General features: G+C 42.0%; 1 long non-coding RNA gene across 2 annotated transcripts; it reads left to right on the top strand.

Annotated features, from left to right (window-relative positions):
* Positions 1-21,596: 21,596 nt before the first annotated feature.
* Positions 21,597-30,955, top strand: LOC119354105. Of its 2 annotated transcripts, XR_005170640.1 has the most exons (6): positions 21,597-22,085; positions 22,194-22,268; positions 22,891-22,979; positions 28,196-28,328; positions 30,059-30,176; positions 30,370-30,955. It is a non-coding gene; the product is annotated as an uncharacterized LOC119354105 (long non-coding RNA). The 2 variants fall into 2 exon arrangements; XR_005170639.1 differs by lacking the exon at positions 22,194-22,268 and having other exon boundaries at positions 21,598-22,085.
* Positions 30,956-57,188: the final 26,233 nt, after the last annotated feature.

Raw genomic sequence — 57,188 nt, 5'->3', positions numbered from 1 at the left:
CGGCAGCGGCGGCGGCGGGGCGCGGCGGCGGCGAGGCCGGCTAGGGTTAGGGTTTGGGCGGGGGCGCGGCTTGGGCTTCGGTTGGGTCCTCGGGGCGCTATAAAAAGGCCCGGCCAGGAGGAGTCCTGGCCGGTTACGGCCCAAGGTCGGTTCGGACTTTTTAAAAAAAATTACGCTCGGGAAAAAACAAAAGAAATACTAAACGGACTCCAAAAATCCCGAAATAAATTTTCCCCGGCTTCTAAAATCAAGCCGCACAGGATGAACATTTATTTGGGGCCTAAATGCAATTTTGAAAAACGCGTATTTTTCCTAAATTCAAATAAAATAGCAAATAAAACCAAAATAAATTCTTATTTGATTTTTTATTAAATCCTCAATATTTCTTTATTTTGAGAAAGTCATTTTATTTCCTTTGTCATATTTTTGTAATAGAAATAATTGAAGATAAAATAAATAAAATCAAATGATCTTATATTCAAAATTTGAGACAACTCAAATATGAAAATAACGAAATCCCCAACTCTCTCCGAGGGTCTTTGAGTTGCGTGAAAGTTCTAGGATCAACCAAAATGCAATAAATATGATATGCAATGATGATCTAGTGTATAACATTCCAAATTGAAAATTTGGGATGTTATAAACCTACCCCCCTTAAGATGAATCTCGCCCTCGAGATTCGGCTTGGCTAGAAAATAGGTGAGGGTGGTCCTTCAGCAAATCTTCCTCTCGTTCCCAGGTGGCTTCATTCTCCGTGTGGTGGCCCCACTGAACCTTGCAAAACTTGATAACCTTACTGCGGGTGACTCGACTGGCATACTCCAGAATCTTAATGGGTTTATCCTCATAGGTCAAATCACTGTCCAACTGAATCGCTTCCAGTGGTACTGTATCTCTCAGCGGTATATCAGCCATCTCTGCGTGGCACTTCTTCAACTGGAAAACGTGGAACACATCGTGAACTCCTGATAATCCTTCAGGTAATTCCAACTTATAGGCTACCTCTCCCATACGCTCCAAAACTTTGTATGGGCATACAAAACGTGGCGCTAACTTTCCCTTAACTCCAAAGCGCTTAACTCCTCGAAGTGGTGATACTCGAAGATAAACTCGGTCTCCGACTTCGTAAACTGTCTCCTTGCGTTTAGAATCTACATAACTCTTCTGTCTGGACTGAGCTACCTTGAGCCTATCACGAATCAATTTCACTTTCTATTCAGACTCCTTTATCAGATCCGGTCCAAACAACTGGCGGTCTCCAACTTCATCCCAAGACAATGGGGTCATGCACCTCCTTCCGTACAAGGCTTCGAAAGGGGCCATCCTCAAACTGGATTGATAGTTGTTGTTGTAAGAGAATTCTGCATACGGCAAATTCTCGTCCCAACTAGATCCATAATCTAGCGCACAAGCTCTTAGCATATCCTCCAAAATTTGATTGACTCTCTCAGTCTGTCCATCTGTCTGCGGGTGGAAAGCTGTGCTAAACTCCAGTCTGGTTCCCAAAGTTTCATGCAACTGATTCCAAAACTGTGAGGTAAATTGGGTTCCTCTATCTGATACTATGCTCCTTGGAACTCCATGCAGACAAACGATTCTGGTCATATATATCTTTGCCAACTTTGCACTGGTATAGGCAGTCTTCACGGGAATGAAATGAGCTACCTTTGTCAAACGATCGACTACAACCCATATCGAGTCATAGCCTGAACGTGTTCTGGGCAATCCTGTAATAAAATCCATGCCTAGCTTATCCCACTTCCATTCGGGTATCGGCAATGGTTGTAGCAATCCTGTTGGCTTCTGATGCTCTGCCTTTACTCTCTGACATACATCACAAACTGCTACATATTCCGCAATATCCTTCTTCATTCCGGTCCACCAGAATATATCCTTCAAATCCAAATACATCTTGGTATTTCCTGGGTGAATCGAATATGGTGAATCATGGGCCTCTTGTAAGATTAACTTCCTGATCTCGGAATTGTTTGGTACATAGACACGGTCTTTAAACCATAAGGTATCGTGCTCATCCTCACAAAATCCCTTAGCTTTTCCTTTGCTCATTTTCTCCTTAATAGAAGCAATCTCCTTGTCGGTCCTTTGAGCTTCTCTGATCTTATCCATCAAGGTAGACTGAATCTCCAGTGTTGCTACATAGCCTCTTGGAACTATTTCCAAACATAGCTCTCGAAGATTTTCAGCTAACTCCCTTGGTAAATATCCCATCATTAAGGTGTTGACATGACTCTTACGGCTTAACGCGTCAGCTACTACGTTAGCCTTTCCGGGGTGATAATGCAATTTCATATCATAGTCCTTGATGAGCTCCAACCATCTCCTTTGTCTGAGGTTCAACTCCTTTTGTGTGAAAATATACTTCAAACTCTTGTGATCCGTGTACACCTCGCAATAGTTTCCAATCAGAAAATGTCTCCAAGTATTCAATGCATGCACTACGGCTGCTAACTCCAAATCATGCGTAGCATAATTCAACTCATGAGGCTTAAGCTGTCGTGAGGCATATGAAACAACTCTTCCTTCCTGCATAAGAACTGCTCCAAGTCCTCGACGTGAAGCGTCACAATACACCTCATGATCCTTGGTCTGATACGGTAAAATCAACACTGGTGAGGTAACCAAACGTTTCTTCAACTCCTGAAAACTAGCCTCACATTCCTCAGTCCATATGAACTTGGTATCCTTCTTCAACAACTCCGTCATAGGCTTCGCAATCCTTGAGAAATTCTCAATAAACCTCCGGTAGTATCCTGCGAGTCCAAGAAAACTCCGGATCTCTCCAACTATGGTTGGTGCTTCCCACTTGGTCACGGTATCAACTTTAGTGAGATCTACTGCTATACCTTCTCCGGATATAACGTGTCCGAGAAATCCAACTTCCTTCAACCAAAACTCACATTTGCTGAACTTGGCATATAGTTGATGTTCTCTGAGTTTACCAAACACCAAACGCAAATGCTCCTTATGCTCCTCTTCATTCTTCGAGTAAACCAGGATATCATCAATGAACACTACGACGAACTTATCCAAGAACTCCATAAACACTTTGTTCATCATGTTCATAAAATATGCAGGTGCATTAGTCAAACCAAATGACATAACGGTATACTCGTACAACCCATACCTGGTGGTAAAAGCCATCTTGGGTATATCCTGTTCTCGAATCTTCAACTGGTGGTATCCTGATCGCAGATCGATCTTGGAAATACCTTAGCTCCTTGCAATCGATCAAACAGATCATTGATCATCTGTAGTGGGTACTTGTTCTTGATGGTTACTTCATTCAAACCTCGATAATCAACAACCATCCTTAATGATCCATCCTTCTTTTCCACTAGAAGTACTGGCGACCCCCAAGGTAAAGAACTTGGGCGAATATATCCTTTATCCAGTAACTCCTTAATTTTCTTCGTATTTCCACCAAATCCTTTGCAGGCATCCTATATGGTCTCTTTGATATTGACCCTGTGCGTGGCAAAAGCTCAATCAAAAACTCAATATCTCTATCCGGTGGCATGCCTGGCAACTCTTTTGGAAATACATCCGGGAAATCCTTCACCACTGGTACTTCCTCCTGCATAACTCCTATTAAACAATTTGCTTGAGTCCTCTTTGGCACATGCCGGGATACATGCTTGATCCTTCTCCCTTCTGGGGTGGTAAGCAAGATCGACTTACCGGCGCAATCGATGTTTCCACCATACATTGACAACCAATCCATGCCTAATATCACATCCAATCCTTGAGATTCCAACACTATTAGGTCCGAGGGAAATACGTAGTTACCAATCCTTAATGGCAACCGATGACACCATAGGCTAGCCATATATTCTGCTCCAGGCGAGGTTACTAACATGGGTGACCTAAGGGCTTGGGTTGACAGTTTATACTTATCCACAAATCCTCTTGATATGTATGAATGTGATGCACCAGTATCGAAAATAACAAGTACAGTAAATGACTTAACCAAAAACTTACCGATTACTGCATCCGGCTGCTCTTCAACCTCCTCCACATTAACGTGGTTCACCTGTCCCCTGTTGAAAGGGTTCGGCTTCTTCCCAGAGCTTCCATTGCCATTGCCATTCTGTGATTCAGGACATTCATTGGCATAATGTCCGGTCTTCTGGCACTTAAAGCAAGTGACTTGGCTCAGGTCTCTCTTGGCTGGGATCGATGGGTTGGTGTGGTTCTGGCCGTTACTTCCTCCATTCCCATTACCATTTTTGGTGCCATTGTGATTGTGTGAGCTACCTCCTCCATGGGTATGCTGAAAATGTCCTCCAGGTCTAGGGTTAAAACATGGTTTCTGCTGAGCTCCTGAAGTGTACTTCCCTTGTCCATACTTCCTCTTGCGATTCTCAATCTGCTGCTGCTTCCCTTCAATCATAAGAGAACGATCTACCAACTCCTGGTAGTTGTTCAAGGTTGCTACCATCAACTGCATGCTCAACTCATCATTCAGTCTTTCCAGAAACTTCTCCTGCTTAGCTGCATCCGTAGCAACGTCATCTGGGGCATAATGTGCTAATTTACTAAAGTCCTCCACATGCTGGCCAACAGTCCGTCCTCCTTGGCGCAAGTTGCGAAACTCTTGCTTCTTCATGGCCATAGCTCCTGCTGAAGCATGGGCAGTTCGAAAAGCCTGCTGAAATTGGTCCCATGTGACAGTGTCGACAGGGAAAGTGGCTGTGAAATTCTCCCACCATGATGCTGTGGGTCCTTCAAGCTGATGTGCGACAAACTTCACCTTTTTCGCATCCGTGCATCCTGCTGTGGTCAACTCCCTAGCTGTCTTGCGGAGCCAATCATCTGCTACTATCGGCTCGGTGCTACTGGAAAACACCGGCGGATTCAACCTAAGAAAACGGGCTAAGTGATCAACAGGTGGTGGTGGTGGGTTGTTGTTGTTGTTGTTGTTGTTCCCCTTATTCTGATTCTGGACTAACAACTGCATCAATGTGTTCTGCTACTGGATCAACTGGGTGAGCTCCGGTGGAAAGGTAAATCCGGGGTCACGTGTCGGAGGCATCTAAGGGTTTAGAAAAGATGAGATTTAAGAATAGAGAGGGGTCTAAAGAGAAAACACTACCCATATGCTCATGAGGCAAAAGCAAACAATTCACTTCATTCAATCAATCAAACAAGGGCATACAATCGATCTAACTATCGCAAAAGTGCTCGGACTACTATATTTACATGGTGGACTACTACTACTGATGAGGTGGTCTCCTAGAAATATTCTTCGGTTGCAGACTCCATGATATCTGCTCCAACTTCATCAACATAGTCATCCTCGCTATCATCTGGATCCGAGTCGGTGTCGTCGATGATGATGTAGTCTTCCGGGTGAATCTCCTTGGGTTCTTCGCCTTCTTCTACTGGTGTAGGGCCTCCCATAAATATCCCGATCTTGTTGATCAGATCGTCATTCTTCACCACTAATACTTCTATTTCCTCTTCATAATCTTCACGTGTAGCCTTGAGTTCTTCCTCCAGTTCCTTGATTCTTGTCCTTGCCTTCTTCAGATCTATCATGTCGGCGCACATCTGGTTTTCCTGACGTCGAATGTGCTGGTTTAACTCCTAGATAAAAGCTGCAAGTGATCTATCCTTCCTAGTGCTGATCATCTCCCAGTGCTCATCTCGGCGCCCACAAATCTGGTAGATAGTATCCTTAAGATCATTGCAATAGACTTCTCTAATGCGTCCCATAGCGATGTGAGCTGCCATGCTCTTTCCTAGACTCCAAGTTGGTGCATCAAAGAAAACTCTATGGGCTCAGTGACTGGCATGAACGTCCTTCCTGGAACTTGAACTTGAATCATCCAGCGCTCCTCTTCAGGTAAAGTGGCGTTGTAGGTTCCGGTGAAGCTTGGTACTCCTATGTTCAGGTATCTAGTGACTTCCTTCAAGTGGCGTCCAAAGGGTGTATCTTCATCCGGTTGAGTGAACTTGTTCCTTGCATCCGCCATCCTAAAAGAATATAGAAGATGAGAAGTCAGAAAAGAGAGGAGAGTGAGTAGTGATCTATGTCTTAAGTTTAGTGGTCGTGTCCTACAATCAGCGTGTGCTCTGATACCATCTTGTAGTGACCAGACCTCAAACGGTCCAATCTCTGTGCTCAGGTGTCATCCCTGGATCAGTAATGCTGACACCACACATTACTTGAAGGATTTCTAACAGAGTAGCAATCACACACTTATTACATCGAGTGTCTCAAGAGAGAACTTATTACAATAAATATGGCTTAAGGCCATCTAATGACGATAAAAGCGGAAGGCTTGGAAGATAAGTGAGTCCATCAACTCCAACGGCATCACTGAGTATAGAACCACGACCTAAAACTCCTTAATCGTCGTCTGAAAAGTCTGCAATATTAACGTTGCAGCCCGAAACGGGTCAGCACATGGAATATGCTGGCGAAGTAACACATAGAGAGTAATGGAATAATTAGGCTATTCTATATGCATATTTGGCCGGTGGAAAGCTCTATGGTTAGAGTTTTGCGTAAAGCCAATTTTTCCCTACTGCAAAGGAATAATTTTTATTTAACTATCATGGTGGTTGTTAAACATTGAGAATGGTTGACAGCATTCTCAATCCCAATTAAGCATCATCATTAAACAAAACCCAACAAAATTAATTTTAGAGTAACATGTTGAGATTCACATGATAATCCAGGTACTAGATACTCAAGATGTCCATAACCGGGGACACGGCTAACCATGATTAGTTTATACACTCTGCAGAGGTTTGCGCACTTTTCCCCACAAGACTCGATCTCCTTCGTTGGATTTCTCGCACTACATGGTGTTTGAGAAACGGATGACCGAGACATAGTCTTTCAGAAGCGCTAGCACCTTACAAATGGGTAGACCGTACCAACCTACATCCCCTACATCTGCTAGTCTACCACTGTAAGAGTTCGCACAACTTAGTCAACTATGTTAGAGCCATTAATAGCTTGTGGCTGCAAACGGAAGTTTCTAGCATGAATAATCTCATGATCCCTTTGAGCCTAGGTGGCGGTCCATAAAGAAAAACAGGCAATCACCGGAATACCCAGGTGCCTCAATCCACCCAGATGTGTATTTAAGTTGCCATCTTAAGTAAACCATTAATTAACAATCTCACATCTGTCACGGATACACTCACCCAATCCACGTCTACTAGCATAGCATGGCATAATAAGCAAACGTAGAAGTAACTCCCAAAGGTTTGATAATAACAGGTAATAGGTACTACCTCAACTACTTACCAAACCCACAATTTAATTAGATCCTAATCATGCAATGTGTGAGGATTGATTTAATACAATAAAACTGGGTAGTTGGAAATCATGATCAAAGTGTTACTTGCCTTACTGATGATCCGGGAAACCTAGCGATTCGAAGTAGCAAGCGGCGCACTCTGGGTACTCTATCGCAAACAAACAAGCATACAATAAGTACTCAACTAAAGCACAAGTAAAACTCAAATAAGAGATCTAACCAGAAAGTTCAACTTAAGAACTCCGGTTCGCAAAAAGAATCAAAACGAACGAAGCAACGAAAGACAAACGGCAAAAGAAACAGGCTTTGTTTACTATTCTGGATCTCGGGCAAATTTTACAGTAGCAAAAACTTGTTTTAGTTGGTTAAACGAAAAGAGGGTTTCGAGACGAAACTCCGGGCGCTTGAGTCGCCTGATTCTGATAAACAAGCGAAAAGTTAGACTAAAACAAAAATCGGATCAGAAATCGCGATATGAAAAATCGCGGATTTAATTCGAGAAAAAGAAAAATGACGAACTTTCGTTAAAACGAACGAACGGGCGAACGCTCGCTATTTAAATAAATCGGAAAAACCGATCTATTTAAAAAAACGAAACTAAAAAAACAAGCAAACCGTCGGAAAAACTGAACGGTTTTTCGAGAAAAACCGAAGGCGAAAAAAAAACTACCTCTAGCGACTCCGGCGAACGGCGGCGGCGGCGGTCCGGCGAACGGCGGGGCGGCGGCGGGGCAGCGGGGCCGGCTAGGGTTAGGGTTTGGGCGGGGGCGCGGCTTGGGCTTCGGCCGGGTCCCCGGGGCGCTATAAAAAGGCCCGGCCAGGAGGAGTCCTGGCTGGTTACGGCCCAAGGTCGGTTCGGACTTTTTTTTAAATAATTATGCTCGGGAAAAAAAACAAAAGAAATACTAAACGGACTCCAAAAATCCCGAAATAAATTTTCCCCGGCTTGTAAAATCAAGCCGCACAAGATGAACATTTATTTGGGGCCTAAATGCAATTTTGAAAAACACGCATTTTTCCTAAATTCAAATAAAATAGCAAATAAAACCAAAATAAATTCTTATTTGATTTTTTTATTAAATCCTCAATATTTTTTTATTTTGGGAAAGTCATTTTATTCCCTCTCTCACATTTTTGTAATAGAAATAATTGAAGATAAAATAAATAAAATTAAATGATCCTATTTTTAAAATTTGAGACAACTCAAATATGAAAATAACGAAATCCCCTACTCTCTCCGAGGGTCCTTGAGTTGCGTGAAATTTCTAGGATCAACCAAAATGCAATAAATATGATATGCAATGATGATTTAGTGTATAACATTAGGATGTTACAGAAACAACACGTATGTATCGTTGCTACTAAGGATAAAACGATGGGGTCTATCTCTACATAGATAGATCTTGTCTACATCATGTCATCGTTCTTATTGCATTACTCCGTTTCTCCATGAACTTAATACACTAGATGCATACTGGATAGCGGTCAATGTGTGGAGTAATAGTAGTAGATGCATGCAGGAGTCGGTCTACTAATCTTGGACGTGATGCCTATATAATGATCATTGCATGGATATCGTCATAATTATTTGAGGTTCTATCAATTGCCCAACAATAATTTGTTTACCCACCGTTACTATTTTTCTCGAGAGAAGCCACTAGTGAAACCTACGGCTCCGGGTCTTCTTTCTCATATATTTGCCTTTGCGATCTACTTTTCTCTTGCATTTATTTTCATATCTACTAACCAAAAACCAAAAAATACCTTGCTACAACTTTTCCTTATTAATTTTATTTAGCGTTCGATCTATCAATGTACTACAAATTTATCTCACGTCCGTTTGCCTATCTTGAGGCACCGTACCCCGAGAGGGATTGACAACGCCTTTAACACGTCAGGTTGCAAGGATTTGTTATCTGTGTGCAGGGGCTCTTTATGTTATGTTACTTGGTTCTCCTACTGGTTCGATAACCTTGGTTTCATATCTGAGGAAAATACATACCACCACTGTGCTGCATCATCCCTTCCTGTTTGGGGAAATACCGACGTAGCTTCAAGCGACATCACCTTCCAGCAGTAATGAGCCATCAAATCACAAAGGCCCTCACCTCTCGTGAAACCGACCAAGCGAGACTGCCCCGCCCTCTAGCCTTTTAAAAAATGTATACTTTTGTACAATAGTAGTATCGGTGGCTTGCGCCATGGAGGAAAACTAACAAGATGAAATTAAAGAAAAAAGGTGGTACATATAGAGATTGCTCGTCATCGAATTATGCCATGTAGTACTATTAAAAAAGCTAATACGTGCTTAAATGGGGTGCTAAATTCTATTAAAGAAATTAGCATACCTGTTTAATTCTTGGGTTCTTATTATTTATGCCACTAGTTGTGTATCACTACTCAGTTTTGCCATTAAAAGTTACAACTACTCAAAAATGCCATCGATCCGTGAGATGCTTGCTCAAAAATGCAATTAGATATCTCAAAAATGCCATCATTTCGTTAGATGTTTGCTCAAAATTCCATTAGATATTGTTATTTTCACGTCAAACCCGTCGAGCATGTTAGATGACAAAAATAAGCCGATTCTCACAATGATAAGTGTGGCCCCGCTTGTCAGGAGTAACCAAGCAAATAATTTTACAGGAAAATAAGAACGTTGTTGGGATCAAGTAGGCCCTACACTTTATTGTACTGTAGTGAGATAGAGGGAGAGCTGGCATGTTGGTCCATAGGTATTTATGTCATTATGACATGGCAAAAGAGATTTGAGTCACAATAATGGTGTCCAGCACAACACACCCCTCAAATAAAACTAAGCACCCTGAAATTCTTTGACAACTAAACTACTGGCTATATGATGTTGGCCATATATATTGCACGTATATAATATGAAGAAACGAGTGGTAGTACTATACCAACTAAAAGATGAACTGTAAGAAATACTAGTATGTACGTACTGAAGAGTTAAAGTAATGAGAAGGAACATAACATAGTTCTGCTGGGGGCTCAGCACAACACACCCCTCAAATAAAACTTAGCACCCCTGAAATTAAACTAAGCAACTAATCTGGTAGACACTTCATTAGAACCACCATGAGCAACGATACTGCCACCTTACTCAGAGTCCTCGTCCACGTGCTCGACTTCGTCCTTGTCCGTCTTCCTCTTGGCCGATACTTCTTTGCTTGAACCGCACACTTGGATCTTGCTCTTCATCCAACTCTTGTAGATATTGAAACAAAGGTAGGCATCCATTGCAGCATACTGGATGTGGTCTATATCTAGTACATTCCACAGCCATGCATGATGATGAAACTTGTGCGGAGGTTTCTTCAGTTTACCATACGAAGGATGAACCATGGCTCCTGCCAGGGTCAGCATTGAAGGCTGATTGATGTCGCTTGAAGCTATGTCGATATTTCCCCAAAGAGGAAGGGATGATGCAGCACAGCGGTGGTAGGTATTTCCCTCAGATATGAAACCAAGGTTATCGAACCAATAGGAGAACCAAGCACCACAACGTAAACAACCCCTGCACACAAATAACAAATCCTCGTAACCCGACGTGTTAAAGGGGTTGTCAATCCCTTTCGAGTAACGTTGCCAGAAATTGGTGCGTGGACGGGAGAAAATAGTAATAGATTGAATAAATAGACCGCAAATAAAATAAAGTGCAGCAAAGTAATTTTGGGTTTTTCGATTAATAGATCTTAAAATAAAAGCAAATAAAAGTAGATCGCAAAGGAAAATAATATGAGAAAGAGACACGGGGGTCGTAGGTTTCACTAGTGGCTTCTCTTGAGAAAAATGGCAAATGGTGGGCGAACAAATTACTGTTGGGCAATTGATAGAACTTCAAATACTCATGACGATATCGAGGAAATGATCATTACATAGGCATCACGTCCAAGATTAGTAGACCAACTCCTGCTTGCATCTACTACTATTACTCCACAAATCGACCGCTATCCAGCATGCATCTAGTGTATTAAGTTCATGAAGAAACAGAGTAATGCAATAAGAGAGATGACATGATGTAGACAAAATCTATCTATGTAAAGATAGACCCCGTCATTTTATCCTTAGTAGCAATGATACATACGTGTCGGTTCCCCTTCTGTCACTGGGATCAAGCACCGTAAGATTGAACCCACTACAAAGCACCTCTTCCCATTGCAAGATAAATAGATCAAGTTGGCCAAACAAAACCCAAATATCGGAGAATAAATACGATGCTACAAGAAATCATGCATAAAAGATATCAAAGAAACTCAAATACTTTCATGGATATAAAAAGAGATAGATCTGATCATAAACTCAAAGTTCATCGGATCCCAACAAACACACCGCAAAAGATTTACGTCATATAGATCTCCAAGATACCATTGTATTGAGAATCAAGAGAGAGAGAGAGATGAAGCCATCTAGCTACTAACTACGGACCCGAAGGTCTACAAAGAACTACTCACACATCATCGGAGAGGCACCAATGGAGGTGGTGAACCCCGTTCGAGATGGTGTCTAGATTGGATCTGGTGGCTCTGGACTCTACGGCGGCAGGATCAATATTTCGTCTACTCCCCTAGGGTTTTGGGAATATTGGGTATTTATAGAGCAAAGAGGTGGTCCGGGGGGCACCCAAGGCGGGCACAACCCACCAGGGCGCGCCTGGCCCTCCTGGCACGCCCTGGTTGGTTGTGCTCCCCTCAGGGCACCCCCAAGCGCTGCCAGGGCATGTTGTGTTCCTTCTAGCCCATATAAAATCTCCATAAAGTTTTGTGGCATTTGGACTCCGTTCGATATTGATTTTCTGCGATGTAAAAAACATGGAAAAACAGCATCTGGCACTTGGCACTATGTCAATAGGTTAGTACCAAAAATGATATAAAATGATTATAAAACATCCAAGATTGATAATATAACAGCATGGAATAATCAAAATTTATAGATACGTTGGAGACGTCTCAGCATCCCCAAGCTTAACTCCTACTCGTCCTTGAGTAGGGAAGTGATAAAAATAGAATTTTTGATGCGGAATGCTGCCTAACATGTCATATCATATTTCTTTTCTTCATAGCATGGACATTTGGAATTTTATATTGTTTAAAGCAATAGTCTAGTTTTGACATGATAATTTAAATACTCAAGCATATCAACAAGCAACCATGTCTTTCAAAATATCAACAATAAAAGAAGTTATCCCTAGCCCACCATGCTCAATCATTGATCCATTCATGAAACACACTCGCATATTAGCTACACCCAATACTCAAGTACGATCATATTGCCTCCTAGTTGGTGCTTTTATAAGAGAAGATGGAGACTCAAATTCAAAAATAAAAATTGCATAAAGTAAAAGAAAGGCCCTTCGCAAAGGGAAGTAGGGATTTATAGAGGTGCCAAAGCTCAAAGCGAAAAACTTAGAGATAAAAACATTTTGGGAGGTGTATCCGTCCCATCAAAAAACGACTTAGAGTTCCCAATACTTTTCATGCTTATATATATCATAGGTGGTTCTCAAACAGAAAATAAAGTTTATTCCTTTTTCCACCATATTTCACTTTCCATGGCTAACCGTATCCACAGGTGCCCTCCATACCAACACTTTCCAAGGAATTTATTATTTGATAACATAAAGTAATTCATTTTTTCATTTTAGGACTAGGCATCCCTAATACCTTTGCCTTACTCTCATGCAATGACAAGTGAATAAACACTCATCGTGAGAATAACACATCTAGCATGGAAAATATTAGCCACCCCTCACCGCTCCGCGAGCGAAACGAACACACAAAAGAGGAGTTTATTTTTAAAATTAGAGATGGCACATGCAAATTTGCTTAGAACAACAAAAGAATACCGCATGTAGGTAGATATAGTGGACTCATGTGGCAAAAGTAGGTTAAAGGTTTTTGGATGCACAAGTAGTGATCATACTTAGCGTAAAATGAAGGCTAGCAAAAGATTGAGAAGCGACCAACCAAGAAACGAATAATCTCATAAGCGAGCATTAAGCATAACTAACACCAAATAATGCACCACAAGTAGGATATAATTTCATTGCATAACTATTGACTTTCGTGCTTGCATAGGGAATCACAAACCTTAACACCAATATTCTTACTAAAGAATAATTACTCATTAAGATGACTCACATATCACATCATCATATCTTAAAACTATTACTAAGAATTAAGTTTATTTTGTCCAATGATCTTCATGAAAGTTTTTATTATATCCTTCTTGGATATCTATCACTTTGGGACTAATTTTCATGTGTTGTTTTTGACAAGCTCAAACAAATATAAGTGAAGATCATGAGCATAATATTTCTTTCTCACAAATTAATTTAGGTGAAGCAAGAGAGAATTTCTTGAAAATTTTACTAGTTCTCAAACAAATTTAAGTTAAGCAAGAGAGCATTTCTTCAAAAATACTACAGCACATAATGCTCAAAAAGATATAAGTGAAGCACTAGAGCAAGTCCATAGCTCATAAAAAATTTAAGTGAAGCAAAGAGAGCAATTCTAACAAGTCATGACATAATTTTGGCTCTCTCAAATAGGTGCGTCCAGCAAGGGATCAAGACTTAAAACACAAAATAAAAGAATTAAAGACTCATGCCATATAAGACGCTCCAAGCAAAACACATAGTATGTGATGAATAAAAATATAGCTTCAAGTAAAATACCGATGGTCGTTAGAAGAAAGAGGGGATGCCACTCGGGGGCATCCCCAAGCTTAGTTGGTTGCTCATTTTTGGATAATACCTTGGGATGTCGGGGCATCCCCAAGCTTAGGCTCTTCTACTCCTCATTCCTTCATCCATCATAAGATAACCCAAAACTTGAAAACTTCAATCACACAAAACTCAACAAAACCTTCGTGAGATCCGTTAGTATAAGAAAATAATAAATCACTACTATAAGTGTTGTATAAAATCAATTCATATTTTTTCTTGCATTATATCTACTGTATTCCAACTTTTCTATGGCAAAAACTCATCAAAGAAAACCATAGAGCCATCAAAATAAGCACACAACACAAAGAAAACAGAATCTGTCAAAACAGAACAGTCTGTAGAAATCTGACTATTTAGAATACTTCTGTAACTCCAAAAAATATGAAAAATTAGGACATCCTGAGAGATTTGTATATTGATCTACTGCAAGTGGAATGGGTATTTTATCGCTCTCTGATAAAAAACAAGAATTATTTTCGTCAGCGCAAAAGTTTCTGTTTTTCAGCAAGATCAAACAACTATCACCCAAGAAGATCCTAAAGGATTTACTTGGCACAAACACTAATTAAAACATAAAAACACAATCATAACAGTAGCATAATTGTGCTAACACTCAAAAACAGGAAGCAAAAAGCAAAAATAAATTTTATTCATTGGGTTGCCTCTCAACAAGCGCTATAGTTTTACGCCCTTAGCTAGGCATAAGGCAAAGATCTAAGTTTTGTCATCCTTCTTCTTAACCTTCTTAGAGGTGTTTTCATCATGGCGTTTTGTAAACACAACATAAAACATATTATCCATAGAAACCTTACCGTTCCTAAGTTGATGTTCATCATACCCTTTTTGATTTCCCGCAACAATCCAAGAGTAATGTTGATTAACATTATTGAAAACATGTTGGATTATATCTAGAACGGGGACTTCCTTTTTAAGATTCTCATCAAAGATTTTATTATACCCAAGAAAATGTCTTAAAGCATAGTCACCATTGTAAAGAATTTCATCTATCATAGGCTTTTCACGATTCATACCATAAAAATCAAAGATTTCCCTAGCTTCCCGTATTATGTAGTCAAACTCATTCACAAGAACAAGAGTGGCCAACTTTTTAGCCCTAGGATTCTTTATAACAGGAAGCTCAAAAAAGAATCTTTGTAAAGTAGGATGAGTACGAATAAATTTACTTTCAAGTTTCAAAACTAGAGCTGAAATAGCATCCGCATAAGATCTAGTAGTTTTAAGTATAGGAGCATCATCAGGACTTAGATTCCCAACACAATTGAAAAATTCTTGGATACATTCTTTTCCCATAATGTTCCCTTGCCCCAAGATAAAAGTTTTAGCATCCAGATTGCTCGTACGTCCAATATTAGGAGTAAGGCCATCATCTGTTGGTGCCATACCGAAATCACTCATATTTGCAAGCAAAGGATAGATCTGACGAGAAAACGGCGAACAGAAAAAGAGGGGCGAATAAAACGACAATTTTTTATGAAGTGGGGGAGAGGAAAATGAGAGGCAAATGGCAAATAATGTAAATTGCAAGGAGATGAGATTTGTGATTAGGAATCTGGTATATGTTGAAGATCCTCCCCGGCAACGGCGCCAGAAACTCCTTTTGATGTCGCTTGAAGCTATGTTGGTATTTTCCCAAAGAGGAAGGGATGATGCGACACAGCGGCGGTAGGTATTTCCCTTAGATATGAAACCAAGGTTATTGAACTAGTAGGAGAACCAAGCAACACAACGTAAACAGTCCCTACACACAAATAACAAATACTCCCAACCCAACATGGTAAAGGGGTTGTCAATTCCTTTCGGGTAACAGTGCCAGAAATTGGTGTGTGGACGGTAGAAAATAGTAATAGATTGAATAAATAGATCGCAAATAAAATAAAGTGCAACAAAGTAATTTTGGGTTTTTGGATTAATAGATCTAGAAATAAAAGTAGACCACAAAGGCAAATAATATGAGAAAGAGACCCGGGGGCCGTAGGTTTCACTAGTGGCTTCTCTCGAGAAAAATAGCAAACGGTGGGTGACCGAATTACTGTTGGGCAATTGATAGAACTTCAAATACTCATGACGATATACATGCAATGAACATTACATAGGCATCACGTCCAAGATTAGTAGACCGACTCCTGCCTGCATCTACTACTATTACTCCACACATCGACCGCTATCCAGCATGCATCTAGTGTATTCAGTTCATGGAGAAACGGAGTAATACAATAAGAATGATGACATGATGTAGACAAGATCTATCTATGTAGAGATAGGCCCCATCGTTTTATCCTTAGTAGCAACGATACATACGTGCCGGTTCCCCTTCTGTCACTGGGATCAACCACCGTAAGATCAAAATCACTACAAAGTACCTCTTCCCGTTGCAAGATAAATAGATCAAGTTGGCCAAACAAAACCCAAATACTGGAGAAGAAATACAATGCTATAAGCAATCATGCATAAAAGAGATCAAAGAAACTCAAATACTTTCATGGATATAAAAAGAGATAGATCTGATCATAAACTCAAAGTTCATCGGATCCCAACAAACACACCGCAAAAGATTTACATCATATGGATCTCCAAGAGACCATTGTATTGAGAATAAAGAGAGAGAGATGAAGCCATCGAGCTACTAACTACGGACCCGAAGGTCTACAAAGAACTACTCACACATCATCAAAGAGGCACCAATGGAGGTGGCGAACCCCATCCGAGATGGTGTCTAGATTGGATCTGATGGTTCTGGACTCAGCGGCGGCTGGATCAATATTTCGTCGACTCCCCTAGGGTTTTGGGAATATTGGGATATTTATAGAGCAAATAGGCGGTCCGGGGGGCACCCGAGGTGGGCACAACCCACCAGGGCGCGCCTGGGCCTCCTGGCGCGCCCTGGTGGGTTGTGCTCCCCTCGGGGCACCCCCCAAGCGCAGCCAGGGCCCATTGTGTTCCTTCTGGCCCATAAAAAATCTCAGTAAAGATTTGTGGCATTTGGACTCCGTTTGATGTTGATTTTCTGTGATGTAAAAAACATGGGGAAAACAGCAACTGGCACTTGGCACTATGTCAATAGGTTAGTACCAAAAAATGATATAAAATGACTATAAAACACCCAAGACTGATAATATAACAGCATGGAACAATCAAAAATTATAGATACGTTGGAGACGTATCACTGATCACGGGAGGGCACAAGCCCATTCTTCCGGAGGTCGAAGGGCTCGCCTACAATGAGGCCTATCCGACCTAGGACTGTTATGTAGTTCGTAAAGTCTACAGTAACGAATTTTACTAGGCCGCCCGTGATAAAGTTCTTAAATTCCTCGTACTCAACGTCGACATGGCATATGTGGTAGACCAAGCACAAGTTATGCACGTAAACCTGGATCACGGCGGGCTTCACCTTCTCTTCCTCCTTTAGATTATTCTCTTTGTCCAGGGCTGTGGTGTAATCAACATCTAGCCCAGCGATCCACTCATCATTTCACTTTCGAACATACGTCTGAAGCGAGCAAGGCATCCTTTAACCATTGCGGAAGAATGGGTGTAGATGACGCTGAACTCATCGCCGGTGATGGTTCTAACCTTGTACTCACCGCCGATCATGGAGATTTGGGACGCCATGGATTTGGGAGGAGGGTTAGGGTTAGTGGAACTGTCGTAATGTGAGATTAGTGGAACTGCCGTAATGTGAAAGGATGGGGTGACTAGGAGCAAACTGCCGTAACGTTACGGGGCATCTGGGGATGAGTAGGAGTGAACTGCTAGCGGTTTTTCGATTGTAAAAATGCTGAGTGGGGCGTGAAAGCACAGGTTCTCCCTGGGTGATTTTGGTAATTAATGTCAACATATCTCTTGTTGGACTAATATTTTTATCTAGTATATTTCAGATAAGTTCAATAGTGGAGTGGTGTGGACAAGAGGATGTGGAAACCCCTTCAAGATGCTAAGGACAGAAGATTGGCAAAAGCTCAAGTGCTCAGGACTCTACATTTTCATTCTAGTGATCCAAGATCACATTGAGTCCATAGGAAAAGCCAATACTATTAAAAGGGGATGTGGTGTTGCTTAATGACTTGCTTGCTCAAAGTGCTTAGTGATATGCTCCAAAGCCCTCAACCACTTTCTCATATCCACATATGTCCCAAACCAAAGGTCAAACTCGACCCTACTGATTTGATCTACCCGGCGCCACCGAGTTCTCTTAACATAGCCACTGCTAGAAACCCAAATCAATTCGGTGTCACCGAAGGGATCCCGGTCTCACCGAGATGGGCTTGCAAACTCTCTGATTCTTGTTGCAATAATTTCGGTCTCACCGAGATATGTAATTGGCCTCACCGAGTTTGCTTGACCAACTCTCTGGTTAGCTTATTACCAGAATCGGTCCCACCCAGTTTGTGTAATCGATCAAACCGAGATGAAGCTTTACCCTAACCCTAACACATTGGTCCCGCCGTGTTGATCATATTGGTCCCACGGAAAAGCCTAACGTTCACATTTTGAACTAAATCAGTCTGACCGAGTTTTATGATTAAGTCGCACCGAGTTTGGTAAATTGTGTGTAACGGTTAGATTTTGTGTGGAGGCTATTTATACCCCTCCACTCACTCTTCATTCGTGGAGAGAGCCATCAGAACGTGCCTACACTTCTACAATTCATTTTCTGAGAGAGAACCACCTACTCATGTGTTGAGACCAAGATATTTCAATCCAACCATAAGAATCTTGATCTCTAGCCTTCCCCAAGTTGCTTTCCACTCAAATCATTTTTCCACCAAATCCAAATCTTTGAGCGAGAGTTGCGTGTTTGGGAGACTATCATTTGAAGCACAAGAGCAAGGAGTTCATCATCAACACACCATCTATTATCTTTTGGAGGATGGTGTCTCCTAGATTGGTTAGGTCTCACTTGGGAGCCTCTGTCAAGATTTTGGAGTTGAACCAAAGAGTTTGTACGGGCAAGAAGATGACCTACTTCCTGAAGATCTACCCTAGTGAGGCAAGTCCTTCGCGGGTGATGTCCATGATGGGATAGATAAGGTTGCTTCTTCGTGGACCCATCGTGGGTGGAGCCCTCCGTGGACTCGCGCAACCATTACCCTTCGTGGGTTGAAGTCTCCATCAATGTGGATGTACGATAGCACCACCTATCGGAACCAGGCCAAAATCTCCGTGTCTCCAATTGTGTTTGCACACTCCAATCACGTCCCTTTACTTTCTTGCAAGTTGCATGATTTACTTTCCGCTGCTCATATAATCTTTCCATGCTTGCTTGAAATGTATTGGGAATGTTTAAACTTGTGCCAAAACTCCACCTCAACTTAAAGAAATTAAAAACTGCTACTTTTCCTTGTTGAGGGTCTACTCACCCCGCCCCCCTCTAGACACCTCTTCTCGATCCTGCAATTGGTATCAGAGCATTGGTCTCCATTGCTTTGGTTTAATCACCATTGGAGAAAGATGGATGAGTCTACGTTGGGAGTCTTAGACATAGAGTACCTATACTTGATGGAGAGTTCTTTCATGAGTGGAAAATTGAGATGCTTGAGATTTTCAATGAATATCACTTGAACAAGTACATTACTACTCCTTGTGCGTGGCTTGTTGACCCCTTGAATCCTACCCTTGATGAGTCTATTGACATGATTCATAATCTTAGAGCCGTCAATCTAATCACTAGAGGATTACCTAGAAACTTGATTGTGCTTACACCATATGGAGATTTATCGAGGAACGATTTTCAAATTATTCCTTGCAAAATTTAGATGAGATTCTTCATAAGTCTATTGCTTTGAGAAAACTAGTAAAAGTGCCTGTGCGTTGCACCGGGTTGCATTTTTTATTTTTGGATTATGAATTTTGCATTTGAAAATTCTCGCCTCATTTCCTTCGTTGACATCTACTTCAACTCTGCATCGCCATCGAAGTGCAAATAAAGATGCAAACATAGGAAGTTTTAACAGATCGAGTGAAACTCCACACAGATTGGTCTCGAAAAACAATTTATAAGTACACCAAGTTAAGAACAACATCCACAGGGTTCCGTTAATAGCATGAGACAGTCGAACATGTGCAATTTTTTTTACAATATCTTCCTAATTTATTGAAGAACTTTACGAACTAACCATATCAGTCTGCTGCCAAGAATAGCACATTAAATGCAAGTGACGATGGTTGTAGTTGCATAGTAAAAACCATAAAGCCTATGTTTGAACAATACCCTCACTCCAAGTACATATGACATATAATTACTCATTTCTTAAAGTGAACTAAAATAATAATGTATGTATCTTTCGAAACAGAACTGAAGTTTAGCAAACACCAAAACTTATAAATTATTGCGTGCGTTTTCATGTTTTGAGACATAGAATATTTTTGAATTAGCCCTATCCTCTCAAGAAATATGGACCCACACGTGAAAAAGCAGATATGTAAAAGCATGAAGCATGTGAACACCTATCTTCAGCAGGGTGTGTCCTAAATCACTGAACAAACCATTATATACTAATACCTATAGGAACTCCCCATGCGAAAGAGAACAAAAGGTACTGATCAAAACACTTTCCTCACTGTCAATTACTGGCAGTAGCTCCGAAGAATTGCTACTGCCAGCCTTGAAGCAAAATTACATCTACATCGATAGCAAAATGAAAGTTAAGCCGTACACGAAGGTAGAAATTGATTGGCACAAAGCTCAAAAGTGATTTTTTAAAGAGCAATAGCAATTTCAATGGTCTTAATTTTAGGAATATGTTATCTGCTTTCTTTCATAAAATTTAACATCCACGGACCACAAGATGACCTGCATGATTATAGTATTTAAATATATTCAATAAAGACAATATCAATTTTTACAGAAAACCTGACTAAATATTTTTTTAAACCCCTGTGGTTGTATAAAAAGATCGCACCCACGAATCCAAACAGACACCATCCACAGACCACGAGATTTTTTTTTAAAAAGGAGGATATACCCCCGGCCTCTACATCTGGACGATGCATGCAACCATATTATTAATTATTCACAAAGACCATACAAGGTGATACATCAATAAGCCTGAAGCCACCATCTTCGCAATATCGTTGCTACTCCTATCCCCTTGATGAAGGCATGCCAAATGTCCGGGCCTAATACCAAACAGACATTGCATCAAAGCCTAACATCTAAAGCCGGGTGTCCCATCCAAGACACTACCTAAATTGGGTCCCACACCGATAGACCACAAGATGACATGCATGATTATGGAATTTAAATTTATTCAACAAAGACAATTATCAAATTTTACAGAAAAACATGACTGGATTTTTTTTCTAAACCCATGCGGCTGTATAAAAAAATCGCACCCACCAATCTAAAACAGACACACCCGATATAAACCAAATGACTGAAAGAGGTATCTTGGACAATGCCTCTATTTTTTTTCTGAGAGGAACGTCTATTACTTGACCAAATTGGTTATTCGGTAAAAATGAAACAAGAGACACGCATGACGCTCCCTCTTTCACTTCAAAAAAGAAGTTCTTCTCATCCCCTTTGTCTAATTTTCTTCTTCTTCTTATCCCTTCCCACCGCTCCCCCATTCCATGGTGGCCGCCCCTCACTTCCATTCCTTTCGTCCCCGCCGCCGGCGCGAGGCCTCACCTGCTCTCCCCACTGCTTCCTCTCCCCGGCACGCAGTCGCACGCCGCATCCTCTCCCGCCACATCGTCGCCCAGCGCATCCTCTCCCCCTCCCCACGGCCTTGCGCCGCCGCCTCCTCTCCCCACCATAACCTCGCCTTGCCGCTAACACCGTCGGCCTTCCCTAGATCGACTCTGCCGTCGCCGTACACATGTCCCAGCGCAGATCCAGATGCGAGCTAGAGGAGCGTGCTGGACACGATGCGGGAGCAGGCATCTCGGAGCGGCCCGAGGTTCAGTGCGTCTCGTGCCCCTGTGATAGTCGGCCTCGTGCTTGGCTCCCACATTCAATCCGGGAAGGCGCTCGCAGCTCGCTTACGTGCTCGACTACTCCAGTTACTTGATGGATTCAGGTATTGACAACTGTGAACTCGAGTTTACCACACAGTATATCATTGTTGGATGGTGAACACACAGTGGTACTTTTATTGATATTAATTTAGGATCCTTGCTCTTAATAGGCTACTATAAGAAATGGCAACTTGGGGCATGACTTGCAAGAAAGGGATTCTATGACAGAATGACATTGCTTCATGGTAGAGTTTCTGCATCTGGAGATCAAGTTTTATCTTGGTGTCTCATGTCAGTGACATTTGTGTGTGTGTGTGTGTGCATGTGTGCATGCATGCATGCGTGTGAGTAACACATTTACTGGTCGGATGATCTTGCGAATTTTTGAGCAAAAGAAATGTTGAGATAGATACTTGCATTCTGATAAGTATGTCGGGCACAAATTTTGAGAGTACAGTGCATCCTGTAATGAGAGAGCACACACTGGAAAGTATATTTAGATTGAATTTGACTCTTTTTTAGTGATGTTGGATTTGGCTAAAAAGGATGGGAGAACATCTCTAATAGATTTTGCCACTGATCCATGAGAAAAGGACAGCATAATGATTTGACGTGGATCCTCAATATTTTGGTCAAAAAGGACAGCATAATGAAGTTAGCATTAGAGTCATTTTAGTATCGGAGAGAAAAAATAGAATTTGGGTGATCCTGTTTTTGTTTTTCTACTGTCTAATCTTGGAGTAAGCTTCACTTGGGAGCAGTTAATCTCACGCAGAAACATATAATTGCAATCGAAATTCTTTGAGGATTGCATAGTAGAAATTTTGGTACAGCTTGTACAGCCATAATTGGTCGTTTATATTTCAGGTTTCGGGGTATGTAGAGAATGTGATGTTTAGAAAAATCTGGGCAACAGCAGCATTTCCAAGGTGACAAATATGTTCTTATTTTGGCTTGTAAGTCTCTTTCTGCCCTTAGTTACACATTTTGGTGCTAAATTTGTATATATACTTAGAATTATTTCTATAGAAAAACCATGAATGAGTTAGTGGACACATAATTTGTTCGCTCAGGACATTATACATGAGAAATATACCATAAATGATTTGTATATACACAAATGAGTTAGTCTCCTCCAAGACGATCAAGTTCTGAATTCCAACTGTGAAGTTGTCACTTGGCTTTAATGTTCCTGTAGAATCCAAGTAATATATTTAAGGTTAGAAAAGAAGCAATGCAATGTGAAATATAAATATACTTTAAGTTTTTCTTAAATGATGATCCTACCAAGTAGAAACTGAAATTTTGAACAAGAAATTAAAAGGTTGCATTACCTATTTGGTTAATACTTCCGTGTATACAATATTTTTCGTATATGTCTCGCTTGTAGTGCTCTTCCTATTCTTCTCCCCCTTTGTGTATGTGTCGCATGCAGTGGTATTTTTATTCTTCTGCTTGTTCTCACCATGTGTACCTGTTAGAACCTTTATGTTTGATGTCGCAGTTGCTCTAGAAAGCGCGACATATAACTGACCATGTGAAGAAACCGGTTCAGGCAGGTAGATGCCGACATTTGGTATTGTCTGTCCTTATGATTTGTTTATTGTCATTGCAAAACTGAGCCTGATTGGGAACTGTTTCCTCTTGAAACTGAACGGGAACATGTCATCGTCAGAGGGACATAATGGTATCCGAGGCAGGAAAACTCGCATTCCAGAGTGCTGTCCCACCACAATCTCTGCGTCAATTGCATTTTTTTGAAATCCACGCACGACCAACCTCGTACCGTTGCAGAGTCCATTAGCAGGGTCGATGTTCCTGAGTAGTATGATTGGGCAATTTATTTTGAGCTTCAACATATGTGGAGGCAGTCCATTTGGGGTTAGGGTGTTTAAGTATTCTGGTGGATAGTAGTTATGTGGGTCGTCTTCTACGGAATCAAAGCTGTGGTACACCATCTCCTCCCCCTGGAAGCGATCAATCAATTTTAAGTTGATTTTGTCCACGCAGTCGTTCCTTGTGGATAAAATTGCTCTTGATGTGATGTACTTTGGATCCTTTATTAGGGAAGCATTGCCTGTTTGGTAGATACTGTCAATGAGTCTATCCAAGCCATTATCTTCCGTCTTATTTGCCACACATATACTTCTAAGTAGAAGTATTTCACCATCATCATTTGTCTTCTCAGTTCCATTTCCAATTCGTAGTAGGTATTTTGCGAACCAAGGGTCGTTTTGAGCCCTCATGTTGCGCACAAGCTTCAACTGACGCATGCAATTCCAGAGCTCTGACGTGCGTAGCGATGCATCTACTATCTGGGCCCTTGTTCCCTTTCGGACAACAGGGAGCACTTGTCTAAAATCTCCCCCAAATACGACCGTTTTTCCACCAAAAGGAAGATCTGGTCTGTCCAATATGTCCCTCATGCTTTTGTCTAGCGCCTCCACTGTTTGCCTCTTAGTCATAGATGCTTCATCCCAGATTATTAGTGATGCTGCTTGGAGTAGCTTGGCTGTCCCACTTTGTTTTGTGAAGCTACAAATAGCACCATCATCTATTTTTAGTGGAATTTTGAACCTTGAGTGTGCGGTCCTCCTTCCAGGCATTATGGAAGCAGCAACACCGGAAGTGGCTGTCGCCACTGCAATCTTGCCTTGTCCGCGTACTGTGGCCAAGAGCGCCCTGTAAAGAGAAGTTTTTCCTATGCCTCCCGGCCCATCGACAAAGAATATACCTCCTCTTTGGCAGTCAACTGTGGCTAGGATTTCGTCATAGGCCATCCTTTGCTCGGTATTTAGGTTTTTATGCAACAATGTGTCCTCAGGGTCCACCTCGTGTGGAGGTCTCCTCAATGATTTCCCTAGGCACGCCGTTTGTCATCTCATGCTGTGTGTCGATCTCTGGAAGAGGAAAAGATTCTATATCTTTTCCCATTGAGTGCAACATGTCCCTAAGATTTCTCAGCACCATTTGTTCGACCGTGTGCTTGCATTTGCAGTTTCTGCTGTAGTCCTCTGACATTGCCTCGAGGTGTTTGTTCCATAGACCACGGACGTCGCTGGGCTCGCAAAAACCAGGATTGTCGCGAATAGCCTTCGTAGAGATGATGGCATTCGAAACAACTCTGCTTCTGCCATGCATTCGTCTAATGTGTTGTCTGCCTCAATGAGCCCCCGTTTTTCTGCAGCTTCACGGAAGGTTGGCATTACTTGTCCATTGACTGTTCGTAGGTCTTCGTAGCTGGTGGCGCCTGTCACGTGGTTGAGGAGGACTCGTAGATAGTATCGTTCTCCTTCAGCCGGGTGTGCTGAGACGATCCTGCCAACCTGGAACACAGCGGCTCGCTTCCTCTCTTGCCAAAACTTCTCTTGTCTTTGCCAAGTATAATATTCCGGAAAATCTCTGTATAGTATGCCTCGTGCTTTCTCATGTAAACTGTTTGCTTCAAAGTACGCAGTCAACATTGATCTTTCCGTGCCATGACGGTCGAGAACATTCTTTATTGTTTCTGTGCCATGATATGAAACCATGTGCATATTTGGGAGATGTAGCTGCAGTTGCAAGACTGGTGGGTGCATTTTGCTTAGTTCAAAGCCATATATTCTCCACATTGCTTTCGGAGGAGTCACCCACCGTGCGTCTCTGTACTGTTTAATCTCGTCGATTTCGACTTCATCTACTTTGTCGGTTACAGATACAGATGCTCGATCATGTCCCTTGTAGATGTACTTGAAGAGGTACTTAACAGCTTTAATGCTTGAGCATATCTCAACATTTATGTGGTAGTTGAACATCCTTAACAGATAGGGGTTGTAAGGAACCACCCATCTGTTATCTAGTTTGCAATTTCTTACCGTTTCGGTCCGGCCATCATTGCGTCTCCTATATACTGGGTATGAGTCCTTGCCTTGAATCGTAGTTTCGTTAAATGGCCTTGGATAATTGTTCTTGCATGACGGACGATTCTTTGTGCATGGGGAAAATTTATTCAATGCACCGCAAGGACCATGCATCATATGTTTGATTACCATTTTATATACCTCTGGGTACTTGTGCTTGTTAGGGAGCTCAGCGGAGATGATTCTGTCATACTGTTCTGGACATGTGTACTTGTATTTTCCGGTCATGATGAGCAAAAAGTGAGCATGGGGTAATCCCCTCTTTTGGAACTCTACGACATATGTATATGCCGTAACCTTTCCAAGAATGGCCTTCTCAAATAGTTGCTTCTTCATTTCTTCTAGCTTCGCCCTGAAAACACGAACGACAATGTCTGGGCGATCTTGTGGTGTTTGTCCAAACTCTAGTTCACGTGTGATCTCTTCCCAGTTGGGATTGCAGGTCATTGTTAGGAATACGTCTGGCTTTCCATATTTTCTAACTAAAGCCATCGCATCCAGATACCGACGAAGCTTATCTCGTGGCCCTCCAATAAATGATGAGGCAAGTACTCTCTGTTTTCCGACTGCATCTCCATTCTGTTCTCCGGCTTGAATGCTGTCTAGAAGGCCTTGGTATAGATCTGCCCTTATTTTCTTTTGATGATGCCACATGTAATCCAGTCTGGAGCTTTCAATCTTGATGTATGTATCTACAACAAACTGCTGGAAAAGCCATCCGCCATGCAATATTGGGTTGAATATGCTTGGTCATGTATAATTTATAGCAGTAGTATTCTTTCATGGTTACCCACAAGCCGTTGACCGAATCTATGCAAAAATTGCAACATAAAGAGTTAGTCGCATAAGTTTGTACTGTACCATATATGAAAATTGAATTTTGAATATAATAGTATATGAATTTTTTACCTGGGTCCTCGTCATTATTGATATTATCAGCACCAATGTCTTCCTCTTGTGTATTCTTCTTTGGGATTTTCCTATGCCAACCCAGTTCAGCTCTTGGAAAGAATAGAGGATACGACAACGGATCATAGCACCCGTAATATGATCGAATGTGCTCTTTTTCGTTGTTGTTCCCATGTAGTATTACACTCCTGTCATAAGTATCTCTTCTTTCATTTCCTTCAATCCACACTGCAGCTACCTCTGAATTGATTGGTGCGTTGTATGTTCTCTGGTCCAATCTTTGGTCAAGGTTCAAGATGACTCTGTAGTCCTCAAGGTTTTGGGCTTGTCCCAAACTCCTAAACTGTTGAGAGTACGGGTTACCGCGTAGGATGTTGGTTATTATTCCAATCACATGCTTGTCTTGCTCATACATTTCCTCGCGGCAACGACGATATCGATGCTCTAAGCTTGGATCATCGTCGTAGAAGTATAGCTCCAAATGCTTTGGATCTGAGTGACTATTACCAAATGAATGTATGTTGTGATAGATCTGACCACGAGCTCGAAAGGTGTAAATACCAGCTGTTCGCATGTCAGTTGTGTCTCTGTCAAGGTGACAATATAGAGTAGTAAATGAGAAGTGTCCATTGAAAAATCTTATATTTTGCCGAAAATGTCTTGCATCAGAGTCGTTGCTTGTCCAAAGTCTCATGAGTTCAGGTGGTGTATCTGGATTGGCCAGTCTTATCTGTCCTTTTCTGCAGCATAACCCCTTAGTTTCATACTTGAATTTTTTTGCATGACATAATCTGCAATTCTCTTCCGGTTTGAGCACATGTGTTTTTTTTGGTATGTTACTGTAGACAAAATCATATGGATCAGACTTGTGAATTTCTTCGTCTTCTTTGATTTCAATTTCCACTTCTCTGCCCCATTCTAGTATGGTTTGTAGCATAAAATTTTTAGTAAAGGAGAAATATAATGATTCGAATCTATTTAAATTGTATTGGGCATACCTTGACCAGAGAACATGTGTTCGTCCTCGTTTGTATCTTCTTCAAATATGATTTCGTCATTACCTGTGTTGTAATCTTATATATATATATATATATATATTATATTTCTCTGTACTGCATAACAATATATATGAAATTGATAACCTTACCATGATCCTCATTGTGGATTGATTGTGTTGGTGCGTCTGCTTCTTTGATGGCTGTGTCTTTCTCACACATGACTTTATTATTTGTTGTGTAGAATTTTTTATTTATATAGATATGCATATAGTTTTTGTATTGTATAAAAGTATATCCAATTGATTATCATACCGCGAACATCATTGTAGAATGATTCTATTCGTCCATCTACTTCTTTGATTGTAGGAGACATTGAAGAGGGGATGTCTGGCCATGAAGCCACCTTATTGTGATCGCCATTGTATAATGTCTTTGTTGGGGTATCTGCTTCTTTCATGCTTGGAAACATTGATGAGGGGATGTCTGTCCACAAAATATGGTTAGTTGTACAAACACATGTATATTTACTTTGAATGCTAGTATTGTATCAAATTTAGATTTTTACCGTAAATCATTACTTGTGGTTGATGTAGAGGCTCTGTGTTGTTGCCGATTTCCGTCATGGATGCATCTTCTTTTGATGATACTGTAACATTTTTCCTCCGTCTTGTCGTGAATTGTTTGTTACGGCGGTGCAGCAATGTTTGTCTTTCTCCTCGCGTGACATGCTTTCTGTGATTTACAGAAGGGGTAGAAATACTAACTTCTTGTTCAGTTGAGCTATATGCAGGGTTTTGCATCGCAATTGAGTCTTTGTTTGCTGTGCTGCGCTTCAATTCATTTATATGTTCTATTCTAGCTTTCTTTTGTTCTGACTGCATATTTGCATATATCTGCCTATGCTGTGCACATATCTTCTCTTTCTTTTGTTGATAGGTTTCACGGCGTCTTTTGAGTTTTTCCTGCTTTTCTCCATTGGTCATCTGTACATTGAGCTCTGCTCTTTTTTCTTTCTTTTGTTGATAGGCTTCACGGTGTTTTTTGAGTTTTTGCTGCTTTTTTTCATCGGCCATCTGTGCTTCATCGTTCCTCTGTGCTTCATCGGTCATCTGTGCATAGAGCTCTGCTTTTTTTTCTTTCTGATGTTGATAGGCTTCGCGGCGTTTTTTGAGTTTTTCCTGTTTTTTTTCGTCGGTCATCTCTGCATAGCGCTCTCTTTCTCTCTTCCTTCGTTGCTCCTTAGCATCCATTCTTTGATATTGTCAAAAATGCCTGCCTGCCTGCATGAGAGTTTTGGAAAGTGTAAACAAATATTATTTATTAAAGATGGGAACTTGGTTAGCATGGACATTTGCTGATACAGTATTTACTCTTCAAACAACACTCGTCTTACCAAGTGAAATGAAAACAGAGGATATAAGTTTCTTGTGGGGAATAGACATTTGTGCTGATATAGTATTTACTCTTCAAACAACACTTATCTTACCAAGTGAAATGAAAACAGAGGATACAGCTAAGTCATTCTAGCTGGTAGGATTTATATAATGCTAAGACCTATGAGTATTTCTCTATTTTTCAACTGTTTTTCAACTAAATGGCCCTGGTGCAGCCATTGATACACTATGCATGGGTTCAACTCATGCAACTTGATATGTAACAGGAACTGCTGTTGTATATAATCGATACACACATTGCTATTTTTTATTAGTCCTATTATTATTATTGTTTTTGCCTATTTTCAAAATTAAAATCTATTGGCCTTCTATATGCTAAGCTCATACATGTGGTGCTTCCCAGGGGAACTTTTGATTCTATCTTTTTGCTCAAACGATTGATCTCCAAATCAACTTGCTTATGGTGTGCATAACAAATTAGATACGCGAAAATGCTGACTTCTCATTGATTTGTTCCAGAAGCGTACATTATTCCCTTGTTTGCGTTGATTGTTAAATAAGCTAAAATTACTGCTGATCAACGATGATATGCATCATGATTTTTTTTCTTTTACTGACTTATCAATTTTTAGTGTATGTTCCGAGCCACATCTAAATGGTACATAGATTAACATGTCTATGAGTCTTTGTATATCAGCATATCGACTCGTCACTTGTTGTTTTAAATAATTTGAACAACTTAAATTGTAATATCTCTTTGTATGCACGCACGCATTACCTCTTATATGTACTCACACATTGCTTACACATTTGTATTGATCTTTTCAAAATACAGTAAATACCTCAGGAGGAGCACGGGCAGACGAGTTCCAGCGAAGACAGCGGAGGCGAGATTGGACGCTTGCGGCACGGCAATGTCGAGCCTAAGTCAAGCCAGACTGAAAGTAGATGAGGTTAGTGCCACCAGAACACTTAAATTCTAGTCCAATCATTGCATCTATTTTTTCCTTGTCAATAATGGTGTTTAAATATGATTCAATTTGTCGCATATAAATGTTGTAAATTTCTTGCTCAAAGTAAACTTTGATATACTACTTGTTTGGATATTCCAAATCGCTGATGATACATGTCATTTTTTCATTACAGGTACCAGTGTTCATAGACATGTTGAAGGATGTCGTATATGGAAACAGTTAACAAAAATACCTGATGTAAAGCTGACTTGTCAAAGAGCTTAATTGAAACGAAGGTGACAACCTGTGAAACTGGCAGGTTAATTGTAAAGCTGAGCTTAATTGAACCGAAGGTGACAACGCCGTGAAACTGACAAGTTAATTGAACCAAAACCTGGGATTGTGTCACATGAAAAATCACTGGAGATAGGATGTATTTGTAGCACCAACGATGCCCGCCTCTAAGTAGGTTTCGGACTCCTGTAGGAATCTAAATAGGAGTAGGAATAGGAATAGGAATAGGACCAGGATTTGGACTCATGTAAGGAAAGCCAGCACCAACGATGCCCGCCTCTAAGTAGGTTTCGGACTCCTGTAGGAATCTAAATAGGAGTAGGAATAGGAATAGGAATAGGACCAGGATTTGGACTCATGTAAGGAAAGCCAGCCAGCGGCGCTGCCTCCGTACGCAGTGGGTCCCTCCATCGATACGGGCAGGCAGCTTCGTTTGTTTGGCAATTTAAAAATAGAGATATGGGCCGGCCGGCCGGCTCTTGTTAGTTTTGAGTGTACGTCTGTTTGTACGTTCGATTTGCTCAACCGGACAAAAGTCTCATAACGGGATGAAATAAAGCGAAACCAAACCAAATCAATGATTCTAAATTTGGTGATTGTCTATTTGAGCTTACTAATCTTATGTATGCCAAAGGAGATGTTGGAATCATTAGCAATATCATCTTCGAAGCTATTGGAATTCATAAAGATGACCATTTATCTAATGAATTACCCTCTCTAGGAATTGATCAATCATAAGACGATGTTGAAAATGGATACTATGATGAGGATGATGATAGTGACTTTGATCTTGATGAGTCTATGAGACACTTTGGTATTATGGCAAATCTTCGCGGCTACATGGCTGGAGGAAAGGAATGTGTTCTTGATAGTGGGTGTACCGATCACATGATCGGAGACAAGGATATGTTTTGTGAGCTTGCTGAAAATGACAGCCCTCGAAAGTATGTCACTTTTGGTGACAACTCAAAGGATAAGGTGGTTGGCCTTGGTAAGGTGGCCATCTCACATGATAGCTCCATACAAAATGTTATGCTCGTTGAATCCCTTGGCCATAATCTACTTTTCTTATCTAGACTTGTTGACTTTGGTTTCAATGTCCTATTTACTGAATTTGATTGCTAAGTGTTTCGTAGAGATAATTATAAAATGGTCTTTACCGGTATTCGTAGAGGTGATCTTTACATTGTTGACTTCACTAAAAGGGTTCAACCTAGAAATTACTCAATTGCTAAATCCTCTAAAGGCTGGTTGTGGCATAGAAGATTAGGCCATGTGGACATGCGAAATCTTGATAAGCATATTAAAGGTGATCATATCCTTGGAGTAAAAGATGTTATATTTGACAAGGATAGATTATGTAGTGCTTGTCAAGCAAGAAAATAAGTTGGAGGAAGCCACCCCGTGAAGAATATCATGACCACAAGCAGACCGCTCGAGCTACTTCATATGGATCTCTTTGGTCCCAGATCCCAATGCCTACAAAAGTCTCGGTGAAAACTCATTTGGTTTAGTCATAGTCGATGATTTTTCTAGATTTACGTGGGTGTTCTTTCTCGATGATAAATCACAGGTCCAAAAGTTCTTCAAGAACTTCGCTAGGAAGGCCCAAAATCAATTTGAAGTGAAGATCGGGAAGGTTCGCAGCAACAACGGAACGGAGTTCAAGAACACAAATGTGGATACCTTGACGAAGAAGGAATTTCACATGAGTTCTCGGCTACGTACACACCTAAACAAAATGGAGTTGTTGAGAGGAAGAATCGGACTTTTATTGAGATGGCGAGAACGATGCTTGATGAGTACAAGACGCCAAAACACTTTTCGGCGGAAGTGGTTGAGATAGCTTTTCATGCAACAAATCGCTTGTATCTTCACAAGCTACTCGGCAAGACGGCATACGAGCTTCTCACCGGTAACAAACCCCAAGTTGGATATTTTCGGGTATTTGGCTCAAAGTGCTATATTCTTGATAAGTATCGTTGTTCTAAATTTGCTCCTAAATCTCATGAGGGTTTCCTACTTGGTTATGGCTCAAACTCTCATACTTATCGTGTCTACAACAATTTCACCTGAAAGGTTGAAGAGACGGTAGATGTGAAGTTTGAAAAATCTAACGGCTCGCAAGTAGAGAAATTGCCAATTGATGTAGGAGACAAAGACCCTTCGGAAGCAATTCAAAACTTGTCCATTGGCAAGATTCGTCCAATGGAGATGAAGGAGAGTACCTCGTCCGTCCAAGTGGAAGTTTCTACCTCACGACAAGGTGAACCAAGAGTTGACACGAAGGCATCCACAAGTGGGACACGCCAAGATGAAAAAAATGAGGAAGTACACCAAGATGAACCTCATCAACCTCCTTCTCCACCTAGACAAGAGAACAACAACATCAACAATGAAGAAGGCCAAGAAGAAGAACAAGATGATGAAGAATATGTTCCACCCCGACCCAAGCAAAAGCTCTCGCGAGTTCGAGCAAGAGTTTCAAGAGACCATCCCGTCAAGAAAATCTTCAATGATATCCAAACCGGGAGAATCACTCACTCTAAAACTTGTTTGGCTCATTTTTGTGAATATTGTTCATTTATCTCTAGCATTGAACCTATGAAGGTTTAAGAAGCATTGGAAAATCCGGATTGGATAAATGCCATGCATGAAGAACTACACAACTTTGAGAGGAACCAAGTGTGGACATTGGTCGAGAAGCCTGACAACAACCACAACATCATTAGTACCAAATGGGTGTTTCGCAATAAGCAAGACGAAGATGGACAAGTCGTTCGCAACAAAGCACGTCTCATCGCCCAAGGCTACACTCAAGTCGAAGGTATGGACTATGGTGAGACATATGCCCCCGTTGCCAGACTTGAGTCCATCCGCATCTTACTTGCCTATGCAAATCACCATGATATTACCTTGTACCAAATGGACATTAAAAGTGCTTTTCTAAATGGTGAAATTGAGGAGGAAGTTTATGTTAGAAAACATCCCGGCCTTGTTAATCCTAAGAAACTCGATCGTGTTTACAAACTTCACGAAGCCCTTTATGGTCTTAAACAAGCTCCTAGAGCATGGTATAAATGTTTGACCAAGTTCCTTACAGAAAAAGGCTTTGATATTGGAAAGATAGATTCTACTCTTTTTACTAAAAGGGTTAATGGTGAATTATTTGTGTGCCAAATTTATGTTTATGATATCATATTTGGTTCGACTAACCCTCATTTTAGTGAAAAGTTTGGAAAGCTAATGTCAGAGAAGTTTGAGATGTCTATGATGAGTGAACTCAAGTTCTTTCTTGGGTTGCAAATCAAGCAAACCAAGGAGGGTACCTTTGTTTCCCAAACAAAGTATATCAATGTCTTTGATACGTCTACAACGTATCTATAATTTATGAAGTATTCATGCCATGTTTACAATATTTTTATATGATTTTGGTATGATTTGATTAGAACTACCCGGATTAACACTGTTTTCAGCAGAACTACCGTGGTGTTGTTTTTGTGCAGAAATAAAAGTTCTGGGAATGCAATGAAAATCAACGGAGATTTTTTCTGGAAAATATAAAAAATACTGGAACAAAAATCTACCGGAGGGGAGTCCCATGGGCCCCACGAGGGTGGGGGCGCGCCCACCCCACTGGGCGCACCCCTATGCCTCGTGGACTTCCCGTGGGGCCCCTTGACTTGTTCTCGACGCCAACCTCTCCTATAAATGCCTCCAGAAAATAACCTAGATCGGAAGTTCCGCCGCCGAAGCCTCTGTAGCCACGAAAAATCAACCTAGGCCCTCTCTGGCACCCTGCCGGAGGGGGCCATCATCACCGGAGGCCATGGAGGAGGATCCCGGAGCGGCCATCATCGCCATGAAGGCCAAGATCCAGAGGGAGAACCTCTCCCCATCCAGGGGGGAGGCCATGGAGGAGGAAGCACAAGGGGGAGAACCTCTCCTCCTCTCTCGGTGGCGCCGGAGTGCCATCGGGAGGGGAATCATCATCGCAACGATCGTCTTCATCAACATCACCATTATCATCACCATCCTCATCTCTTTTATGCGGTTCACTCTCCCGCACCCCGCTGTAATCCCTACTTGAACATGGTGCTTTAAATTGGTATGAGTTGTATGTTTTATTTTGGTGCTGTCCTATTGTGCCCTCCGTGTCGCGCAAGAGTGAGGGATTCCCGCTGGAGGGTGTTGCAATACGTTCATGATTCGCTTATAGTGGGTTGCTTGAGTGACAGAAGCATAAACCCAAGTAAGGGGGTTGTTGCGTATTGGATAAAGGGGGCTTGATGCTTTAATGCTATGGTTGGGTTTTACCTTAATGATCTTTAGTAGTTGCGGATGCTTGCTAGAGTTCCAATTATAAGTGCATATGATCCAAGAAGAGAAAGTATGTTAGCTTATGCCTCTCCCTCATATGAAATTGCAATGACGACTACCGGTCTTGTTAACAATTGCCTAAGACAATTCGCAGACCGATCCATCATTATTCCACACTCCCTATTTATAATATTTAGTAATATATTCTAACTTTATTATAACAGCACCTACTTTTATATTTTATCTCTCCGATACCATGCAAAGTTATCCTCTTCATACCCACAATGTAGTTTTATTTCTCATTTCTAGTTGGAAGCAAACGTTCGGTGTACGTAGAGTCGTATCAGTGACAGATAGGACTTGAGAGAATATTGATCTTACCTTTAGCTCCTTGTGGGTTCGACACTCCATACTTATCACTTCCACCATTGGGAATTGCTACGATGATTCCCTGCACTTGAGGATTATAAAGCTCTTTTCTGGCGCCATTGCCGGGGAGCAATAGCGTGGGGTTGATATTCTCGTGTGTACTTGTTTGCTTTCTTCACTAAGTAGATTTTGTTTTTCCTTTTTGTTTCTGTTTAGTTGTGGGTGAAACATACAAAAAATTAAAATAATGAAAATACAAAAAAAATCTTACTTGCCTCTCATACCTAAAAAGTTTTTCAATAAGAGAAGTGATTGGAAGATTACGCATTGAAGAAATGAGGGTCGACCTTGAGCACTTGCTTTCATGCTCATGGAGACAATGTAAAAAAATTCATGGAAGCTTCTCTGAAAATAATTACCCCCTTGTATATATCCATTGTATTATAAGAATAATGTGCCAAGCCTTGGTTTTAGGATGATTAGATTGCTTGTTTACTTTGTGCAGTACAAAAACAGAAACTTTGGCTGTAGCGCGTGATTTTAATTTTTTTACTGGAAAGTCAAATGGGTCTGAAACTTTTTGCAAATTACTTCTGTACAAATTTTTTAAATTGTAATATTTTTAAGAATTTTTTGGAGTTACAGAAGTTTACTAAACTTCCAGATTACTACAAACTGTCCTGTTTTTGATAGATTCTGTTTTCTATGAGTTGTTCGCTTACATTTGATGAATCTATGGGTAGTATCGGGGGGTATGAACCATGGTGAAGTTGGAATACAGTAGATATAGTTCTAATATGAAATTGTACTAAGTTTTCAACAGTACCTAAAGGTAGTGATTTGCTTTATTACACTAACGGATCTCACAAAGTTTTTGTTAAAGTTTTGTGTGGATGAAGTGTTCGAAGATCGAGGAGCTATCAATATGAGAAGAATAAAGAGAGGCAAGAGCTCAAGCTTGGGGGTGCCCAAGGCACCCCAAGTAAATATTTCAATGATACTCAAGCATCTAAGCTTGGTGATGCCCCGGTTGGCATCCCATCTTTCTTCTTCAACAATTCTCGGTATACCTTGGTTTTTGTTTTGTTCACATAATTTGTGTCCTTTGTGTTTTTGTTTTTCCTTTAAGAACCATGCTAGTATGAGGTAGCCCTTTATTGATTTATAGAATACTTCATGTGCTTCACTTATATCTTTTAAGTATGATCTTATAGAATTGCTCCTTGTGCTTCACTTAAATCTTTTGAGTATGGTTTTATAGAATGCTTCATGTGCTTCACTTATATATTTTGAGCTTGGATATTGGTTAGTCTATATTAATTGTAGAATGCTTCATGAACTTCACTTATATCTTTTGGAGTATGAATAATACTATCATCTAAAGTGGATTTAGAAGAAGTTTGCTCCCACTATTCCGAATGAGGAGAATTTTTCTTATGTGGAGAGTAGTAAAATTTCTATGCTCGTAGATCATGAAAAGAATGCTTTATGTGCTGGTTACATTGTTGAACTCATTCATGATGCTACTGAAAATTATTGAGGGAGGAATACATGCTCGTAGGAGTTGCAATAATATCAAGTTTCCTCTTTATGTGCTTAATGTTTTGAAGTTATACTTGTCTTGCCTTCCTATGCTAGTTGATTCTTGTTCCCATAAATTGTGTGCTCACAAAATCCCTAGGCATAGGAAGTGGGTTAGGTTTAAATGCTCTAGTCATATTCTTCATGATGCTCTCTTTATGTTTCAATTCTTATCTTTTATGTGAGCATCATTGAAATCATCATGCCTAGCTAAAAGGCATTAAAGAAAAGCGCTTGTTGGAAGACAACCCAATATTTACCCTACTGTTTTTGTGTGTTCTCATGATTAAGCTACTGTAGTAATAATGTATTATAGCTTTTGCTTCAATAAAGTGCCAAGTAAGACCTTTGGGAAGACTTGGGTGAAAGTTAATGTGATCTTGCTGTAAAAAACAGAAACTTCGCGCTCACGAGATTTGCTGTCATATTTTTACAGAAGAGTGCGATTGAGTTGATTCTTTTTTTAGCAGATTAATAGACAAATTCCTCATGTCCTCCAATTTATTTCATAATTTTTGGAGTAGCAGAAGTATGGTTGCTATTCAGATCATTACAGACTGTTATGTTTCTGACAAATTCTGCGTTCATTGCATAGTTTGCTTGTTTTCCATTTTCTATGCCCTATATTTCTCATTATAAATTGTAGAAATGATATGGTACAGTAGGCATTGTGTGATAACAATTATGAATCTTGTCTTTGACAGTACCAAAGTGAATGGTTTACTCTTTATCATACTAACCTATCTCACAAAGTTCCGTTAAGTTTTGTGTGATTGAAGTTTTCAAGCTTTGGGTGAGATATCGATATCAGGAGAATAAGGAGTGGAAAGACCCTAAGCTTGGGGATGCCCAAGGCAACCAAGGTAATATTCAAGGAAGACTCAATCGCCTAAGCTTGGGGATGCCCCGGAAGGCATCCCCTCTTTCGTCTTCAAAACTATCGGTATACCTTACTCGGAGCTATATTTTTATTTGTCACGTGATATGTGTTTTGCTTGGAGCGTATTTTCAATTTTACTTGCTATTTGAATAAAATCATTGGATCTGAAATCTTGAATGAAAAAGAATCCTCCCATGGCTAGTTAATTATTGAGAGAATTCCTTCTTTGGCCCTCTCTTAAAATTTGGTTCCCTTTTTGGCCCTAAAAGAGTATTTTTCCTTTTTTGACACTCAAACTTCATTTTGTTCCCTCTATGACATTTTCGTCAGTTTTGCCAACTAACACCTTAAATACACACATGAAAAGTCCATTTTACCCCTAGTGTATTTTGTGACCAAAATGGAAGTCAAAACAGTGGCAATATGAACTGGAATATATTATCAAATGAAACAAAATCTGCAATTATCCCCTATACAGTACATTATACACATGCAAAAATTTCAATTGAAAATTTGGACAGAGCCTCCCTTGTATTTTGTACTCGACCACTACATGAGCATATCCCCTGTATGGTTTCAAAATTAACATGAGGAACTGGAATATATTACCAAATGCATATCCCTTGTACAGTACACATATGCACAAAAGAACACACATAATTGCTCCAGGTTCACATATATGCAAACAACCCACATATTTGGTCATCTACACACATTCAGGTTCACATACAAGTGACATACAATAGTCTGGGTACACATAAAGATGACATAATAGTCCAGGTTCACAACAGGTTGCATATAGCACGTAAAGAGCCAAGTCCACACATATATCACATAAACAACTTAGTTTTCAAAATGAAACATGATACGGAAAGTAATGACATGAGAATCACAAGCTAAGTCTCCTTTTGCCTCGTGTGCTCATTGAGGGGCTAGCAGGGTTGAATTTCTTGCTGCGTGTACTAATTGCAGGGCTGTCAAGTGGCACCATAGGAAGGTGTGGTGTAATTTCAACAACCTCTTTGCCTTTTCTTTTGGCATGTACCTTCACAGCAACATGTGTTTTCTTTTTGGCGACATCATGCTCGCCACAAAATGGGTTGTGTTCTTGATCTAGACATACACATACATGACATACAGTAGCCCAAGTTAACAATAGAACAATGCATAACATAACATTAGAACTGAACTTCAAAACTACCATAGGTTACCTTTTTGCTCCTCCGGATCCAGATTTACCACCTTTCCCTTTTTCCTTGGTTGTTTTCTCCAAGATTTGTCTATGGTGATAAGAATGCACTTAGAACACAAAGGCAAATATGTTGAATTTGGATCCACCCTGTAAAAGCAAAAGATCAATTGTGCACGAACATACTTGCTTCGTGTTTTAAATAAAAAAAGTGCCATGTGTAAACAGATTATCCAATATAACAGATTTGTTTTATATGAACATAATCTTTATCTATTGTTTCATTGTAGATTTGGAAGCAACAAATATCCATCTCTAACTACTCTGTTGCATCTTCGAACCATCTCAAGTACACTGTTTTATATGAACACAGTGTTGCATTTTGAGAAAAAACATGTCAAGAAAGGTGAAGCAAATATGTTGCATTTTGGATCCATCTCTAAGTAATCTGTTCATTCAAGGACGTATCATGGCAGCAAATACTCAAATATAGAGAAGACATGCACTTACCCTTGTAGCCATGCCAGAGCACTTGCATCCGAGGCTGTCGCACCATCGTCGTTCCCCTGCTTCGGCGCCGCACTTGGACCTCCCTCTGCCTCCCCGCCATGGCCGCCCTCCGGCGCCGCACCTGGACCTCCCTCCGCCTCCCCGCCATGGACGCCCTCCGGTGGCGCGCCTGGAACTGCCTCCGCCTCCCCGCCATGGCCGCCCTTCACCTCCCTGCCATGGCCGCCTGTCGACTCCCCGCCATGGCCGACCGAGGCCGAGACCGGCGCAGCGTCGGCCACGCCCTCCACCGCGCCGTCCATCCCACCACCAGTAGCAGCATAGGCCACGCCCTCCTCCATCCGAGAAATTTTTTTAGGGTTAGGGATCGAGGAAAGGGGAATCGAGGAGAGTAGGGAGGGAATCGGGGGTGTGACCCAGCGCAGCGCCCTATTTGACCGTTCGGTTAACCAGGTTTTTTTCAGCGTCCTAGCAGGGGTAAGAAGGACATTTCCAGTCATAGTTAACATTGCTAACGGCAAAAACTGACATATGTGTCAAGGAAGGAAGAAAATGAAGGTGTGGTATCAAAAAAGGAAAAATAAAATTTTTAGGGTCAAAAAGGGAACTAGATTTTAAGAATGGGTCAAATAAGGAATTCTCTCATAATTATTTGACTACTCAGTGTTCTTCACTTATATCTTTTTGGAGTAGTTTGTCATTTACTCACGCGCTTCATGTATATCCTATGAGTAAATGGTTGAATGAATTGAATATCATAAATCTGAATTTATATACGTTTCATATGCTTATAACATGGGGAGTAATGACTTCACACATAATAAGTATAGGTAGTAAACTTATTGAAAGTTAGCAAACGCAGAATTGGTCACTTGAACAATTCATGAAAGAATATTGAAGGAAGAGAGATTTCACATATAAATATACTATCTTGTACATCTTTTGCAATTGTGAGCACTCATTAAGATATGACATGCTAAAAGGTTGATGTTGGACAAGGAAGACAACTTAATGGGTTATGTTTTCCTATATCTGAAACGTTATATTGTCTTGGATCATCCAACATGTTGATCTGGCCTTTCCCTCTCATGCTGGCCAAATTCTTTGCACCAAGTAGAGATACTACTTGTGTTTCCAAACATTCCATAAACCAGTTTTGCCATGAGAGTCCACCATACCTACCTATGGATTGAGTAAGATCCTTCAAGTAAGTTGTCACCGGTGCATGCAATAAAAATTGCTCTCTAAATATGTATGATCTATTAGTGCGAAGAAAATAAGCTTTATACGAACTTGTGATAGGGAAGAAATAAAAGTGACAGACTGCATAATAAAGGTCTTTATCAAAAGAGGCAATATAGAGTGACGTTCTTTTGCATTAAGATTTTGTGTGTTCAACCATAAAAGCGCATGACAACCTCTGCTTCCCCCTGCGAAGGGCCTATCTTTTACTTTTACCTTCTACCCTTAATACAAGAGTCACGGTGATCATCACCTTTCCTTTTTACACTTTTTCCTTTGGCAAGCACCTTGTGTTGGAGCGATCCGGATATATATATCCACTTGGATGTAGGTTTTCATAAATTATTATTGTTTACATTACCCTTGAGGTAAAAGGTTGGGAGGCGAAACTATAAGCCCCTATCTTTCTCTGTGTCCGATTAAAACTTTGAACCCATAAATATCACATGAGTGTTAGCAATTGTGAAAGATTAAATGATAGTTGAGTATGTGGAGTTTGCTAAATCAAAGCTCTTACATAGACCCTTCCTGAAAATAAGATGAATTGCAATTGTTTGATGACTAAGAGCACGATTTGTTAGTTTTCAAGAAAATTTATGATCTATACTTTAACATGTGAATAGCTTGTTACTTGATCATGAGAAGTTTCATGAGTTGAGCTACTGTTATGATATATAATGACGCTAGAAAAATTGATTGGAACTATCATTGATCAAACCTATGCACTTGCTAGCATTCATACTTCATAAATTATTTCTTTTATCATTTACCTACTTGAGGACGAGCAGGAATTAAGCTTGAGGATGCTAATACGTCTCCAACGTATCTATAATTTATGAAGTATTCATGCCATGTTTATAATAGTTTTATATGATTTTGGTATGATTTGATTAGAACTAACCCGGACTGACGCTGTTTTCAGCAGAACTACCATGGTGTTGTTTTTGTGCAGAAATAAAAGTTCTCAGAATGCGATGAAAATCAACGAAGAATTCTTCTGGAAAATATAAAAATATTGGAACATAAATCCACCAAAGGGGAGTCCCATGGGCCCCATGAGGGTGGGGGGCGCGCCCACCCCCCTGGGCGCGCCCCTGTGCCTCGTGGACTTCTCGTTGGGCCCCCTGACGCCGACCTCTCCTATAAATGCCCAAACCTCCAAAAAATAACCTAGATCGGAAGTTCTGCGGCCGCAAGCCTCTGTAGCCATGAGAAATCAATCTAGGCCCTCTCTGGCACCCTGCCGGAGGGGGCCATTATCACCGAAGTCCATGAAGGAGGATCCCAGAGGGGCCATCATCGCCATGAAGGCAAAGATCCAGAGGGAGAACCTCTCCCCATCCAGGGGGAGGCCATGGAGGAGGAAGCACAAGGGGGAGAACCTCTCCTCCTCTCTCTTGGTGGTGTTGTAGTGCCATCAGGAGGGGAATCATCGCTGCGGTGATCATCTTCATCAACATCACCATCATCATCTCTTTTACGTCGTCCATTCTCCCGCACCCCATTGTAATCTCTACTTGAACATGGTGCTTTATGCCACATATTATGATCCAATGATTTGTTGCCATCCTATGATGTTTTGAGTAGATATGCTTTGTCTTTGGGTTGATTGATGATCTAGATTGGTATGAGTTGTATGTTTTATTTTGGTGCTGTCCTATTGTGCCCTCAGTGTTGCACAAGCGTGAGGGAGTCCCTCTATAGGGTGTTGCAATACGTTCATGATTCGCTTATAGTGGGTTGCTTGCGTGACAGAAGCATAAACCCGAGTAAGGGGGTTGTTGCGTATGGGATAAAGGGGACTTGATGCTTTAATGCTATGGTTGGGTTTTACCTTAATGATCTTTAGTAGTTGCGGATGCTTGCTAGAGTTCCAATCATAAGTGCATATGATCCAAGAAGAGAAAGTATGTTAGCTTATGCCTCTCCCTCATATGAAATTCCAATGACGACTACCAGTCTTGTTAACAATTGCCTAAGACAATTCTGCACACCGATCCATCATTATTCCACACTCGATATTTGTAATATTTAGTAATATATTCTAACTTTATGATAACAACGCCTACTTTTATATTTTATCTCTCCGATACCATGCAAAGTTATCCTCTTCATACCCACAACGTAGTTTTATTTCTCGTTTCTAGTTGGAAGCAAACGTTCGGTGTACGTAGAGTCGTATCAGTGGCAGATAGGACTTGAGAGACTAATTATCTTACCTTTAGCTCCTTGTGGGTTCGACACTCTATACTTATCACTTCCACCATTGGGAATTAATACGATAATTCCCTTCACTTGGGGATTATCAGACTTATTCAAGAAGTTCAACATGAAAGAATGTAAAGGTATGAATACACCCATGCCTACTAGTGAACATCTTGACTTGACTAAGGATGGCAAACCGGTTGATCAAAAGGTTTATCCATCTATGATTGGTTCACTGTTATATCTATGTGCCTCTCATCCCGATATTATGCTAAGTGTGTGCATGTGTGCACGATATCAAGCGTCCCCCAAAGAATGTCATTTTAAGGCTGTGAAAAGGATAGTGAGATACTTAATTCATACACCAAATTTTGGCATTTGGTATCCTAAGAGGTCTTCTTTTGATCTTTTTGGCTACTCCGACTCGGACTATGTCGGTGACAAGATTGATAGAAGTCCACTTCGGGTACTTGTCAATTTCTTGGTAGATCTCTTGTGTCTTGGTCCTCCAAGAAACAAAACTCGGTATCCTTATCCACCACCGAAGCGGAATACATTGCTGCTGGTTCATGTTGTGCTCAATTACTTTGGATGACCCAAACTCTTAAAGATTATGGGATATATGTGAAACATGTTCCATTGCTTTGTGACAATGAAAGTGCTATTAAGATTGCTCACAATCCCGTGCAACATTCTCGAACTAAGCATATTGAAGTTCATCATCATTTCATTCGAGATCATGTTGCTAAAGGGGACATTGGTCTTAAGCATGTTCGTACCGATAAGCAATTGGCGGATATATTCACCAAACCGCTTGATGAGAAAGTATTTTGCCGTTTGAGAGGTGAATTGAACATCATTGATGCTTCAAACTTGGAGTAGAAACTCCATTTGGATACATGCAAGGCATGAGCCTTTGACTAATCCTTGATATTTCTCTTATGATGATGATCATATGTCTTGGATATATACTTGCACCTTTGCATGCTATCTAAACCTTGTAGGTACTTGGATGAATCTAAATCTATGAGATTGCAAATCACTCACATCTCGAGCAATCTCTACATCACCAAGTCTCTACAATATGGTGGTTGAAGCCAAGGAAGCATGAATCCCTTTAAACATATCCTTTGACAAATCCTATATATCAAATTTCATTTGGCATCAAATTCATGATTGTCATTTTGGATACACAAGTGCTCTTCCTTGCAAGACTAACCCATGTAGGTAGATGAACTCAAACTACAAGTGGTTCTCCCAATTATTGATGAGGTACATCAACCTTGAGAATCCTACAAAAGTTCAACTACATGATCAAGATCAACACCACCACCCAAGGTATGTTATTCCATCTTAGAGAAGCTTTACCCCAAGTCATGGGTCAAAGCAGCTCAACAAGATGTGAATACATCAAAATGCTTAAACAAAAAATGGTAACCCCATTTTGAGCTTAAACGATTAGTATGACCTACGATCAAATGTTCTCACTTGAATCCTTAGTCAATATACTCTAACATAGGTGACTTTGTCTCCGATCAATTCTATATGAAGTTCTCTAGTGTTTCTCTGAGTTCTTGCATTTGTCTCTTGCATATTTGTTCCCCTTCTTTATTAAAAAAAACTTCATCTAGATCTATTTAATTTCTCTGTTTGTTTCTGCATTCCCTACATCCAATTCATTGCAAATCCTTCAGTTAATTCCTTGTAAATCTTTGTGAGATCTTATTTGCCTAGTGAGCTGAGATGACAAGTGTTCTCTCTGTGTTAAACTCGGACACACCGGCTTGCCTCTTTCGGTCTAACCGAACCATCTTGGTGCTACCGAAGAAAACAACTCGGTGCTACCGATCTCAATGTTGAGAAGACACTTTGCCATTTGCATCCTACATATTTGTTCCAGCTCCACTCAATGATTCTTGTCCTCTATCTGCATCACATTCTATATGCTGCTTTGCTATGTGACTCAAGGACCAAACCCATTCGATTCAAACTCTAGAAGACCCTTCTTGGAAATTGATGTCAAAGGGGGAGAGAGAGATCACATCAAAGCTTAATCACTTCAAAAGGAGGAGAATACTTCAAAGGCGGAGAGTGCTCAATCACATCAAAAATCCTAGATGCTTGGTATTCAAGAGGAGATAAGTCACATGTCTTTAAGAGGGGAAAGACATGATAGCTTGTGTTATGATTATTGTGCTCTGTTTTATTTTTTCTCTGATTTCCTTTTTCCTGCCTTCTCGATTATCCAATATAAGATTCAGGGGGAGAATGACCTCTAAGGGAAGGAAATCTTTGAATGCTTTGCATATCTTTACCTTTGGGGACATGTCTATATCCAATAAAGTACTTAGTACTCACTCTCTACATGTACTCTTGTGGTTTACCGTTTGCTCTGTTTAGTAGATGTATCTATGTTATCTAACCTTATTTACTCAGGTTCATCTCTTCCAAAGCCAGCTCAAGACCACAAGGTAAGTACATGCATCACACTCATGTGCATGATGATCTCTTGCTGATGTACGTATTGTTTGCAAGAAGGACTCATGAACATGAAGGTACAATTTCTATGTTCACATCATTTGCTCTAATGCATATAGCCAAGATACATGTAACTCATTGCTTGCTCTGTCATGCTTATGCATTCACATGCTCTTATATTCCATATTTACTTGATTGCATACATGTAGGGGGAGCCTATGCATGTTACATGTTCTTCCAAAGCTTTACTTGATATTATTTATATCTTTATCTAGAGCTTTGATGTATGTTGTCATCAATTACCAAAAAGGGGGAGATTGAAAGCACAAGTGATCTCTAGTTGGACTAATACTTTTATCTAGTATATTTCACATAAGTTCAACAGTAGAGTGGTGTGGACAAGAGGATGTGGAAACCCCTTCAAGACTCTAAGGACAGAAGATTGGCAAAAGCTCAAGTGCTTAGGACTCTACATTTTCATTTTAGTGATCCAAGATCACATTGAGTCCATAGGAAAAGCCAATACTATTATAAGGGGATGAGGTGTTGCTTAATTACTTCCTTGCTCAAAGTGCTTAGTGATATGCTCCAAAGCCCTCAACCACTTTCTCATATCCACATATGTCCCAAACCAAAAGTCAAACTTAGCCCTACCGATTTGATCTACCCGGCGCCATCGACTTCTCTTGACATATCCACTGCCAGAAACCCTGATCAATTCGGTCTCACCGATGGGATCCCGGTCTCACCGAGATGGGCTTGCAAACTCTCTGGTTCCTGTTGCAATAATTTTGGTCTCACGGAGATATGTAATCAGCCTCACCGAGTTTGCTTAACCAACTCTCTGGTTAGCTTATTACCAAAATCGGTCCCACCGAGTTTGTGTAATCGGTCAAACCGAGATGAGGTTTTACCCTAACCCTAGCACATCGGTCTCACCGAGTTGATCATATCGGTCCCACCGAAAAGCCTAACGTTCACATTTTGAACTAAATTGGTCTGACCGAGTTTTATGATTTGGTCCCACCGAGTTTGGTAAATTGTGTGTAATGGTTAGATTTTGTGTGGAGGCTATTTATACCCCTCCACCCACTCTTCATTCATGGAGAGAGCCATCATAACGTGCCTACACTTCTACAATTCATTGTCTGAGAGAGAACCATCTACTCATGTGTTGTGACCAAGATATTCCAATCCAACCATAAGAGTCTTGATCTCTAGCCTTCCCCAAGTTGCTTTCCACTCAAATCATCTTTCCACCAAATCCAAATCTTTGAGAGAGAGGTGAGTGTTGGGGAGACTATCATTTGAAGCACAAGAGCAAGGAGTTCATCATCAACACACCATCTATTACCTTTTGGAGAGTGGTGTCTGCTAGATTGGTTAGGTGTCACTTGGGAGCCTCCGTCAAGATTGTGGAGTTGAACCAAGGAGTTTTTACGGGCAAGGAGATCGCCTACTTCCTGAAGATCTACCCTAGTGAGGCAAGTCCTTTGTGGGCGATGGCCATGGTGGGATAGACAAGGTTGCTTCTTCGTGGACCCTTTGTGGGTGGAGCCCTCCGTGGACTCATGCAACCGTTACCCTTCGTGGGTTCAAGTCTCCATCAATGTGGATATACGATAGAGCCACCTATCGGAACCACGCCAAAATTTCCGTGTCTCCAATTGCGTTTGCACACTCCAATGCCATCCCTTTACTTTCTTGAAAGTTGCATGCTTTACTTCCGCTGCTCATATACTCTTGCCATGCTTGCTTGAAATATATTGTGAATGTTTAAACTTGTGCCAAAACTCCACCTCAACTTAAAGAAATTGAAAACTGCTACTTTTCCTTATTGAGGGTCCCCCTCTAGACACCTCTTCTCAATCCTACAGGGCGTGTGAATGACAGGGTAGTGTCTTGCCTGGTGGATAGATGGATTCATGCACGGTACTATGGGGGCCCAATTAGATGTCATGTCTACTCGACTCCCAATTAAATGGCTTCATGCATCTGTGTGTTCGCACATCAAGCGTCTTGAAAATTACAGGTGATATGAAGCTTTCCATGCTCCCATGATACGGGCTTCCGAGAGCCCTTCGATCTGAGATCGAATGGTTGCATGGCGTGATTCTCTACCTATGGGTGAATATCCTATCTTGAAGGGTTATTCTACAAAGTTTTAGCAACTTAGCATGCGACCGTTCGATCTCAGATCCAAGTGCTGCCAGCAGCCCGTATCATGGTCGCGCCTACCACGACTGTCACCTTGCTCGCTCGGTCGCGCCCTTGGAGATTTTACACGGCTATAAATGAGAATTTTTATTGCCTACTCACTCCATCCATTTTTATAGGGCCTAACTTTTGAATCTCCCATACCAAGGCTGGTGTGCAAAGGGAGGAGCAGATTTTGGGCGCAGTGTAAATCTTGCATGCAACCTCATTTAAATGCCTAACCCACTCACCTCCCTCTCTACTATTAGCATCTCGCATGCAACTTCCTCTCATCACTTTTATGCATGCATTCAATTTAATGCGGCATCTAGCATGATTTCACAAGGAGGGCTCACGACTTGCGAGAGAGAATTGAAAGGGAGACACATTGGGTATCTAATCCGTCCTTGTATAGATGGAAAAATGAAATTTGGGGTTATGCCTTGTATAGATGCATAGAGGGACTACTTCGCATGCATGAAACTACTTCCTCCATCCAAGTGCGTTAGGCTATCTGATATTGGCATGTCATACATAGTCATCACTTAGTCACTCATACAACAAGATTAGCTATAAGGTTGGTTATAAGAGTATTTTTTTAGTTCTCTCTATCTCTTTCTTAGTAGTATTTATTGCATTTGCCAAGGAGCAACCTCTTCCAATGAAATGGTGCTTAGAAGAGGTGCTAAGGGCATTAAATGGCTTAGCAACTCAAGTCCCCAATGCATAGGTGCTTAGTTTTTTGTTGCTAAGCTTGCTTCATTTAATTAGCTATAGACTCAAAATTGTCTTTTCACCTAGGTACATGCGCTTAGCACCGTTTCTTCCTGGGGTCACCAAACTAGTCTCTCTCTTCTTAATTAACTTGCTACATCAGACTTTATGCCTATGTGGCAGGCTTAGCACATGGACGAGCAAGTATAATAGTGGGCTAAACCCCCTTACATGGCATTTTTGCATATGTGGAGGAGAGATGCAAGGAAAAAGTAGAGGAGTGGGCTCTGATGCAAGAGCCAGCCTCTCCACGTCCTCCTAGACAAAAGCATTTAATACAAGGAGAGAGATAGAGAGAAAGTGAGAAAAACCTTATAGCCAACCATATAGCCAACCATATAGCCAACCCTAGTGTATGACTAATAAATAATACTACTAACTTTTGATGACATGGCATGTTTATATACTCATGCAGCACCACCAGCTGGCTATACTATTAACCATGCTCTACATGGTGGAGCATTGGGTAAGGCACCTGTATACCATGGAGGTGGTCAGGAATCAGGAGACTCACGCTGGTCGTAGCGCCGTAGTTAAAATGATAATGGCAAGTCAAATCACACAGCCCCACCTGTCCAGCAGTAATTCGTTGTCAAATCACACAACCCTACGTTTGCAGCAGCCTACTCCCTCATCTTCTCGCGTCTCTGTCGAACCGACTAGGCGGAACTGCCCTGCCTACCGCGTGCGAAAAGCTCTGCCCTCGACTTTTAAATATAATTTCATATCCATGGATTGTGCCATGGAGCAAAGCCTCAAGAAAATGGCGGTACACATGTATGGAGTATACAGCACGCATGTCGCTTTTGTGTCGCACCCCAGACGGTCGGTCCGTCTGGCACGCCGCTCTCCGAATGGAACGTGCGTCATATTGCATTTGCACACACATGTGGGACCGTAGTTGAGAACCGACCATAGGCACACTCCCCGGCCCCGCAAGTCAGGTGAGTTAATAGAAGAGAGAGACGAGCGATAGTACTGGAGCAGTGTTGTATAGATGTCAGTGCCTGGACGATCCCTGCATGACATGGAAGATCAGTTCCTCCATGCATGTGACCAGACTCTAGTAGACACGACTAGATTGGCTATCGTCTACATATCGTGCATGTTGTGTTGTAGAGGGTTGTAGTTCTGATGAGAAATCTAAAAAAAGGTTTCTTGTCATCTCGCAATATTAGGTGTCATGTGAGGGGGTCCTGGACTGAGGGGTCCTCGGGCGTCCGGCCTGTTAGCCATGGGCCGGACTGATGGGCTGTGAAGATACGAAGACCGAAGACTGCACCCGTGTCCGGATGGGACTCTCCTTGGCGTGGAAGGCAAGCTTGGCGACCAAATATGTAGTTTCCTTTCCTTTGTAACCGACCTTGTGTAACCCTAGATCCTCCCGGTGCCTATATAAACCGGAGGACTTAGTCCGGAAAGGGGAGAGACTCATTACCATAGTCATACAGTCTAGACTTCTAGTGTTTAGCCATTACGATTCCGTGGTAGATCAACTCTTGTAATACTCATATCCATCAATATCAATCAAGCAGGAAGTAGGGTATTAACTCCACCGAGAGGGCCCGAACCTGGGTAAACATCGTGTCCCCTATCTCCTGTTACCATCGACCTTAGACGCACAGTTCGGGACCCCCTACCCGAGATCCGCCGGTTTTGACACCGACATTGGTACTTTCATTGAGAGTTCCATTGTGCCGTCGACGAAAGGTTTGATGGCCCCTTCAATCATCGATAGTGATGCCGTCCAAGGAGAAACCTTCCTCCCCAGACAGATCTTCGTGTTCGGCGGCTTCGCACTGCGGGCCAACTCATTTGGCCACTTGGAGCATACCGATAGCTACGCCCCTGGCCATCAGGTCAGATTTGTGAGTTTGAACTATGTTGCGGACATCCATGGAGATTTGATCTTCACCGGATTCGAGACCGCGGCGACCGCTCCCGGTCACCTTGACGAACATGACCTAAATCTATCATCAGACCACATCCAGGAGATAGCTCATGTGACCACTCCGGCCTTAGATCCAGAGCACACTGCGGCATCCAAGGATTGGAGGTTCAATCCCACCACGGAGGCCACAGACTCCCCGGCGTTGGAGCCGCACATGGACTTAATGTCACGCAATACTCGTGTCACCGGAACTCCAGACTCTTCTCTGGGTATAAGTTCCAAACCATGCGAGTCCGCGGATACTGAACTTGATCATTTACGATCTTCGAGTTTAGCGCCGCAGACATCTTCCAGCACTCGCCCTTGGGCGATGTGCTGAACTCATTAAAGAACTTGTCCTTGGCGGGGGACTCACAGCCGAACTATGTACGGTTCGAACTAGAGGCTGATGATGGGGAATTTTGCTTCCCACCCGCCACCCACTTCATAGCCACTGTCGAGGATTTAACCGACATGCTTGACTATGGCTCGGAAGACATCACCAGTACGAACAATGATGCTGACAATGAGCAAGGCCAAAACCCGCCATTCACTGGACGACGGACGGCCACTTCTTCCTACGATGTATACATGGTGGACATGCCTGGAAAAACTAACAATGATGACAAAGAGGATCCAGTTGAGGATAAACCTCTTGAGAGACAGCCCAAGCGCCAACTTCCTCGATGCCGCTCTAAGTCACGTCATTCCAAAGACTGCAGTACGGGCACCGGAAAAATTAATACTCTGGACGATGCCGAAAATAATGAAGACCCCGTCAAGGTAACCTCCGAACAAGGGGAACGGGATAATGGGCAAGTTAGCCCTGATGAACAGGCCATACACGGAGATTCGAAGGATAGTAATTATATTCCGCTCTCTGAGGAAGAGGAGAGCCTCGGCAACGAGGATTTAATCGTGCCTGAGGAACCTCTCGAGCAGGAACGCTTCAAACGCCGGCTAATAGCCACTGCAAGGAGCCTGAGAAAGAAGCAGCTGCAGCTTCAAGTGGACCAAGATCTGCTCAATGATAGATGGACCGAAGTCCTGGCCGCCGAAGAATACGGCCTTAGTGGCCCAGCCAAAAGCTACCCGAAGTATAGATTGCTACCTCAATGCGATGACAAGGCGCCGGTGCCCGTACCATCATCGCACAATGCGGCAAAGTCGACCACAACTCGGTCCGAATAAAGCGGGAACTCAAGCCGAACACCAGACCGCCCACCTCGCCGTAAAGGCAAGAATAAAACAACTCAGGGTTGTACATACGACCTCCAACAGGACTTGGATAGTAGACCAGGACACGCAAGATCGATCCACGGATCGCAAGGATATGCCTCGACACGCGACGACAACTACCTATTCGGAGGTGACAAACCTAGCCACGCCCGGGCCGAAAACCGCAAATGGACTCCATCGGAGGTACGTCGCAGTGTGGCCCAACATAGAGGTGCCACACACCCTCTTTGCTTCACAGACGAAGTAATGGAGCATGAATTCCCAGACGGGTTCAAACCCATGAATATCGAATCATATGACGGAACAACGGATCCAGCGGTATGAATCGAGGACTTCCTCCTCCATATCCACATGGCCCGCAGAGATGACCTTCATGCCATCAAATACCTACCACTAAAACTCAAAGGACCAGCTCGGTACTAGTTAAATAGTCTGCCGGAAACTTCTATTGGCAGCTGGGAAGATTTGGAAGACGCCTTTCGCGACAACTTCCAAGGAACATATGCCCGGCCATCGGACGCCGATGACTTAAGTCACATTATCCAGCAGCCCGGAGAGTCAGCCAGGAAACTATGGACTAGATTATTAGTTAAAAAGAACCAAATCGTCGACTGTCCGGACGCGGAAGCCCTTGCGGCCTTCAAACACAGTGCCTGGGATGAATGGCTTGCACACCACCTCGGTCAAGAAGGACCTAGATCCATGACAGCCCTTACCACTCTAATGATCCACTTTTGCGCGGGAGAAGATAACTGGCTCGCTCGTAGAAGCAACAGAGCCAGCGACTCGGGCACTTTCGAAATCTGAGACAGCAATGGCAAGCCACGACGAAGCAAACACAACAGTCGCAATGATAATGAAGGATCACACGACACAATGATCAACGCCGGATTCAGCAATCCAAAACCCGGTCAACGGAAAAAGCTATTCAAGGCGAACCGAGACGGACCATCCAACCTAGACAGGATACTGGACCGACCCTGCCAGATTCACGGCCACCCCGATAAACCAGCTAATCATACCAACAGAACTTGTTGGGTCTTCAAGCAGGCTGGCAAGCTCAACGCCGAACACAAAGGGAGGAGGCCGCCAAGCGATAGGAACGACGGAGAGGTTCACCAACCAAATACTGGGGGTCAGAAGCAATTTCCCCCCGAGGATCGATCAACCCCGGAGCAGAAATAGCAGTTCGGCTTCCGCCGCCCACCTCATATACCCGCAAAATTTGTACCGCGCATACATCACTACGCACTTAAGATAGGTGACGCAAAGGACAAACATCTAAACCGACTCCATCGGAGTTCGGATCCGTACACTCACCTAAGGGGCTACTTCCGTCAAGGATTCATTTCACCGAGGACAGGCGGCGTAGACGTGCGACATGAGGTCCAAAACAAACTTTTTGTAGACCGCACTCTTTATTTCGAGCCTATAATATGACTTTTTCCTCCGCCTTCGACCCTGGGCATGTCAAATAGTCGGGGTCGAGGTCTTTTTATATATAAAGTAACCATTGGCGTACCGCTCAGGTCCCAGTAAACATTATCTGAATTAATCATTCGTGTCTTTTCACAAATGAATATGGCCCCTGTGGTTGTTTCATAGATATACCTTGGCATAACCTGCCAGGGGCTCGGTATGGGAACAAATGAGTTGCCAACAAAGTCCAAACAGCTTTATAGCGTACTTCGGCGTCGCGGGTTTGGCCTTATATGCATCAGCTCCGAATCATGTCTTGGGTCAATGGTTGGGTTGCCCGGCTCCTGTGCTTGCTACCTTACGTTCCGCTCTATCGGCTAAGGTAGTAAAGGGATAACTACTGCGATTGTGCTTCCGGTTCATCTGGTCAAGCACCTCAGTAGAGAAAGCCAAAAATCGACTGTCATGATGATGCGAGAGCTGGTTAACCACTCGATGACTTATCAGAATCTGTCGCGATTCCCTCCGTATCACACGAAGGACCCTTTTTTCAGGTCATATATGTAATGCACCATATTGGAATAAGTCGTATGCATACCAGGGGCTATACCGTAGTCCCCCCTATTAAACTCCTATGGCTAAGTGAAAGTGTTAACGCCCTATAGTCTGATTGCCTGGTTTGCCGCATTATCACCTCCTTCATGGACCAAGACGTTGGATCAAGAGTGATTAAATGCTTTTTCGAACACCCCCGTACTTCCTACGAGGGGGCTGAAGCCGACGACTAGAAACCTTTCAGATTATATTAAAACGTCCCGCACAGCAGGAACACAAGCTTTCGAGCAAAATATAAAAAATAGATTAACTATAAAATGTCTTTTACAATTCTCATACACCTCAATCGAACATTATGTTTCGAGCATTGACCCTCTATCAAGCGGGCGGCCTCTAGGACGTCTTCAAAATAATGCTCCGATTCGTAATGGTCCTTGCCCTTGGGTGGACTCTTCGCTGCAACATCGATGGCCTTCATCTTCCCCTAGAATGTCTTGACTCGGGCAAAGGCCATCCGTGCACCCTCAATGCACACCGACCGCTTCACAGCATCGATACGTGGCACCGCATCAACAAGCCGCTGCACTAAGCCGAAGTAGCTATTCGGAACAGGCTCAGTTGGCCACAACCGGATTATGACGTTCTTCATGGCAGCGCCGGATATCCTATGAAGCTTGGCCCATTGGGACATTTGTTCATTCAGCAACAGAGGGCGCTTCGACGCGCCAAATTGCGACCAGAAAAGCTTCTCCATTGCATACCCCTCTCGTGCCTAGTAAAACTATGCCGCATCGGAAGAACTCTTTGGCAAGTCTAAAAACTCGTCTGGAGAACTCCACACTTGATTAAGCTGAGCATAGTTTTGATCGCCGAACTTAGTCTGTAGCAAAAAGGGCCTACCGGCCACAATCTCCCCAGCTTGCCGGATGTCCTCACGGGCTGCTCTGGATTAGGACCGTGCTTCTCTCGCCTCTCGTAAGGCCTTGTCAAGTTCAGCCATTTTGGCTTCATTCTCCTTCTCAAGAAGGCCACAACGGCTAGCAGCATTTTTTAGTTCGAGCCCCATCATGGATATCTTCTCCTCGTCTTGCTGCCAAGCAGCCTGTTCGGCTTTTAACTCAGCCGATGCCCTTTCGTCAACCGCATTGCTAAACCGGGCCTGCTCCTATCCCGGGCCTGCTCCGCCCGAAGAATTTCAATAGCGACAGCACCATCTGCAGCCATGCATATTCCAGCATAGAACTTTCAGCATCATGCTTATATCACAAAAATGTATGTGAAGGGACTGCCCCGAATACATACCTTGCGACTCGTCAAGATGCATATTGATTAATGCAATGTCATCCCCGGCCACATCAAGCTTCCGCTGCAGCACAGCAATATCCATAGTCTGGTAAGTAGCCAGGGGGAAGCAACCTGTGTTCAAGTTAATCAGATTAGTCCTTGAATATTTCTTTTCGATCCTCCGTTCGCCTCCCAGGAGAAGCCAACCCGAGTCTCAGGGGCTACTACCTATACACAGGTGCATCTTTGCAAATAAAATATAGTTGAAAACATTACATCACAAACATTGAAGCCTCTTAGCAGGCTCATGAAGGCTTAATTCAATCCGCTCTTCGTGGACAGAATCTTCTCAACCACCATACCCATCAAGGTACAATGTTCCCCCGAGACAGATGCTTTTCACAGCATATGCCTCAATATATCCGGCACCGCCGGGTCTCCGAAAGCCGCTGTAGGAGCACGACCATCCTTTGAAGGAACCCATTCACTCATCTCCAGAATCATCATTGGCTGAAAACCGGACAGTCTGGGGCCTTCATTATTGGCCCCCAAATCCCGAACTGTAGCGACCCGACCTCAAACTGTCAAGTCTCCGTGCTTCAGTGTCATCCCTGGATCGGTAATGCTGACACACAATACTCCAGGATTTATAAAAGAGTAGCAATCACACACTTATTACAATGAATTTCTCAAAAGAGAACTTATTACAATAAATATGGCTTAAGGCCATCTAATACGATAACAGCGGAAGGCTTGGAAGATAAAGTGAGTCCATCAACTCGAATGGCATAGCTGAGCTGCACGACAATGACCTAATGAACCTTACTCCTTGTTTGAAAAGTCTGCAACATAATACGTTGCAGCCCGAAAATGGGTCAACACATGGAATATGCTAGCAAAGTAACACAGTAGAGCAAGAACAAAATAATACTATCACTACATGCATATTTCGCTGGTGGAAAGCTCTATTGTTACAGTTTTGTGAAAAGACAATTTTTCCCTACAACAAAGGAACATATTTTATTTAACTATCATGGTAGTTGAAACATCATTGAGAAGGTTCCTCTAACTCAATCCCAATTAAAGTAATTAACAACCCAACAATATTATTTTAGAGTGATGACATACTTATGATACTCCAAGTAATAGATACTCAAGATGTCCATAACCGGGGACACGGCTAACCATGATTAGTTCATACAGTCTGCAGAGGTTTGCGCACTTTTCCCCACAAGACCCGATCTCCTCCGTTGGATTTCTCGCACTACATGGTGTTTGAGAAACGGATGACCGAGACACAGTGTTTCAGAAGCATTAACCCCTTACTCCGGGCAGACCATACCAACCTACATCCCTCTACCTGCTGATCCACCTCTTCAGGAGCTTCATGCAACTTACTCAACTATGCTAGAGCAGATAATAGCTTGTGGCTGCACACGAAAGTTTCTAGCATGAAAATATCTCAGTTCCCTTTGAGCCTGGGTGGCGAACCATTGGATTATCACACGGGTACTCCGGGATATCCTAGGACAACACTGGATTCCCCAAGTGCGCAACAAACAATCCACCCAGATGTGTATACAAGTTGCCACCTTAAGTTGAACCATTAATTTAACAATCTCACATCTGTCATGGATTTCACTCACCCAACCATGTCTACGAGCATAGCATAGCAATAAGCAACACGTAGAAGTAACTCCCATGGGTTTGATAATAACAGGGCAATAGGTTCTACCTCATCAACTACTTCCCAACCCACATGTTAATCACAACCTAACCATGCAATGTTTGAGGATTGAAACTAATGCATAAAAACTGGGTGAATAAGGGATATGATCAAAGTGTTACTTGCCTTGCTGATGATCCGCAAAACCTAGGGATTCGTAGTAGCACGCTTCGCACTCTGGGTGTTCTATAGCAAACAAACAATAGCATACATAAGCAATCAAGCAAAGAAACACGGGTAAATCTCAAATAAGAAGATCTAACCAGAGAGTTCAACTTAAGAACTCCGTTTGCGAAAAGAATCAAATCAAACGGAGCAACGAAACTCAAACTGCGAAAGAAACAAGATCCATTTCCTAATCTAGACTAAGGTCAAATTTTACAGTAGCAAAAACTTGTTAAAGTTGGTTAAACGGAAAGAGGGTTTCCTGACAAAGATCTAGGCGCTTGAATCGCCTGATTCCGACAAACGAGCGAGAAGATAAACTAAAACAAAAATCGGATCAGAAATCGCGATTGAAAATAATCACAGAAAATCCGAGAAAAAGAAAACTGACAAACAGGCTAACGAACGAGCATTCGTTGTCTGTGGCTAACGAGTGAACTCCGTTCGTTAAAAGGAAAGTACGGACGAACGTCCGCAAAGTAACTAAACCAAAAAAACGGCGAACCGATCTATCCAAAAAAACTAGGGTTTCTAAAAAAACCGAATCGGTTTTTATTAAAAAACCAAACGGCTCTATACCTCCGGCGAGCGGGGCATGGTGGCGCGATGCAACGGCGGCGCGGGGCAGCGGCGAGCGGCGACGGCGGCGGCAGCGC

This window comes from Triticum dicoccoides, chromosome 2A (genome assembly GCF_002162155.2).
Source record: "Triticum dicoccoides isolate Atlit2015 ecotype Zavitan chromosome 2A, WEW_v2.0, whole genome shotgun sequence".
NCBI lineage: Eukaryota > Viridiplantae > Streptophyta > Magnoliopsida > Poales > Poaceae > Triticum > Triticum dicoccoides.
This window is presented reverse-complemented; position numbering and strand designations above follow the sequence as displayed.